The sequence below is a fragment of the Spinacia oleracea genome, chromosome 4, assembly GCF_020520425.1.
Source record: "Spinacia oleracea cultivar Varoflay chromosome 4, BTI_SOV_V1, whole genome shotgun sequence".
Taxonomy (NCBI): Eukaryota; Viridiplantae; Streptophyta; class Magnoliopsida; order Caryophyllales; family Amaranthaceae; genus Spinacia; species Spinacia oleracea.
The window spans coordinates 2,639,274-2,711,362 of NC_079490.1; the positions used below are offsets into that span (position 1 = coordinate 2,639,274).

The 72,089-nt window shown below is 33.7% G+C and overlaps 5 protein-coding genes and 1 long non-coding RNA gene across 17 annotated transcripts; 2 read left to right on the forward strand and 4 right to left on the reverse strand.

The window, feature by feature from the left end:
• Positions 1 to 491: 491 nt before the first annotated feature.
• LOC110783304 (homeobox-DDT domain protein RLT1) lies at positions 492 to 9,147 on the reverse strand. 2 transcript variants are annotated; one of them, XM_021987624.2, is made up of 8 exons: positions 8,840 to 9,145; positions 7,227 to 7,334; positions 6,488 to 7,123; positions 5,422 to 5,501; positions 2,864 to 3,295; positions 2,328 to 2,411; positions 2,145 to 2,242; positions 492 to 1,000 (listed from the first exon to the last, which is right to left on the reverse strand). In XM_021987624.2, exons 1-8 carry the CDS (start codon positions 8,844 to 8,846, stop codon positions 934 to 936), a joined length of 1,512 nt encoding a protein of 503 aa, XP_021843316.2. In that variant the 5' UTR covers positions 8,847 to 9,145; the 3' UTR covers positions 492 to 933. The 2 variants fall into 2 exon arrangements, with proteins under 2 accessions (XP_021843316.2, XP_021843317.2); XM_021987625.2 differs by lacking the exon at positions 2,328 to 2,411 and having other exon boundaries at positions 8,840 to 9,147.
• A 2,406-nt stretch (positions 9,148 to 11,553) lies between these two features.
• Positions 11,554 to 18,610, reverse strand: LOC110783305 (signal peptide peptidase). Of its 3 annotated transcripts, none has more exons than XM_021987626.2 (12): positions 18,463 to 18,610; positions 18,230 to 18,368; positions 17,230 to 17,345; positions 16,977 to 17,128; positions 16,777 to 16,862; positions 16,202 to 16,329; positions 16,029 to 16,079; positions 15,068 to 15,154; positions 14,898 to 14,967; positions 13,705 to 13,841; positions 13,509 to 13,586; positions 11,554 to 11,890 (listed from the first exon to the last, which is right to left on the reverse strand). In XM_021987626.2, the coding sequence occupies exons 2-12, from the start codon at positions 18,267 to 18,269 to the stop codon at positions 11,804 to 11,806; spliced, it is 1,032 nt and encodes a 343-aa protein (XP_021843318.2). In that variant the 5' UTR covers positions 18,270 to 18,368; positions 18,463 to 18,610; the 3' UTR covers positions 11,554 to 11,803. The 3 variants fall into 3 exon arrangements, with proteins under 3 accessions (XP_021843318.2, XP_021843319.2, XP_021843320.2); XM_021987627.2 differs by having other exon boundaries at positions 18,230 to 18,353; positions 18,463 to 18,595; XM_021987628.2 differs by having other exon boundaries at positions 18,230 to 18,353; positions 18,445 to 18,553.
• Positions 18,611 to 23,269: 4,659 nt separating this feature from the next.
• On the forward strand, positions 23,270 to 31,785 carry LOC110783306 (pentatricopeptide repeat-containing protein At5g01110). 9 transcript variants are annotated; one of them, XM_056826705.1, is made up of 8 exons: positions 23,270 to 25,606; positions 26,138 to 26,223; positions 26,372 to 26,567; positions 28,367 to 29,157; positions 29,489 to 29,566; positions 29,658 to 29,781; positions 30,717 to 30,782; positions 31,438 to 31,785. In XM_056826705.1, exon 1 carries the CDS (start codon positions 23,323 to 23,325, stop codon positions 25,510 to 25,512), a length of 2,190 nt encoding a protein of 729 aa, XP_056682683.1. In that variant the 5' UTR covers positions 23,270 to 23,322; the 3' UTR covers positions 25,513 to 25,606; positions 26,138 to 26,223; positions 26,372 to 26,567; positions 28,367 to 29,157; positions 29,489 to 29,566; positions 29,658 to 29,781; positions 30,717 to 30,782; positions 31,438 to 31,785. The 9 variants fall into 9 exon arrangements, with proteins under 9 accessions (XP_056682683.1, XP_021843323.1, XP_021843321.1 ...); XM_021987631.2 differs by having other exon boundaries at positions 28,367 to 29,011; XM_021987629.2 differs by having other exon boundaries at positions 28,367 to 29,566.
• Positions 31,786 to 32,430: 645 nt separating this feature from the next.
• LOC110783308 (SWI/SNF complex component SNF12 homolog) lies at positions 32,431 to 35,445 on the reverse strand. Its single transcript, XM_021987633.2, has 2 exons — positions 33,382 to 35,445; positions 32,431 to 32,702 (listed from the first exon to the last, which is right to left on the reverse strand). The coding sequence occupies exons 1-2, from the start codon at positions 34,989 to 34,991 to the stop codon at positions 32,630 to 32,632; spliced, it is 1,683 nt and encodes a 560-aa protein (XP_021843325.1). The 5' UTR covers positions 34,992 to 35,445; the 3' UTR covers positions 32,431 to 32,629.
• Positions 35,446 to 44,372: 8,927 nt separating this feature from the next.
• LOC110783233 (uncharacterized) lies at positions 44,373 to 45,349 on the forward strand. Its single transcript, XM_021987543.2, has one exon. The coding sequence runs from the start codon at positions 44,398 to 44,400 to the stop codon at positions 45,169 to 45,171; it is 774 nt and encodes a 257-aa protein (XP_021843235.2). The 5' UTR covers positions 44,373 to 44,397; the 3' UTR covers positions 45,172 to 45,349.
• Positions 45,350 to 47,723: 2,374 nt separating this feature from the next.
• Positions 47,724 to 50,484, reverse strand: LOC130459660 (uncharacterized). The gene is made up of 5 exons (XR_008919202.1): positions 49,715 to 50,484; positions 48,731 to 49,156; positions 48,366 to 48,463; positions 48,051 to 48,186; positions 47,724 to 47,958 (listed from the first exon to the last, which is right to left on the reverse strand). It is a non-coding gene; the product is annotated as an uncharacterized lncRNA (long non-coding RNA).
• Between the last annotated feature and the right edge of the window lie 21,605 nt (positions 50,485 to 72,089).

Genomic DNA, 72,089 nt, shown 5'->3' on the forward strand with positions numbered 1-72,089 from the left:
ATTGAAACATAAACATGCTTGTTCACAATGTTTTGACGAGAATAAAAAACAACGGATGGTTTTTTACCACCTAAAAATTAGTTTTTACCACCTAAAAATACAAGTTTTAGCTTTTTTAGGTGGTAAAAAACAATTTTTCGATTTTTTTTAGGTGTTAAAAAACAATTTGTCCTACTAAGTACTCGGTTTAAACCTTTTTTATTTAACTTGCAGGGTTAAAAAAATATGTTTTTGTTAAAAGAAATTGAAGAATAGAATTATTCCCTTGAGCTCATATTCATCTTTCAATTTCTAATATATTGTGCTATAAGTCTATAACTATATTTTTTTGTCATCACTAGTTTTTTTTTTTTTTAATAGGTAAGAAGAAGGGACCCTAACTGAACCAGCACAGTTGATGGGGCTCGAACTTGTGACCTCCAAGTCACAAGGTGAGTTCCCCACCAACTCCACCAACTTATGTTGATTTGTCATCACTAGTTTCTCAGATAGATAAGCTGAACAAATTGAAACAACTACTTGTACGGAGTATAAGATATACCGAAAAAATCAACACTAGCAATCGAATCCTAAGCGCCATGGCATATGCAAAACAGCTTTTACAAGGTAACTAACAACATCATTAGTTTCTAAACAAGCGCAAATCGGATAATTTACACAACTATTGACACAAAGATGATCAAGCAATCTTGCCATCGAAAAAATAACCAATCTTCTTCAATAAAAGCTGCTGCTAACCGAGCAGGAGAGGGAAAGAGAGAGTTGCATGTATGGATATGAACTTTTGATGGGGATATATAGATCGAGCAAAAACGTTGTTCCATCTAATCAACTGTACAACCCAACAATGGACTTTCCGAGGATGCAATCTCTTTCATCAAACTCAAACTGCATGTTTTCTGTAATTCTGCCATAATTTGACACTTCAAATCCTCAGTCCATAGAGGAGCTCGTTTCTGCAGTTTCATCCTCACTGAAACTTGATGGCATTTCTGTTGATCTGTGCAAGGAACAAAAAAAAAACTAGTTATGGAAAAGAAAAAAGAAAAAAGAAAGGGTAAGAAAAAAGATTATGTCGGTTACTTCAATGGTGTCCAAAGGTATATAAGGCGATGTTTGATTGCACTTAGGAAGTTATATTTGGGGATGTTTGGTTGCATGTAAATAGAGGGAGAAGTGTGAGTTCTTAGGAAGTGTACACCTAACTACTTGTTTGGTTGGCATGAAATGGGAGTAATGGGGGGAATTAGAACTTCCTTGAAAAGTTGAAATTCCTATAAACATGGGGAGTGTCTTACCTACCCTCCCTCTTGGTAAGTCATACTTCCCATGTCAATTCCCGTCAATTATAAATTCCCAAGTTCAACCAAACATAATCTAAACTATTTCCTAAACTATTTCCTAGGAAAGTAACAAGGAATTAACTTCCTACGAAATGGAACTTCCCATGGGAAGTTACTACCCAAGTGAACCAAACAAGCACTTATACTTGTAAATTTGTAATTTCCATGTATTTTAACTTCCTAGGAATCGAAAATTCTTGTTTGGTTGAGCATAGGAAGTTATAATTCCCATGGTAAGTTTTACTTACCTATGGGAATAGGTAAGCAACTTCCTACATTTTGGGGGAAGTAGAACTTCCTACGCTCATGTCAACCAAACAACCTATTTGCTATTTACTTCCTAAGAAATGAAACTTCTCCATACATTAGAATGTCAACCAAACTAGCCCTAAGTCTACAAGATCAACCAAGTACAACTATATATGTTTCATGCACAACAATTTTTTGAACATAGAAAACAGCAAATTGTGATAAAGAGCGAACAATTTCATTGAAAATGGGGTCAAGTAAAAACTACTGGTATATAAACTCATTGCAAAAGACAATAAGACATAATAATAACACAATAAGTTAATAACTACATACTTCCCTCCGTCCATATATATTTGTCCTATAATTCCTCACAAGGATGCGAGTATGCAACATAATTCGTTAACACATACTTCTTCCGTTCTTTTTTACTTTGACACAATTTTGGAGTCGCGCTTGCCAATGCACATTTTTTAACATTAATATCTTTAAAAGATCCAACAAACCAAGAATAATGTCATAGTTAAACAAATAAGCTATTGTTTTACTCACCCTCTAATCTGTCTTGACCACTGTGGTGGTTCTTGAGATGATGATCTGATGGCAGCATAATCTTCTTCCAGCAATTCTTCTCTCCCTCTTTTCCCAGCCTAAGATGCATATAAAAGAACATGAAAATCATATGCAAGAAAAGAACAATTTTAACATAGAAACATGTTAGTGACAGAATCTCACTCTAAGCTCATTCGGGCGCATTTTCAATCTGTTGAAATCATGATACTCAACTACAGGTCTTCTCTCAGCATAAAGTTCTACATCCTACAAATCCCTCAAAATATTCAAATTTCAATATAAAGACCATCTGACTCGCAAATTCCCAAGGCTAACCATAAATAAGGCTCCGTTTGATAGGGTGTAAAACGTTTTCATGGAAAACAACTTTCCCCTTTTCAATCTTTTTACTTTGTTTGGTTTGAAAGGGATGAAAAACAATTTTCCATAACCCACTCAAAGGTGAAAAAACCTTTTTCCATTTGAAAGAGAGGGAAACCACTTTTCCACCTTTCCTCCTTACCTCCCTCTCCCTTCTTCCCCTCAATCTTCACCATCATCTCCCATGTTCTTTTAAGGAACCAAACAAAGAAAGACTAGTTTGGAATTGTGTTTTTTCTTGGAGAATGTTTTCCATGGAAAATCATTTTGCACTGAAAACGTTTTACATCAAACCAAACGGAGCCTAAAATGAAAAAAGTTTGTGGTTGTGCTCACACCTTCATTATCCTGCTAGGCGGTACCCTGTCCCTGTCCTCTGTATCTATGGGGTCCTTATGCCCAACTAGTGGAGCAACAGATCTGGAATCTAATCGTTCTCTTCTATGGACAGCCACAGAATTCCCATTGTCATAATTATGCCACCAAGGATCTTCTGGTTCATTGGTAAATTTTCCACCATAGGAATCTGATCCCATACCTGATGATTCATGCTTATGCCGGATCCCGTTGTTCATACTGCCATCATAATCTGATGTTTCTCTAGCAGAGTAGGAAGCAACACCGAAAGGAGATTTCTGGACTGGGAGAACACGGCCATGATTAGGGAAATGGGACTTCTGTTTAGGTTGACGGTAAGAGAAAGTGTCTGAGTCTGATTTATGCATGGATCTGGAGTTAGCAGGAGCAACACACTTGTCCTGATTTTGTATCTGCATGCAATAGACTTGTCAATTTGCCGATTGTGGAAGATTTATATATATACTACCTTTGTTCCTTAAATATTGCACCATGTTGACTTTATGCTCCCTAACACATGACTTTGACTCGTTATCTCTCGAATTATGCATAAATAAAAATTATAAAAAAATTGATATTTAGAAAGTATTTATTGATAAAATCTAATAAAATCTTACGTGGTTACATATTTTTAATATATACATTATAAAAGAGGGTCAAAGTCACAACACGAATAATGTAAAAGTCAACATGGTGCAACATTTGTGGAACGGAGGAAGTATTTCAATAAGTACAGACTTCCCAGTATAGCAGTCTACCACAGGCACATATGGAGCAGAGGGGAGATTAAGCATTAGTAAATGATCACCAAGATTACACAATTCCAACGTACTCCGTATTGTTAAGACTTACTGTTGAAATTAGTGCTTCAAATCATGGTTCCTAACTTCTAATGATAATTAGTCTAGAATGTTAGCACATGGTCAAATTAGGCTAATATGACTCAACTAGTTAGTTCCTATAATAGCAATTATCTTGTTAGTGGTAAATTATGTGAGGAATAAATTGTGGGTTATGGCCCTTGATTTTAGCATTGTCAAGGGCCATAACCCACGATTCATGCCTAAAATAATTTAAGGCTAGTTGTAAACATTTTATTAATTGGGTTGAATACAAGTATGTTCTTTTTTCCCCTCTCTCGTCGCTATTCTAATTTCAACACTAACTAGTATTCTGTACTTCGTAAGAATTCAGTTTGATTGGGGTATTAAATATCACTGGAAATATTTTCTAGGGGTATACTAATTCGTTACTAAAAAGTAAAAACTACGAAGTATATTCAAGAAATAACCGAACTTTATTTCGTTCCTCTCAGTTGGTAGATGCTTTGACTTCAACTTAACTAGAATGTAAATAATGGTAAATATCTTAATTAGCCTATTTTTCATTCCTTTCAATCTGCTTTGTCTAAGGCTATGGTAATCTCTTGAATTCCTTTCAATCTCAAGAGTTATGTGATGCTGGGAAACCATGAAGTAAATATATCAGACACTGGAAAGCAAAGAGAGAATTTTATGTGCCCTTGCTACTCTAAATCTAGAATTTCTAGTAATAGAAGAAAGAAAGAAGCAAACAGGAAAATCAAAATGGGAACCGGTGCACATACAGAGTTTTCTCTGCCATACCACTCAACATCAGCAATATTTTCAATACAGACAGAAAAACAAACGGTATACGAGCAACTAGAAAAAGGCAGCGAATATTATGTCTCCAATCCACCAGCCTAGCAGTGTAAATTTAAAAGGCATGGGTTTAGAACCAAAAGCAACATATTTTGCACATTTAGTTCTCAGTTCGAACAGTATAGCTCAAACTGAGAAATTGACTTCACAGTATAGTGATACCTGATACCAACTGCATCTTTATGAGATGATCAATATAACTCATAGTATAGTGATACCAAATTACCAACTGCATCTTTATGATCAATATACTCAGATATTCACCATTAAGAAAATCACAATACCAGATGACTGAACTTCCGGGAAGGATGCTCTTAAAAGACCAAGGTGCTTCTTTTCCAGTCTCCACTAACAGTTCTAATATTTTCCATTCTTCACTTATGCAAATTTCTCTAGGCAGAAATGCAGAATACATAAAACCCTGCCTGTCTTACCATTTAAAACTGTGATATCCTACTCATAATTAGTTTATTGACTCATTCCTCTTTCCTACTTATTATTCCAGGAAGCTTAACAAGCAATTGCTTTATCGTGCACCAAAAATCAGTTAATCATTTCAGAAACCACTGAGGCACAGAACATAATTTATTAATGCTAGCTTTATAGCCAACATACTTCTCCCTCCACAAAAATGGAATTAAATATAGAAATAGTAAAATTTTAAAAGAACAATCCCTTGCAAAACCTCCAAAATCATATTGTGTGCCCAGTTGGATAAAAGGGAGGGATGAAGAAAATACTAAGGGCCGGGTCTAGCAAACTTGGACTACATGAGCAAGAACATAATCATGATTATTATTTATATATTTATTTTTAAAGAAAGAAAAAAGTTGGGGAACATTAAAAATTCCACTTACTGTGCTAAGGCTATGTCTCTTATGAATGACACCGACATCAAGAGAGCTAGAGCCAACATGTTCAGAAACTCCATAAGCATCTGTAGAATCAAACAAAAGAGCCAAGAACTTAGAGTTGAGATGATTTGCAAGTTGTTCATCAGAATACATGAAAAAACCACATAAGACCAGAAACACATATTTGGCAAGTTAAACAAAGAAATATTCAAGGACCGAGAGATTTGTCCGGGAAAAGTGTGCCAGGTACTGCAACTACAATGAGGATAGGAAAGGGTTTGGACCTTAAAATGATTTATCCCATCAAAGCATTACATACATACATATTAAAGAGAAACTATTAAGGACAGAATCTCATGAGCATTGTTCTTTTCAATGTCAATTTAGCTCTTAATGTTTGCAAAGCATAAAAAACTGTATGGGTATTGGCGAACAGTGTGCAACTCTGTGAGCAGCTTTCAGATGAATGAAGGGAAGCAAGTTTAGGAAGGGAGTGTGGCTAGCTGCAGTGACTGCTTTTGTTTATACAGTGTGCAAAAGTAGGAATGAAGCTCTGTGGAGCCAGAAGGTGATGACTGTTATTAGTGCAGATCAGAAGATTCAGATGGACATTAAAGGCAGATTGGTTCACCTTAAGCCTAGGAAAATATCTGTCATACAGTGGGTTTCAAACCTGTAATTTTGCTTCACACACCTTTTGTGATATATAGGGCCAATAGGGTTGATTTTAGGGTTGTTCAGCCTAGTTGTGTTTTTGCTTGCTTGGTTCGGATTGCCTTTCCTCCAAGCTTAGGTTGTAAAATTCTTTTGAGTAGTGATCAAATACTAGCTTAATTACTTACAGAAAAAACAAAAGACAAAACAACTATCTCTTGTGCCACATGCCATGAATACTATTACTTTCGTAATTATCATGAAAAAAGCACCTCAAGATTGACAGGAACTCAAAAGTCAGTTCTACACTCTAATGTTTTAGGTACCAAACAATATCATAATCCACATCCTTTCGCATGGCAAGGTTCACTAAAAGCCATGGTAAAATACCATATAATGAGGAGGATAAACTTACCAGTATTCACATTCTTGCATGGTGATTCAAATGCCCCAGGAGGAAGCGGATCAAACTCAATCCCAAGAGGAGGACCATCATCCTGATATTGTCTTCCTAGCTGTCTCTTGACCGCAGTTACAGCAACATTTTCGGTCTGACCTTTGATTTTCAAGTATCCTGAGGGTCCCGCACGCCTCCTGTTTGGAGCAACAAATCCATTTGGTGCCCGGTATTCTGTTGTTTCGACATTCAAAGGACTCCTTTTATGAGGGTAAAAGCTACCCTGCGGAGCTGAATTACTTTCTGAAGATGTATCATCTATCTCAGTTCCATCATCAAGCACCCTTTGCTCGTAGTTTATCTCGGGAACAGGGATATCATTGTGACCAAACCTCCTACTCTCAACCTCCCTCAAATCAGCAAGTCTGTAATCACCTTGTTTGTTGCTACTACATGAATCCTGTTTTAGTCCACTACCACGATCTTGTATAACACCGCTTGAAATTTCTTGCTTGCCAAGTGGGTTTAATTCACCATTTATGATTCTCTTATCCTTCAATCTGCGGTGACAAAACCATCCAGAAATCTGCTTCTCGGTCAGACCTAAATTCTCTGCAAGCTCTGTCTTCATGGACTCAGTTGGGTACTTGTGTTCTGGATAAAGAATCACAAAAGATAAATGGAAAAGACATCAAATATTTGTACCATAACGATAACAAAACTTAATGTTGGAAGGTCAAAAGATAAGAACTTAAACCATTATAAAAATCCTCCAAAGCCTGCAGTTGGTATGGTGTCTTGAAACGTCTTCTCTTGTTCTTTTCCGGAAATTCTTTATTTTCTTCACATTGTACTTCAATAGAATCTGATATGTTGAACGTACAAATTATAAAGTTAACAAATAAACCTTTTCGTGGGGTGGGAGTCAGGTGAAGGTTATTGAAGAGTGTTTTCAGTGAAGACTAAAGACCAAGAGCACTCCCCAGTCACATTAAAATAGTGCCTAAGAAAACTTTAACCAAGATAACATGAAACAAAAAGAGGATCAAGACAAATAATCAAGATTTCAAGGTGATAAACTTTATGAAGATTCTGACGGCATAGCCAGATATCGATTTTAGTATCACACAAGTATTAAAGATAATATTGCTCATCAAGACAACCTAAACTTGCAAAGTATTGAATCCCTTTCGTGCATCCGAAAGACAGTCACCAAAACATAGCAGTAATATGACTAAGTCACCAACTGCCAAAGCAGTAGCAGCATGTGATAACAAGGTCATTAAATTACTTGAATGTGCAAAGAACTAAACAATTAGCAAGTATCGGTTGAGGCATTAGCTAATAACCTCAAAAAATACCATCAACCTAGGCATGTTATGTGGGGGGAGAAAATTCCAAACTCCAACAACTAAATGTTGATGACACTTCTTAAAAGCAAACTTGGCAATTTCATATCCTACTCTACGAGACGATACTAGAGCCAGTATCAGCAGTATATATACTCATAAAAGAACCTTTATCATGCAATTTCTATCTTACGAATCATCTAGTTGGGGTACAGCCCATCACATTGATCTCCATTACTTGATATCTATTAGCTTATGAACTAGTTCCAACACAATAAACCAAGAAGGTGCCTCACATATCAACCGACTTTCAATGAATTTCCATCTCACATTTCAATGGCAATCAAAACTAAGTTTATTTTTACCCTAAACAGAGAAACCGCGATGTGAATGTGCAATAAAGGAACAAACCATCTAACAGCTCATTAGGCAAATAGGCATACACAAGAACAAAGAAAACCCCAAAATGTAGGTTCACTACGATTTGTAAACCGATATCGGAATAAACACTACGATAGTCATCCATACCCTTGATTTTCATCCCTCCTTAAACAACAAACAACTCATTACACACAATGGGGTTTCATCCAACACCACCAATAGTGTTACCAATCGACAAACTCGAAATTTATCAATTGCCAATCAAAAGAATCAACAAACATGACATTAACATACACATAATAAGATTGAAATCCATAACAACAACATGATAAGAGTAGCAATTCATAAAACAAAACGTCAGCATTACCCAGACAAAAATCCGCAACAAAATCATATGGCTTCCCCCAAGCAAAGGGGATCCCAACAATTCAACGAAACAAACATCAAAATTACATTTAAAAACATAAATACCCAGATCAAAAATGTCACATATTAGTATATTACACATACAAAAACACTGATTGCATGATATAATATTAAAATTCCTTCAAATTAACCAAACAGGATGAAATATTATGCTCAAAAATCAGAAAATCCAGTACTTAATGATCTGGGTTTGACATTAAAACTCTCCCATTACCTTCCATGTTGTGTACAGAAGTCCAAAATCCAAATCTCTATATTTTTTTCTGTCAATAATCTTCTCTTCTAAACTTTCTTGGGTTTAATGGGATTGAGTTGGGTTCTTCACATCTGGAATCCTAAATCAAGAGAAAATGAGAGAGAAAAAAGAGGATATAGAGAGAGAAAGAGGGGTCTTTGAATACAAGGCAGGGATTAAAAAAGCATCTCTTGGTTTCCCAGAATTTTAATTGTTTCTCTTCTCGGATTTTTTGTTGTTTTAATCCAGATTATGGTGCGACCCTTCACTGTTCGTTGTTTGCGTTTTTCTTTTTTCTTTTTTTTTTTTTTTTTTTTTTTTTTTTTTTCTTCTTATTGTAGTTGTCTTTTTACTCTTTTAAGACATACTCATATACGAAGTACGATATTACCCTAATTAATGTCGGATATCGATTATTTTTTTCTTTTTGATTCATAGGGGGATTAAATCCAATGTTGGATATCGATTATCGGTAGGAAAGTTTGCTCGTTGGATTAAAATCAAAATGTAGTTCAATCCAAATTAATACATACTCATATACAAAGTACGATAATACGCTAATTAATGTCGAATATGGATTATCCCGTAGAAAAATTCACTCTTTAAGGGAAAAAAAATCAAAATCTAATTCAATGACATACTCATATGTGAAGTTCGTTAATGCTCTAATTAATGTTGAATATTGATTATGGTAAAAAGGTTCACTCTTCGGATAAAAATCAAAATCTAATCTCAATCCAAATTAAGTTAATCGTATTAATTATGTGTGTATTTGCGTTTTCCTTTTATCTTTTCATTTCCTTATTATAATCGTCTTTTTACTCTTTTAGGACATATCCTAATTGGTGTCGAACTAATAAGGGAATCCACTCTTCGGAAAAAATCAAAATCAATATCCAAATTAAGTTACTTGTATTAAGTAGCTAGGTTCGTGTTTGCGTTTATATTTTTATTTTTCCTTATTGTAGTCATCTTTTTACTCTTTTAGGACATATCCTGATTAATGTCGAACTAACAGGGGAATCCACTTTTCAGATAAAATCGAAATCTAATTCAATCCAAACAAGTTACTCTTACTAATTATGTTCGAATTCTTTTTAAAATCAGACTGGGCCGGATTGTATAACATTGAATAGTATGGTTTTTTTTGGAATGAGTGGATACAATGATCTAAATAAGTTATAAATTTTATTTTTAAAAATGTAATTCCTCTCTTTTATTATTACTTCTTTGGGGTTGAACTAATTTTCAAGACTGCGTGTTAACGTTTAAGACAGTTAGAGATTGTCGTCCAATATTGAGTCAGTTTGTAATTTACTTTCTTATCGCATAACAAAAATAAGGATAAAAATGTTTTAATTTTAATTTAGAATACAGTCGGATAAACTATTAAATTTTAAATTCTAATTGAATTTGGTTAGAATTTGGATCGACTTTGACTCAATATTTCATTACCAAATAACTCGACATGTCTATAAGTGGTCACATTTCTTACAATGTTTATTTTGAAGCATAATTCACTTTGTTTTGTGTCTATAAGTGGTCACATTTCTTACAATGCTTATTTTGAAGCATCATGATTCACTCTTGTTTTGTGTCTATAAGTTGTCACATTTCTTACAATGCTTAATTTAAAGCGTAATCAACTCTACAGAAGTGGTAGGGAACCAATGAGAACATAGTTGAGGGCCATTTCGTAATTTGTATTGCCCATCAGTGCATTATTTTAGTTGAACAACACGACCCAAACAATTTTTTTTTCCCTTGTTTTGTTGCTTGTATCTACTGTCAAAAAAAAAAAAACACGACCCAAACACCGTGAGCGGTCTTATTTTAAGTATAGCTGGCAAACGTGTCGTGTCAGGTCGTGTTCGTGTTCGTGTTGAATATAAACGGGTTCGAAAAGTCTCAACACTAACTCGACCCATTTACTAAATGTGTCGTGTCGTGTTGACCCGTTTAACTAATCATGACGTAATCTCTTGACACTAATCCGTTTTTATCATGATCGATTCGTGTTGTGTTGTCGTGTTCGTTCGATAAAATTGACTTTATTATAAGGTTTATAACCGAATCCATTAAATTATTGGTTGATTTTTCTTAATTGGTTTAAGTCGTGTCGGTTTCGTATTGAGAATCTCAACACTACCCCGACCCATTTAATTAAACGTGTCGTGTCATGTTGACCCGTTTAACTAAACGGGTAGTAAACCTTGACATTAACCCGCTTTTTTCGTGTCCGGTTCGTGTCGTGTCAAATTTTACCAGCTCTAATTTTAGGTAACGCACCAAAGTTACAGCCCGCGATGGGGTCGGATATGAGGATTGAACATCCGACCTCGGGTGTAGAACATTGAAGATCATACCAATCTTCCAAGTTTCAACCCCATACCACAACGGGTAGTAAACCTTGACATTAACCCGCTTTTTTCGTGTCCGGTTCGTGTCGTGTCAAATTTTGCCAGCTCTAACTTTAGGTAACCCACCAGAGTTACAACCCATGATGGGGTTGGAATACGAGGATTGAACACCAGACCTCAAGGTGCTGAACATTGAAGATCATACCAATCTTCCAAGTTTCAACCCTATACCAATTTACGCATTTACCCTTGCCAAACAAGGGCAACAACAAATAACCAATCCAAAGCCTCTACAATGCTACAATTGACCTGAAAAAGCAATAATAATCCGTATAGGAAAAAAGAGCTCTGTTTCATACTATGGGAGGGGGCTAACGATAATGACATACATTATCCACAATTCCATCAAAATCTTTTACAAGGGATGATGATATTACTGTGTGAAGGTTCGATCTAAAGTTAGAAAAAGGCCCCGAAAGAGTTTTGAGAAAATTCCGGCCCCTAATGAAACAACATACTACTACCGTATATAATCCAGGAGCGCGCTACAATCTAGCTGTTTGTTGTGGTAAAGACTGTTGTTCTATTCCTCTTTCTTAATTGATGCAGAGTCGTTGTCATCTTTAGATGACGTTTCCTCGGCTGACTTTGCCTCGTCAAATTCCATCAACTGCACATATTAGTGACACGAAGAAGAAGAATCAGAAACGAGCAGGAAATGAAGTGCATAATTGTTGTTTATACAAAATTGAGCATTAGGAATTAGAACATGGTCTCAAACATCGTTCAGTAAAATAAAAGAATGCTGCAAGTACCAAAAATCTAGCATTATGATACGGGCAAAGGAAATGAGTCCTCGAACTTTGGCATTTTCAAAGAACCAAATTCGGAGCTATTAAGAGCAACTCCAATGGTTGTAGTTATGGACTAGCTTGAAATTTATAAAAGTTTCAAACTAATAGCTAGACCATTGGAGTGAAAATACTCCCTCCGTCCCAGAATACTTCACCTGTTTTCCTTATCGGGCCGTCCCTTAATACTTGACCTATTTCTAAAAATGGAAATATTCTAACAATATTATATTATTTCTCACTCCACCCCTATTAACCCACCTACCCCCTACTCCATACAAAAAATAATTAAAAATTCAACCCCTACTCTCCCCCAACCCCACCTCTTAACCCACCTCCCACTAACTACATTAAAATAATACCCCACTATCAACTACTACCTATTAAACTAAATAAGTCAATTCAAGTTCCTTAAACTCTGTGCCGGTCAAACCGGGTCGAGTATTCCGGGACGGAGGGAGTAGTAAATTAGCTTCGCCAAGCAAATCTATACCTAGCCTATACCTAGTATTTTAAAAGGAAAACCATAGGTAACATGTCATCTCTCATTTCATCCTTCAATTTGTTTTTCTTTTCAATTTATCTTTTTGTTGTTTGCTATTTTTCACAGTTCCAACTTCCAACACATCTTTCACTTCATCTTCCTCTGTTCCTCATTCAACATAATTGACCACTAATCCAATATAAACATTAGCCTCTTCCACTCCCCCTTTAATTCATTCAGCATATATTTTATATATTGTTTTTAATCTTTAAATTCCACTTCTATTTAAATCATATATTCCCACTAAAATTGCAAGCCTTCAATACAATTATAACTTCAAAGGCAACTATACAACCACTATATAACCGCCCGTTCTCAAAAACTAGTTTGCTTGATAACTAGCTCCCAAAAGTTGCCAAATAATTAATTGACAAGTGGGGCCAATTTAAGAGACAAGCTAGTTGCTAGCTATTGGAGCACAAATTAGCTAGAAAATGAAATAGCTTGAAATCTTATGTGGCATAACAAGCTAAATGCCAAATTAGCTTGCCAATGGAGTTTCTCTAAGAGCTTTGTGGTGCAATACGAGTTTTTATTCAAGTCAATTCATTTGGTTCTTCTATCATCACATCTTCCTTTTCTTCCCCTCATATGTTACTAGGAGACTCCATTTCACTAAAGCAGTCCCAATTGAATATTCAACAACAGTGCGGTATGAACACCTAAGAAGTTAGAACTCTATTTTTTTACCCTAAACCATGGCCGAGTTTGACACTGAAAAAGTCCTCTTAAATTGTGAAAGCACGCCATGTTGCCATTCTTTACAGAATTTTAGCCTGTTTGTTTAAAATCCTAGAGAGATCAATCAAGTCCTACTTACTAATGTGAAGGAAAAGGAAAACAAAAACGAAATTGTATTATTAATAATATTTGCTAGGGAATAGGTCACAAACCGGTTTAACGTCACCGTTCCACGTCACATGTACCGCCAAAAATCCAATGACCGCGGGTACGATATAAAGAAGTGCAGGCTGAAAAAGAAAATGAGATTATTAGAAACTTTAAGATAATTCCTAACCTAACTAATTCCTCTTTTGAAAATACACAAGAATGACTGGAAAAATAAGTATACATGGAAGAAAGACGCACCTGTGCAGCTTGAAACCAATTCATCACAACAATTGTAAGGACCACTCCAGCTGCGTATCCGATGAAAGCACTCTTGAAGTATTGGCTTTCTTTCCCTCTAGAAACGTCAAACCGTAATGCAAGTGCAACAAAGATGCCTAAAAAGGTCACAAAACCAAAACATGAAATATAGAAAGGTCATACAATGCCATTGATCATATTTGATAACAGAACTTTATGTCTCTGGAAAATGTAAATGCACAGGAACTTATATAATCCCTCCGTCCCAATTTAATCGTCGCACTAAGCTTTTCACAGAGTTTTATGCAATACTTTGTTGTACACTTATCTATTATAGTTTAATAGAAAAGTAGGTGGGGTGAGCGATAGTGGAAGAATTTTTTTTAATGAAACGTGAGAGGATGTGAGGTCACAATTTTGGATAGTTGAAAGAGAGGAAATAAATAAATAGTGGGTCATGATTTTGGGTAGTCGAAAGAGAGAGGTAAAAAAAAAATTATGACAATTAAATTGGGACGGACGTAGATGGAGAGTATGACAACTAAACTGGGACGGAGGGAGTAAAACCCACTCGCAAAGCCCAACCCCCCACCTCCCCAGAAAGAATATCGGTTCACGATAAGCATGCCTCTCCACGTTCAAGCTCCAGTATTTGTTATGCCAGATTGCCAGAATATGTAACAGGAAACTTCAACTTCAGGCACTCAAACAAAATAAGCAAATAACTTCCCAAACAATAATTGTCTACTCTTCAAAATCCCTTTAGAGAGGGAAACCTCAAAGTAGCAATGTAGGTCCAACAATATCACTCAATTAGCCAGATTTAAGCAAATCTATCTGCTTGATAACGCAAATTTGATTTTTCGGACCTAGCAACCATATTAGTGGCTAACTTTCATGGCCCGTTTGATCTCAAACAAACTACAGAAATTTAAAGATGCTAGCCCACAAGCAAATCTGTGCACCTAACCTAAATTTGTGTTAGCTACAGTTTGGCACAAGGGGCAAACTAAAAGAATTCAGATCTACACATTCCATACAAGTTCCAAGATGCCACCAACATTAATTGTAAAACTGAAGACTATATTTTGCACACTAATGCAGGCTTCAAATCTCAAAAAGGAAATGGAGAACGAAAATAATGTTCGCAAATCAATAAACAGAACCTAAAGAAATGATTTTCCTTGTCTTACCAGGAATAACGATATCTCCTAATCCCAACATGGAAAATGGTCTCGCGGCATCTCCTGTGGGAAACAAAAGCTGCAAAGTAAATGAACCATTAGCAACAACATAACAGGAATATAACATGTAATTCAAAGCAAAACACAAACATAGACTAAGGCACTGACTGCAAACTTACCTTTATAGGTGCATCGAAGGACTTGGCTACACTAACCATAACTGGAGTAAAGAACACCCAGAAGATATCATACAGAAATAGTCCACCCTGTAATTGACAAATAGTGAAAAAATGTGAGATGGGAGGGGTGAATTTTACAAAAGGCTAACACAGATGCCAATTTGCTATATGCGTATGCGCAAAACAAAAAATCAGCAAAAACTCCGACCCCTATGATAAACATGCACACAGAGACAATTATTTTAACAATAGAACTTGTAAAAGAGGGAAACATGAATGATCTAAGAAGATAAAGAATCTAGGTGGCATTATTGAATTGATGCTCCTATTAAAATCGAGGTCATCTTTAGGAGCACAGGAAAAAGATATCATGAACAACAGAAGTCAGGAAGTGACCCCCTCCCTTTTACACATAGTTATTCCTCTTCTTGCTTTACTTGTTATTCTCTCATTAATTACTTTCCCTACATTACTATCCAAGATTGGAATTGAATATCATCATGTTCAGACCCTCTAAATAATATACTTTCCAAGTCTCTAATGAAGAGAAGCTTGACGTGCTGAGGTATCAATTTAACAGTCTCAAATAGGAATATTAAAAATTATTGAAACAGCAACAAAGTGCTATTAAAATAAATCATTGAGAACGGGTCAGTGGACACGATATCTTGTAAACACGCAAATTAATATCTATAAAAACAAGACAACAAATATGTCTTTTAGGACCAACACAGAGTAAGGCCGGCAAAGATCATCCAAAGTTCAAAGACATTATAATTCTACAATGTACACCCAGGCCCAAGGATCTTAACAAATCAACATTAAAAAAATGTAATTCAGAGAAAAGACCGATAAGTCAAGCAACTAGCAATCCTTATACATATCAAAATTTAACATGTTCTTAGTCAGAAGTAAACAACTTGACAAGTATACGAAGGCACAAATACAACAGAAAAATTACCAAGAGAATGGCACCAGTCTTGAAAGAGCCAAGTGAAAGCATTTCAATTCCCTGTATGTTTAAGAAAAGAATTGTCACAATCTACTAAAGGAAATGGCTAAATCATTAATTGAACAAGGGCTGAGCAAGCAAAACCAAAAACGTTAGGAGTCAAAAGAGCCTAATAGTCAAACCTGAATGCAGAATGCCAGACCCAAGATATTGTTGGCAAGCCAATGCTTCTTTGCAGCATACCATACACAAAAGAAGAATCCAGGAATCGCAGCAACCACCTGAGACTTTGTGAACTCAATCTCCAAAGCTGTGGGCCCAAACAATAAAAATCAGTATTACTATATAACAGCCAACCACACTTGAAGACCTCAATTTAGGTAAGATTAGCTGATAGTCTACTTCATCAAGCAACCTGGCACATGTGCGAGTGCAAAAACACATAGATGGAGAGAATTTAGCATTAAAAAGGGCAAACAAAATGGTTGTGCAAGAAGGTGGGAAGGTGGGCAGACCCAATGTATAAAAAGGCTCAAGGCACACCGAGTCAGTAGAGGTCCTACTGCGCTTCAGTGGCCAACATCGAAGTGACGAGCACTGTATAAAGATTTAACAATGACTGATATGCGCCTAGGCAAATAAAGGAGCTTCGCCCCTATTGCTCCAACGCCAAGGCGCACCTTTTAATACACTGGGCAGACCACAGAAATAACATTGAAAACATCAAAAGTCAAGGACTAAAGGGTAAGTGACATACAGCGGAAGTAAGGAAAGCGCCACATAATAACATTTTCATTCCACTGATTTGGCAGGAAACGCTTAATTGCAGGTAACAATGTTGCACTGCAAAGGAAGACAGAATATAACAGAAAAAATTAGTTTTAAGCTAGTAGAGAACCACCAACAATACATATGGAAATATTAAAGCAATGGACTGTGCCATATGGAAATACGTACGAAAAGGCTAATATTCCAAGAAGAAAGAAATAACATGTCAGCACGGCATTGACCAAGTCCTTTGAAAAGAACTTGAAAAGTAAAAACAGAGATAACAGCATGGCACTCCCAACCAATGGAAATCTCATAGCGTGTTCATTGGACATTGTCTCCTGCAGTAGACAATCATATAGACAAATAAGGTATGAGCCTAGACCGTCCCCAATTTAAGACATTCGTTGGATAACAATAAAGCATATTCTGAAGTACTTACAGTTGGCGGAGTGTCCTTGACTGACCGGTAACAGCCAACATAAACAGAAAGACAAGCTGTTAATATCACGTTTACATTTGGATTCACCTTCACAACAAGTGGCGCCAAAGACAATCCTGAAAGACCAGCAAACACATGGCATCAAACAAAGCTAATCATAAACATCAAAATACACAGAGTATACGACTCTCTTCTTTCTTATTTCTTTAGTTAAAACTTAAGACGCTACAAACACAGTATTGGCATCAATGAATTGCACATCAACCAACTACCTGAGTGACAAAATAACTACAGAATAACATGTCAAGTGCAAGTGTGAGTGTGAGTATTGTACGGTGTCCCACGTTGAAAGATAAAGCAAGGAGATTCTAGTTTATAACCCAAATGGGATACTCATACTCCTACTGCCAATATGTTTTACGATGGAACCTCACCTAGCCTCTTATCTCCCTTGTATATCCTGTCTGTTCTAACATAACATGAAGCACTCAAGTCTCAATAGCCTTCCTTCAATTCGCACCAACCAACGTCATGCTACAACAATCACTTCTAACCCATTGCAATTCACATCAACATCAATCAAAACCAAACTTGCTCAAGCACATTGACTACGAAAGCTTCAAGAAGCTCGGAAAATAGCATTACTCTTTTCCTAATACGGTGTAACTTGTAAGTTCTCCCCGTCCCCTAATATATGCTTAAGAAAGGCAACTACTCCATTTGAGGCTAGGTTCAATAACATGTTACTATTCATTTCAGAGTTCCAATCCATTGTTTGCATCCTCTATCAATGCTAAAATTCTCAAATAACATCATCATTACATGGCATCCAAGATACCAATCTCAATCAATTACTTAACTGCATTTCAATGGTGTGTCACTGATCAAACAATTGCATACGCATAACTGAATTGAATTAGAAATCCTACTTATAGAATTGAAAAATCGAGCAAACAATAATTCAAATTATAGCGTAAATCACTCAATCAGAATTACAAACCTGCAAGGGCCAGATTCGCAAAACGTTCGAAGTTCTTCATTATTCCTACTTTACCAGACTTAATTCGACGTAAATGCCCCAAATTCTATGATCAAAATCCGCAAATTCCAAGAATCCTTCAATTCTGCATAAATTACACCTGCCGATTAAACCAATCGCAACAAATTAACACTCAAATTACATCAAAAAATAATCAACCCAAAATTAAATCATACAATCGATAAAACAATTACTTCTCAAGGAGAAATGAGATCTGATGTCCCAAACTTTCTCTCCCCCAAATTAATTCAAAGTCGCAGATCGAAGAACTAGAGAGAGAAAAAGGGGGGAGAAGAGGGGCTATGAAAAATGAAAATATGTTAGAAAATAAAATCATTTTTGTGGTTTTATTCCACGTCAGAGTGCCACGTCTCGGTGGAGTGGAGAAACCAATCGGAGAATGCCATGTCAGCAAGAAATATCTTCTGAGGTTTTTGGGCAAAAGAGAAAGGAAATAAAAACGACATTATGATGTTAGAACTTAGAAGTGTTGACTCGTTGAGGGTACGTTGACTTCTTAACACTATGACTCGTATAATTAAGAGTTTTCATTTTTTGGTTTTAATTTTTTTTTTTATAAAACTAAAAACTAAAATATGAAAATTACAAAAACTACATTTTTTTGTTGCCAGCTTTCATAATTCATAATTAACATGATTAATATCAGTGTAATTGTGTTTAGTTCATGATTCAATCTAAATAATATGACTTACAAAATCAAAAACTGAAAACCGATAATGATACCGAACGAGCCTTAATCAAACCACTAGCTAGAATCTCTAATGTGGGTAAATGAGGTTGTGTTCACTTCACTTGGTATTTTCATTTTGTTCACATTACATATATAGTCTATAGGGTAGCATATTTCATTTTCATGGTTTTTATATACATGGTCATAACTCATAAGAGCTTATTATAATTAGTTAAAAATGAAAATATCAATTATTGAATGGTTAGTTACCAACTAAATAAATAAATAAAAAATAAGGATAGATTTATTTTGTTTTTTAGTTAAAAATCTCAAAATTCTAAGCATTAACCTCCCATTAGTTAAACAATTAAACTCGCGTTGACTAGAGGTAGCAATCGGGTCGTTCAGTTTGAGTCAAAATTAGGTAATATTTGGTTGAGAAGAATTTTGGTTTATGTATGGAATGTTCGAGTCCATTCAAGTGCGAGTCTTTTATGGCCGGGCTAGAAGACTTTCAATCCTCGGTATGTACCGCGTTCAAATGAAACTCAACCTACTGTGAATACGCAAGATACTGATCCATTTCAGTTACATTTAGGCTTTGTCCTGTTCGACTTCCTTTGACTTATTTCATATAAAATAAGTTCAGATAAATTTAATTAAGTTCAGATAATATAAGTTCAGAAAAAATAAGTTTTTTCCAAATATTTTCACACACAAATAATATTCTTTTTAGATAAAAACTAGTATAGTACCCGTGCGATGCACGGTTTATAATCTAAATATAAATTTATATGAAATATGGTAGACAATTATCATAAAAATAGAGTTTGTAGATATTCTCCAAACTAAAATTAATGATGGATAAATTTTATATTGATTATTCGGTGTCTTATTAAACAATTAAAACGATTAAAAGAAATAAGGGTACGTAGATAAAATTATTTTCATTCTCTTTCACCACCAGTGTCAAGCATAAAGTTATCTCATCCACTCTTTACTTCAATAGTAATACCCTCTTAATACTCGCACAGTCGCCTCATCAACCCCATTACCCGATCACTTAACACCTACCTACACCATTTACTTTATTTAGTTATAGATGACTTTGAGGCGGTGCGAGGCTTGCACACCCGTACCCGCCTGTAATTCAATTCTCATTATCCCCTCCATCCACGATAGGGATGATCATACCTACCTCTCCCAATCCCTGTCTCGAAAGGTACAAAATAAAATGCATCCCCTAACTCTTCATCACCCCCCGTATCCACACCCGCCTCATACCTACTCCTAGGCTCAACTTTTTTTTGTAAGGGAGTTTGAATTTCAAAACCCTATTATGGAGTATTTGAGAATTCGTTTGCCTGGTCAGAGTAATTGAGTAAATAAAAAAACATTATAATATGTAAGTTAGTAGTAAATATTTTTATATATTCATAATTAATTAGATGTAGGATTATTGACGTGTGCAGGTCCAATCTAATTACATTCATCATCGCCCCATCACCCGCGAAAAAAAATAAATTTTTTAAACCCATCACTTACAAAACTTTCCTCCATCCCCGCCCATTTGGGGCAGATGCGCGAGGGGATCACCCACAAAATCCACCCCCCTGAAATTAACATCCCGATATTCGATAATAATCCACTTTTCCATTCAACTAACTTTTAAATATCTTAACATAAGTTTATTACGAAGTATTAAAATTGATTGTATTAGCTATAATATTGATAAAAATATATAATTTTTTTGATAAACATATTGATAAAAGTATATTCAAAAGTGACATACATAATTAGGATTTGGTGAGTATTCTCAAATCCAATCAATTCAAACTCGCCCCATCACAAAAATGGGTACATGTTATCCTTATATCCGTCCATCAACAACAAATTTATCTCTATTTGTTAGTCAACATTAGTCAATCATCTACGTTTATTTTTGTGGTCAGCCCATTCTAAAGTCCAAACTCACCCCGTCATCAAAGGTGATGCATATATAAATTTAATTTTGCACGGAATTTTAGATTGATATTGCAATCATTTACATAATTAGTATATAAAAAATATTTTATTTTTGCAAACATATTAATAATAAGGAAACTTAATCATCTAGGTCTTATAATTTTGAAAATAGTTACGGAGTATTGCGATATTATTAGTCAAAATTTCAATCTACATGCCTTTAAGACTTCAATAATATGAGGGAATAAATTATTATCCGTGCTCTGTATAAAAATATTACAATAATGATAATGTAGCCAAAGTTTATTTTGATATTTAAGATTAAGATAAGCTACTGGCTAGGGTCCGTCATAAAGAAAAAGTACATGGATAAGGGTCTCATTTTGCTAGTTAACATTGGGATTATAGTAATTGGTTTTATATACTCTTATTTATACTTGATTGATTTTCTAATTTATTTGTATTCTAATTATGTAAGTACAAATCAGTAGATTACTCTTAAATTTTTAGTCGACATTAGTGAATCATCTTTAGCAAATCTAAAATCCAAAATGGTATCATCATCAAGTGTGATGCACCATCTACATATATAAATCAAATTTTGCACGAAATTTTTAAGTGATATGCAATCATTTACATTAACAAAATTTTCAATTCAACTTATTTACTTTTCTTAATTTAAGTCTATTCCTTAAATAAATAATTACTTCTTATCAATATGATTTTGTTTGAAATTAAAATTTTATTGAATAAAATTTATAATCAACTATTTTCTTAATTAGCTTCATTCACATTCAATTACAATTAATAGTTAATTCAAATTTTACTTGAGTCCGTACATGTTAGGTTTTTGCATTTTTGGTTTTGTGACAGATTGCATGTCCTTTGAAATTTATTGTTGGTTCTAAATTGCAGAATTTGAGGGATAAACTATGTACTTTATTCCCTTAATTATTTACACTGTAATTTTGACTCTTAAATAATTAGTTTTACCATATTTTTGAATAAAAAAAATGTAATACGTATTAGTTTTATCAACTTTTGTCAAAAAAATTAATAAGTGCAAATTGAGATGAAATAAAAGAAGTTTGAATTAAATTAAATACATAAAAAAATTTAGTAGAATTTGAAAGGAATAAAAAAAATGAAAATTATTTTTATGCCCTTATTTTCATGAATTTTTGTGATGATTTTTGACTGTGCATTGCTTTTTGAGCTAAGATTTTAATGGCATCTGCTATGCTTTTGTATGGTACAAAAAATGGCAAAATCAATCAAAGAATTTAATTTCAACATTTGATATTACTCTAATTTTTTTATAGGGGGGGGGGGGGGGGTTGTAAGTTTTATTGATTATTTTCCTCTTTATATTGTCGACATGCTTATTTGTTTTCTTGATTTAAGTCATCTTCTTATTTATAATAGAGGTAATGTAGTTTAATTAGTAACTTATGGATGCATTTTAATCTTTTTACATGGACACCAAATCATCTCATCTTGCAGAGGTCAATATTTGGCAATATTGGTAAATGGTGTAGATAGTCATACAAAGTTAAGTAGTATTTGGTAATTCAAATATCTTTAGAAAGTCATATGGCAAGCTAAGCAAATTTTAGAAAATAGTCGTCGTGCGAATACTTCAATATGATCATGATTATTCACGGTAATATGACTTATCATTTTAGAAAATATTTTACTTTTTATATAGTTTGATATTAATTACACACTTGGCTTACGTAAAAAAAAGATCTTAATTACACATACTATTGGCAATGTATGTCATGATTGCAAATTTACGCATATAAATGCCCTAGATATGCATGTTTAGATGGTTAATAGTAGATGATTAACATTGATCATAATTCACCATATACGAATACTACACCAAAAATCTACTATGTATATATGACTTTGACATAATTCGATTACTGCACTCGTATCACTTTTTTAATTAGAATATTTTTTAATTAAATAACATATAATCAGTTTTTTTAGGTTTAGGAAAGAATATTTAGCATAATATATGAATCTTTAAGAATGGAATATTCAAAAAATCTTTAAGTTTTATAATGGAAATCAATAATATCTTCTCTGATTCTTTCCCAATAAGACAAAATAAATTTAGACTAATATTTTTTTTTTAAATTAAAAGAGAGGCCAATCAATGAGTGACATTTGTCATCACCACATTGATTTCCTCTCTTTTAGTATATTATATAGATAAGTTTAGATAAATCCAGTTAAGTTCAAATAATATACGTTAGTTTACGATCCGATTTTTTTTGGGTGACAATTTGGGTCAATATGGTCCAGGCCCATTCATAAACCCCTCTAAAATCCTGAAGAGCTCCATTCATCAATTTAGAACAGCAAAGAACACTAAAACAGCTTCAAAAAAATGGCGATTCAACGCCAATTTCTTCCCTCTTTTCACAAATCAATCCTACCATCGATTCACACCCACCTCCGATTTCACCAATCTCTCTCCTCCTCCTCTTCACCTCCAATTTCCCAGCAACCCAGTTCACCTAATTCAGTGTCAAACCCTCTAATGGTCGACAAAATCCTGCTGAATTTGAAACTATGTAAGTCCCCTTCCTTTCACAATAGCACCAACATGTATCGTACTTTAACCCCTTTTGATATTGCTCAAGTTTTGTTTCAATGTCGTGAAAATCTGGAACTGGGTTTAATGTTTATTGATTCGTTTTTGGTTAATTGCCCCAATTTTCGACATTCAACTCTTTCTTTGTGTGTTATGGTTCATATGTTGGTTAGGGGTAGGAGGGCATCGGATGCCCAAGCTTTGATTCTTCGTATGGTTCGAAAGAGTGGGGTTTCGAGGGTTGAAATTGTTGATTCTTTGGTGGGGTGTTATGATCAATGTGGTTCGAATTTGGGTGTTTTTGATTTATTAGTTAGGACTTTTGTGCAAGCCAAGAGGTTGAGGGAAGCTGCAGAGGTGTTCAAATTGTTGACTAGTCGAGGTTTTTTCGTGTCGATTAATGCTTGTAATAGTCTTCTTGGTGGGTTAGTGAAGGTTGGGTGGGTTGATTTAGCGTGGGAGATATACCGAGAAGTTGTTAAACATGGAGCTCAGCTGAATGTTTATACATTGAATATTATGATCAATGCTTTGTGTAAAGATGGTAAGATGGGAAATGTGGATTCCCATTTGTTAGAAATGGAAACCAAGGGGGTATTTCCTGATAATGTGACTTATAACACATTGATTAATGCTTATTGTAGGGACTGTAATGTCGAAAAAGCTCTTGAAATGATGAATTCTATGTCAAGTAAGGGGTTGAAACCTGGTGTGATTACCTATAATGCAATATTGAAAGGTTTGTGTAGAATGGGAAAACATAGTAGGGCTAGGGAAATGTTGAGTGATATGTGGGAAACGGGGTTGTGTCCTGATACTAATAGTTACAATGCGTTGCTAATTGAGGGTAGCCGGAAAAATACTATCGTGGATGTGGAACAATTGTTTGATGAAATGGTACACCATGGTGTGGTTCCGGATGTAATTAGTTATACATCACTTATTAGTTATTTCTCGAGAGATGGGCTTATGGAAAAGGCCTTGATGTATTTTAAAGAGATGAAGACCAAGGGGCTGACCCCAGACAGTGTTTTATATACCGTTCTTATTGGTGGCTTTTGTAATTCCAGTCTTGTATCTGAGGCCTTAAGAATGCGCAATGAGATGCTTGAAAAGGGCTGTCTTTTGGACGTGGTGACGTACAACACCATTTTGAATGGCTTGTGTAAAGAACACATGTTAGGTGAGGCGGATCAGTTGTTCGAGGAGATGTTGCAAAGGGGTATATCCCCTGATTATTACACTTATGCAACACTTATTCATGGTTATTGTAAGGCTAGGGAAATGGACAAAGCATTGGTATTGTTTGAGACTATGATTCAAAGGAACATCAAACCAGATATTGTAACGTATAACATTTTGATGGACGGTTTTTGCAAGCAGGGTTTCATGGAAAAGGCTAATGAATTATGGAGCGACATGATTAATCGAGGAATATACCCTAATTGCATATCCTACAGTATTCTCATTAATGGATTTTGTAGCGTGGGGCGTCTTAATATGGCATTTACACTTTGGGATGAGATGGTAGGAAAAGGTAATGAGCCAACCATTGTGACTTGTAATACCATCATTAAAGGCTATTGCATATCTGGAAATGTAGCAGAGGGGGAGAAGTTTTTGACCAAGATGATAACGAAAGGAACTCTTCCCGATAGTGTTAGTTACAACACTCTTATACACGGACATATCAAAGAAGAGAATTTGGACAGAGCTTTTTCCTTGCTTAATAAAATGGAGGATCAGGGGATATTGCCTGATGTCATATCATATAATGTGATACTAGATTGCTTTTGTAGACAATCTAGAATGGAAGAGGCACAATTGATATACAAAAAGATGATAGAAAGAGGCGTGAATCCAGATAGATCAACGTATACAACGCTTATTAATGGTTATGTTAGTCAGGACAACATGAAAGAGGCCTTCAGGTTCCATGATGAAATGCTTCGAAGGGGTTTTGTACCAGATGATAAGTTCTGATACATCTGTCAGGGAGTTGAATAGGTTGGGTAGATGACCACCTCTTTGGTTTGGCTGTTTGGATCTCAAATGAACACCGATGGTTTCTTATAAGGTACTCCCTCCGTCCCAATTTATTTTTTACGTTTTCCGTTTCTAGTGTCTCATTTTAATCTTCACACTTAGAATCTTTCATTTTATATTGTAGCATAAAAGTCCCTAATATTCTGTCAAAAATCGTGTCAAATGATTATTCAAACAATCAAATTCATTGGGCCATTTTAAGCATCAAATCTCTCACACTTTCCCATTGGAACATTAAATCTTTCTCATTTTTCCAATGTCAAATATTTGATAAAAGTGAAAATATTATTAATAAACGTAATTTGTATTATGTAAGTTAAACAAAAAGAGAATTTTTATCTACATTAATTATTTGTTAAATCGCGTGCATGATAACAAACGTAAAGAACAAAAAGGGACGGTGGGAGTAGCTTGGTTCTTCTTTTTGCCCTGCAATATTGGTACTGCTCTGATTACAACATTCCATCTTTTGGATCAGTTGTCATCCATCTCTTAAGTTTACGGACTTTGTATTCATGCATGGGATGAACTTACACAACTGGTTGTGTTTGCTTGTTTCCAGGATTGCCTGGTGAAACCGCATTCAGGACATGCAAGTTGCTAAACTAGTGGGAACTTACTGTTCTGAGTTATAGGTCTGGAGAAGAGGTAATAAGATTTGCTGCTTGTCTTATGTTGTATATATTCTGATTGTTGTGCATTGCGTCACACTGTTTTTTTTATGTGAAATTGTTGTTTCTACGGTTTGGATCATTAAGCCATGAGATTTTCCTTCCTGCTCGATCTGTTTCTATAGGTATATCGAGAGGGATAATTGCTGTGAAGGTGGCTCTCAGGTTCATGCCAGTTTGAGCAAGCATAGAGAACTATGCAGATTCTTATTCGATGAACATGTTTAGTATATATTTATACTACTTCCCTCTATGTGACGAGGAAAGAGATGGTAATAAGTTTCCATGTGATGAATAGAGAGAAACCGCAAAGCAATGAAGGTATGTTGAATTGATTTCAAAACGTCCAGAAAATGAAAATTTATTGTTTATTTGAGAACAGAGGGAGTATTTTTCAATTTCATTAGTTTTGCTTCCATATTATGGTGCAATGCAGTTATTTATCCTTTTCCTCTCTTGATATACTCTTGGAACTGTTGTTGCTGACATACACTGAATTTTATCGAACAGGATTAAAAAAAAAACTGATTCTTGAAAGAAGAGTTATGTGGGTTTTCATTCTTTACTATAATTATAATCATGTGTAAGAACTTTGCATTTTCAGTGTGAATCCTTGATACTCATAGTAACACTTTACTTTCATTCTAGTTGGCAATTGGTCCTAACCTTTATTAATACTTGATAGAGAAAAAGACATGTATTTTGGACCATGTTCCGTTAGTGTTTAGAGTTTTAGACCTTTCATGTGAATAAGCTCAATTAGCACAAGAATATGGATAGTGTAATGAACCAAGTGTAAGGGATATGGGATTCAAACTGCCTTTCTATTCATAGTATTAGATCGGCCACATCATAACCGTATTGGGAAGGTGGCAATATTCTTAGAATCTTAGATAACTTAGCTCATTTGGGTTTGCTAGGAGAGCTTTGCTGCTGTTGCTAAAGGATAAAGGAAGATGTTATATGTTTTCATGCAGACTTGAGACCGTTCCCTTTTCATAACAATATAGTTTAGGCTTAGCTTGGTTTTTATTGCTTGTTGAGGCTCTAGGATTTTCGGCTGTCGCAGGTAATGTTTAGTGACACTTAGTAATACCTGTGAGTCCAAAATAGGAGCTTTAACATTACCCTCTACATATATTAACCTTTGTTTCAGAAAGGGTACATTCTAGAAAAACATAAAGCATCAACTTCAATATCAACTTTACCTCAATGCTTCTTAAAAGGCTCTTGCTAATAGCAAGATAATTGAATAATGGGGCGGATTTGTGCGGCCTTAGCCTTGCAACATTAGAGAGGTTGTTTTAACTGATCCTTGATCCAGAGTGCACTATTGTTTGTTAATGCAAAGAGTTCAATGACCTTTTTTGTGTAGCCTATTATAATCCTAGGCCAAATAATAGGTATTTCAGCTTCATTGTAAATGAGAGAAAAGGGAGGTGAAATGTGAAAATGTCAAGGATACTTTATTAGCCAAAAGGTTGTGTTTGGTTGAACATAGTTCCTGTTCCGACTTCCGAAGTCCAAAGGTAATTTTTTCTCCGAGTTTCAGCACTGGGGTTGAAGAACAGGAATTTTAGGTAAATTGTAGTGTCTCTGATGGACTAGCAAGACTCTCTGTTTCATTTTTCTCTTGTTTTTCTGTTGAAGTTTGGTATATGTACTGTCTTTTTACCTTCATAATTTCTCTAACTGGTATATCTTTTTCTTCTGTTAACTCTACTTGCTTCATAAACATGAGAAAATAATGATATGAAGCTCGAGTAGTGGGGAAGGTGTTCAGTATAAGCTTGTTAGATACAGATTTTTTTTTTACGCAACCACGAAGATTATACTATATTAATTAAAAGAAGGTTCGATTACAACATCGGGAATAAACCCAAAAACTTGCATCCCGAAGATTTCCAATACAACTCCAACCTCTTAAAATATCCAAAATATGTACAACAAAAAGCAAAAGAATCTGCAAGCCTCTAAAATTCCTTCCTTTTCGATTCATCCATGCTTGAGATTTGCCAACACCTTGCATATCTATTTTCCTTTATCCTCGACATTGCTCTTTTTTGACCTTTCCTCTGCATTAACACTCTGGTTTTGGCTCACTATTGTGGATGTAACAGTTGCAGGAATTGTGCCAAACAGTATCTCTGTAGTCACCACCTCACCCGCTTGTGCTTCTGATGGAATTGCATCAAGGTCAATCACATTACCACTGCCTGATCCAATCTGCAAGCTCCTCTTCTCTGCATCTTCCAGTTTCTGAATATCTCCCTGATAGGCTATATTGGCAAAGGGAGGAGGATTAAGAAAGAACCTGTGACCAACTGCCATATCCAACGCGTAATGAGCAAGAGCAAGAGCATGAGCCACTTTATTATTAGCACGAGAAATGTGCTTAACAATAAGGGATTTGAACCTGCCCATTAGACCTGCCACATCACTCAATAAAGGCTTGAGCTCCTCATTGTATCTTCCATTAACAGATCCTAACATAGTTAACAAGGCATCTGCATCAGTTTCGATTTCCAGATTTTGAATCTCATATTCCTGTGCCATAAGTAAGCCCTCTCTCATCGCATGTAACTCTGCTGCTAGGGGAGTAAGGGCATTGAACTTGCTTGAGAATCCCACGTACCAATTGCCAGTTGCTCCTCTGAAGACACCACCTCCTCCAGCATCGTTATGAGCTCTCCAACTGCCATCAGTGTTGAGCTTCAAATGATCATAAGCTTGTTACATACCGAAGTTTAGAAAGGAATGTACTGGTATGTGATGGCCTGAGTGATTTGTTCTGTAGTGAAGTGCTTTGAAAAACTATCTGCAAACTGCAGTTATTTCCAAGGTGCTCTATTTGCTATCGATGATTTTTTTGGACTAAAGAAGTTCTGAAGTTAATATGATTGGTATGAAGGTTGTTTCTCAGTCTTACCTAGAATTCGCCCCCTGTCCTTGTGGGTTAGGAAACATAGTTCAGTACTTAATACACGTGTTAAACAACAAGTCATGATAATCTACGTAACTATTCTTTTCATTACTAATGTTTTTCATCCCTTACTCATACTTGATCAAATTAATTTCCCAAGTATTCTTAATGTTCATATGCTTTGGATGCTATTTGCTTTTCATTTCTTGCTGATACTATGTTCTAATTAAATGTCCAAGTTTCTACTCTGTATTAAATTATAAGTTCTACTGTTGCATCGCGGGCAAGTATAGATAGCTGATACTGTTCTTGATACCAGATTTAATTATATAAACATATTGGATATATGATGAGGGATGCTTGTCTGGTGGCACATATACCAGCCGATCCATAACTGGTTTGTCTGGTTTATGTTAATTGAAAGATTTAGTCTTTTTGCTACCCTGGAAACTTATCTTTTTAACTGTTCATTTTCGTTCAAATTTCAGGGGTCAAATAATGGATCTTACCTTTCATCTCATTCACAAGGGTCAGTTTACAAAGAACGTTTTACAAGTTCTTTACGCGCATTGCATAGCAACTTGAGAACGAAGTCTCCTCCTTTTCAGAATGGTAAGTAATTTTGGGAGTATCAATTATATTTATAGCCAAGTAGGTTGTTTCTTTTGGCCTTGGTCTAAATTTTCAGCGCATTATTTGACCTATTCATTACTGCGTATTCGATTCCTCGTGTTGATGTCATGTTGTATACAAACTCGCTCTAATCTTAGTTTCTGACTCTGATTCTTTATCCTACACAATCCCAACATGCATTTGATTGTTGTTTACCCGTTCATCTGAACAAAAGTCTGTATTTATCCTTTTAAACAAACATTCTGATGTGATTGTTGTTTACCCTTTCATCTGAACAAAAGTCTCGTATTTATCCAACATTCTGATGTGACTTTGATTAGGTCATGACTCATGAAAGCTGCTTATTTTCTGCTTAAATTTTTTTCCCCTTCACCATGTCATCATGATCAAGTTGTCACCAAACGCATCATAAAGCTGTTTGATACTCTGTATTGCACAACTTTGACTGCCGATTTCCAGGTTGAAAGTGAAGTTAGTTAGAATTAGGTTAAACAAATCTTGTAGAAACACTGATGCAATTATGGAGACTTTAGGCAGAAACACACCCATGATTAAGAATTTTGTGCAGGATTACACCCATGATTAAGAATTTTGTGTAGGATTACACCCATGATTAAGGATTTTGTGCAGGATTACACATTTAGACCTAATTAATTAAGAATTCTGTGCAGGATGACAACCATGATTAAGAATTTTGTGCAGGATTACACCCATGATTAAGGATTTTGTGCAGGATTACACATTTAGACCTAATTAATTAAGAATTCTGTGCAGGATGACACCCATGATTAAGAATTTTGTGCAGGATTTTTAACCTCTTGTGAAATCCTCCGAAAACTTGTTGTTTTCCTTTTCAATGTTAAGGGAATTGCTATAAGTTACAGTAATCTGACCTTCTGCATTTCAACCTGCAGGCTGGATTAATACTCTTGATGCTCGAGTTAGGTTGTGATTTTTCGTTCATTTGAGGAATGTTTAAGGTAACAAACAAACTGAATTGCTGGTTTACATTGCATTCTTGATGTTTGTTCATGATTCTAATGTTCATTCTCTTAATTGATTAATGCTATGGAATCGCTCATGGAAAAAGTCCGGACTCTTTATGTTTACCATCCATTATTGAATTAGGAATTTCCGGACATCCTAAAATAATACTATTACTACGTATACGTGATTATTATTTCCGGAGTGAGCATTGCATTTCAGACATTACCAACCTCAGGGAAGAAGATGTGAGTCTTATTAGGCTATCTATCACACATTCACACTTATTTTGGAATCTTTCTCTTTATTTTCTTGATTTGACTGATTTTATTGTGTTCTACCACATTTTAGGTGTGTCCTAAAACCCTAATTTATTGTTAAACAACTTTGCTAATTAGACATTTGCAAATAAAAATGTCAACTGGGTCGTGGTGTTGCGGTGTGTTTGATGGATTCTCCTTATCACTGAAATTTGACTGATTATTTTGTGTGTTTACACATTTAAACATTTAATACTTATGTAATTGTTTCGTCGATCGTTATTAACACGGAATTCGATGTTCTATTATGTAGGTACATAGAACTTTGTATTATTTTAACACAATAATTAGACATAATTATGCTTTAACAATGATGAATTTTTTTTAATAGGTAAGAAGAAAACTCTACTGAATCAACATCCGGTTACGCACTTGAGCTACGTTCAAGCATTTTAGAGCTGATGGAGCTCGTCCCTGTGACTCGGAGTTCCCCACCAACTTATGTTGATTATTTAATATGAGTAATGATGATGGCAGTAATGGCTTAATTAGTTTGGATTATACTAAAAGTAGTTCATATGCATACGTTAATGGTGTACCGTATAGTCGTATACTTACCCACCTCTGTTTGTACTTCTCATTACATCACTTGTAATAAGTCGCATGACCAAAATTAAATTGTAGAATAATTATATACTGCATAGTTGTTAATAATGATATCGGTGTTTTGAATTATAAATTGTAGTTCATTTTAATCCTCAAATTCTCATTCCCACATACTAAACGTTCCTTTTCATTAAAGGTTGATAAGAGGAGAAAATGAGAGTTATAAAAGTATTTTTTCACACTCCTATGTATAAAAGTATTCCTATCTTTCGTACCAAACGCCACTGTCTAAGCTAACTAGCTCGGTGAGATGGTGCCCATAAAAACCCGAAAACAGATCTAACCAGTGTGTAATTTAGTTAATGAACCACTTGAACTAACCTAGCTAATTTAACTAGTTACCATATCTCTTTTTCTGATATAGACTTTATTTGCATAAATAAAAATAGTTTACACACTATTACAACTACAAATTAGATAAAAATAAAACCTACAAGGATCATTAAAGACTCTTACAAAACTTACCTAAAAAAAACTAAGATTAAACTACTACAGACCGAAAGGGTAGCATTCTCTTCTTTCCTGAATGTCGAACTTTGTTTACAAAGCCAGAAAGTGGTTCGCGCCAAAGCCATTGATGAAAGTTGGAAAAACAGAAAAAACGAGGAAAAAGAGTAGTAACGGCACGAGCTGGTTGCAAAGGCAGAACCCATTTTCCTTGCTTTGTTTTGGTAATCAATTAGTAAATAGATGAAGAAATAATGCACAAAACTAAAACTACACAAGCAAAAAGCTCAATTTCAGATATGCACCAAATGGGCAAATAAGATGCAAACTGTGACCTTATCAGTTAATGATATAACATTAAGATACAACAAATAGTTACACAATGGAGTAACACGAAAAGCTCCGAACTTTGAAGAGGAGGCTAACCAGCAGTTTCAGTTCTATATAGCTCATCTAACCAACCACCTTGTTTATGTGCTTCCAGGACCATCAGGTGCATTGGCTGGTTTGCGAGTTAAGTAGCGAATAACGGCATCCTCAACCCTGTTATAGGAAAATCACAGTAAAATATGTTCAATGAATATAGCATCAATACCACAAACATTAGCCAGTTGATTAAATTGGTAAAAAAAAGTAGGCAATTTGGTAAAAACGCTTGCTGCAGCGACAATTTGGTAAAAAAATATTGAGCTTCGGGTACGTCTAGGCCAATTATTTCTATAATTTTCCGATTTGATTAACATATGCACTTTACAAGATTTTATTTTCGATTTGGGTAAATAATATGTAGTGACTAAAGTAGTTAATTAGATAAAAACACGGAAAATCTATATAAAAGGCATGTAAAATGTAAATGCATGTATTGAATGTTGATCAAACTGAAAAATTATAGAAAATATGGCCTAAATATCGCTAGGAATCCATTTTATTTACCAAATTTCGTCAAAGCTCATTTTATTTACCTAAATGTCGCCAGATTTTTTTTTTTTTTTTTTTTTTTACCAACTTGTTGCTGAAGCTCAATTTCTTTTACCAAATTGTCGCCGCAACAAGTTTTTTTTACAAATTGTCGCCGCAACAAGTTTTTTTTACCAAATTGTCGCCGCAACAAGTTTTATTTACCAAATTGTCGTTGATGGTTACCCTTCTTTTTACCAATTTGGTTAATTGGCCAACAACAAACATTCCAATGTTCACATTATATTGCAATACAACTACATACCATGGTTGGTTGAAAAAATCTGATCTACGTTCTCGTTCTGCATTACGACTAGCTTCTCCAGAAACAACCTTGAGATCTCTGCTTTGCGATTCTATCAACGCATTAATGAATTCCACGGGTGACTGACTAAACCCTAGAAAGAACGCTCTCCTTCTACGGTGCTCATGAATCTTCCTTATAGCAGCACAAATTCCCTCATCACAAGCCTCAATCTCCTTAGTTTTCTCGGTGTTTGCCAGCAACATGGATAGCTCTCTCTGTATCGGGAAAGGTATATCCACCAATACATCATAACAAGCATTTCCAGAAGGGGAAATTCCCGAAAGCTTGATTGGATGTTCCACCTGTATCGGTGGTGGTGGGGTCAAATGCTGTGATATCTTCTGAGAAACCATGGTGAATTTCATCTTTTCTTCTCCAAATACCTTTTGAAGTTGCGGGTCACAATTAAACAAGGATGGGTCATTTGGGTTCTGCAACTTTCTTGCTTTAACATAGTGCCAGATTGCTGCTATAATTCTCGGGCGAGTTTCAGCTTCTATACCCAGAAGTTCAGTCAAAGGTGGTGAAAGTTTGAATTTCTCAGGTAAATAGTTCATGTCAAACCGAATATTCACTGTAAATTCTTTATCCCCTTTCCTTTTCACCTCAAAACCCTCTGTCGGTGCAGATGACCGGGAATTTTCCCATACTATTAAATGGTTTTCAGGGTACAACCTCTGATCTAATGCAATGGTAACCCTTTTGAAAAAATTAGAGAACTTTGGGTACATCGGGTTTGGTTTCATGGTAGCAAGCTGTTCGGGATCAATCCCGTCCTCCAATATCCTCCCTATTACCTTTAAAGTCCAAGTAGGTGGGTCCTTCTTCGGCATAGACTGACTCTGATTTTGATTTGCAAAAGTGTTAAACACGTAAATCCGAAGAGTTTTCTGAACAGAAGGCGGGTTTTTCAAAGCCTCTTGAATATCAACCTTCTTCCTCATCAACGCAGCATCAACACGGGATTCAAACTCGAGAAGTTGAGTATACAAAGCAGATTCAGGCAATATAGGAGCAATTCTCTCACTCAAATGCTTTTCTTGCGGTTTCTGCTTCTTCCTCCTAGCAGCGGAAGCCGGTGTAAGCTCCATCATGTTCTTCATAGGTGGGGACATCATGTTAATACCACCACCACCCGTGGGTCCCGGGGGCCGAACGGGGGGTTTCTGTGGGACCCTCTTAACACCACTCAAATTCCCAGCACCTGACATTGAAGGTGATGAACCACCACCACCACCACCCAAATTACCCATCATCCCCATAGCTTGTGACTGATTCATGGACATACCCTGAGCTTGTAAAAGATGAGCATGTGCAGCAGCAGCAGCTTTCGACTGCGCTTGAGCTAGGGCATGGGCTTGGGCTTGGGCTAATTGGAACTGATTCTGAAACCCAAACCCTAATTGATGAGGTTGATTTTGGGGTTGGGGTTGAGGTTGGGAAGATGATGATGACGATGGGTTGTAATTAGGGGGCAAATTAGGGTTTACCATCCCAGTATTTCCAAATGGGGATGACATTGGTCTCCCAATGTTCTTGGGTTGATTATTGTTCGGATTTGCAGACATCCCCAATTAATTCACTACCAGAATTAGGGTTTTTTTCAATTAGGGTTTTCAATCACTATGTTCGATTCGATCAACGATGAAACATATCAAAAAAAGTACAGTACGAATTTCACAACACCAAATCAAACTCACCCCAGAATATATTGAACAACTCAGAAAATTGCATCTTTGAATCAATTAAATTCAAATAAAATTGACAGAAATATCGATTTGTAGATAATTACCGGGAATAGCAGCGGCAGCAGCGGCGGAGGAGAGGTGGTTGGAGGAGGCGGCGCCGACTATATATAGAACTACCAACTAAAAGATCGCTGCTTTTGTTGTTAGGGTTTTAGGAGGAGGATGATGCGGGAGGAGGAAGAAGGAGATGCAGACTGAAGAACACAGGTTTCGCGTCTGAGGAGAGAGAAAGTTACTCTATTGCGGAGTACTCATTAATCCTTATCTTTTAGTTGTAACGTTTTAATTTTTTTCACACTCTTTAGTGTATAACTTTGACCGTTAATGTCTCTAATTGTCGATATAATTTTGAGATTGTGTGTATTTTTTTTTATTTTTTTTTTTGACAAGAAGTTCATCAACGAAAAGATTACAACCTAGTCTATGAAATTAAACAAAGAAAATTACAAAACATTCGTATACTAAAACAAACAAGAGCTTTGGCTGTACCACAAGGCTGGCAAAGGATACACCACACCCCGCTTGAACTTGCAAGGTTAACCACGCGAACCCTTACCTGCACGTTGTCAACATCCTGACCATGCCACCACCAGACAAACATTGAGAGAGAGCGAGAAAGGTGATTATAAAAACTTAACTCGTTAGTAAGGATTAAGGATACAATGTATATTTTACGAGGGAGATCAAGGAGTCAAATAACTCGGGGGAAGAAAGTTTAGATCCAGCGAACAAATTTATGGATTATTTTTGTGTGGACCGACTTGTGCATAATAATATTAGTGTGGATTCAAACCAATTATTTTCTTTAACACCCTTTTTAACCAATTGGTAGAAGGTACACCCGGTTGCACGTAGTTCTATGTGCAACCAATTCATTTTATACTTTTAACCCCTCAAAAGCATATTTTTATAGTTTAAAAGCACATATTTACAAATTAAAAGCACTTTTTACAGTTTTAAAGCACATTGTTACAGATGAAAAGCAAAGTTTTGCAAGTAAAAGAAAATGAAAAATATATAAGTATGTGCTTTTAAATCGCTAATGTGCTTTTTAAGTATGTAAATGTGCTTTTAAGCCGTAAAAATATGTGTTTTTAACCCGGTTGCATGTAGAACTACATACAACCGGGTGTACCTTATAATTTGTGCTTTTTAACTACATAAGGATTTTTATCGATCATATAGTGACTATGATATATTAAACACCAAATTTCTTATATATAGTAACAATATTTTGAAACATAGTAAACATACATTTTTAAAAGTGTATTTTGACTTAAAGTCACATTATTCAAACACAACCAACGACACCAATTTGATATATATTTTCATAATAATACTAATAAATAAATATACCAAAATAAATAAATAAACAAGTTGTTGACCTTCTTTTCATAACCCACAGTAAATTTAGTGTGGACCAGGTCTATTAAAAATTGGTGCAAATTCAGAACAAACTCTTAAATCTAGTAATTATATTCAGTCAAATCCCTCCAAATACTTGAAGGTAGTACAATACTCCCTCCGTCCCTTAGAGTTTAGACACCTGAATTGACTTATTAATTTAATGGGTGTTAGTTGATAGTGGGGTATTTTTTTAATATAGTTAGTGGAAATTGTGTAAGGGGTGGGGAGTGGTGAGTGGGGGTGTGGATTTTTAAATGATTTTTTGTAAGGAGTAGGGATGTAGGTGCGTTAGACCACTCTCACCAATGGGGAAAAAAAAAAATCTCACCACTATCTCTCTACCACTTTCTTACTCCTCTACTTCACTTTCCTCATAAACAAATTTTTCTACAACAAATTTATCCCACCAATGAACTAAAAAAAGCTCCTCACCACTTTTACTTTTACTTTTACTATTCATCAAACCCCACCACACTTTTTATCTCCCACATACTCTATCTATTTTGTATTTATTCAATTATATTAATAAATTCAATGAATTCTAACAATTAATTAAGATTAATACCGGAAATAGGATTATAGAAAATATATATTTTTGAAAATTTTCAGTAATTTTTCGAATTTAACACAAATTATAGTAATACTTTGTAAGAAAATGATTTTTGAAAGTGTGTCGAAATATAGCAAAATGGGTCTCTATTTATAGATCTTAAAATTTTATAACGGTTGGTGTAATTTTTATTTTTTTTACTAAATTTTTTTTAACTAAAATTAGTTGTTAAGTAATAGAACAATTATAATTTGAAAGAAAATTTTTGATTTGTTGATGTAGTCAATCAGCAATGAGCAAAATTCCTTGTTTTTTTGGATTATGTGCATTAAACGGTACTTTTACCCACAATCTGACATTTTCATTTGCATTTTCAGTGGCGTGGGTCCCATTAATGTCGGTGAGGAAAAATGAACAAAAGCATGCCCCGCGAGATTTTTAGTTTTTGCTCGTGAAGATGTTTTCTTTTACTCGTTGATGTAGTGCGTGAACCATATTTTCCTCACCATATTTTGCTCGTGAGGAACTTTTTTCCTCACTAGTGAAAGTGCTCTTAGTAGGTAAGTGTGAGAAATAATATAATATTGATAAAGATTTCCATTTATAGAACCGGTGCAAGTATTAAGGGACGACCCGAAGAGGAAAGCGGTACGAAGGGGTGTATAATTTAGCTATTTTCTAAAGTCAAAATTCTTTTCCTACAATAGTTGCCTAACAAGTATAGATCTTTGTTTCCTCAATCGGCTTTTATGAGATCCTCTATCGTTGGTAGTGATCTTTCTTCACTTATCATCGCAATTTTTCCCCCGATTCTCTGATGTTACCCAACGCTAAGTATTTTACCTTTAGAAGAGGGATGGATGAGATATGAACTCGTGACTTTTGTGTAATGTTGTCTCTAATATCATGTCAGATGATCAACTAAAGCAAAAGCTTAATACTCATTGACCGTTAATAACTTAATACTCAACCAAGTTAAAAATGGCACGATATGTAAACTAACAAGTACTCCCTCCGTCCCGGAATACTTGACCTGTTTTCCTTATCGGGCCGTCCCTTAATACTTGACCTGTTTCTAAAAATGGAAATATTCTAACAATATTATATTATTTCTCACTCCACCCCAATTAACCCACCTACCCCCTACTCCATACAAAAAATAATTAAAAATTCAACCCCTACTCTCCCCCAATCCCACCCCTTTACACATTTCCCACTAACTACATTAAAATAATACCCCACTATCAACTACTACTTATTAAATTAAATAAGTCAATTCAAGTCCCTTAAACTCTGTGCCGGCCAAACCGGGTCGAGTATTCCGGGACGGAGGGAGTAACAACCTATGTAGAGATACTTAACACGTTGCGTAGAGGAACCTAACACGATATGTAAAGATATTCTTTTACAAAATTTATCCTAAACTTAGGAGGCATGGCGGATCTTGAACGTTTTTACGAGAGGGGCCAGTAGGAAAAAATAAGCAATACACTATGTAATTATACAATTATACACAAATTTTAGGGGGGGAGTCGTAGTTAAAATTCCACTACAAAATTTTCCGACCGGGGGGTCGGGCCCACCCCAACACCATCAAAGATACGCCCCTGCTAGGAGGAGAATATTCTGCGTATATTTTCTTTCAGAAATATTGAGTTTTATGAGTAGATTTTGGAGCTTTTCTCTCACAATATAGTTAGTCTTATCCCCCATCAGAAGGTTACATGAAGTTTTCCTCGGATGGACTTAAAGAGAGACATAAGGAAGATACGAGTCTAATAGGCTATCTTATCATTCACACTTATTTTGGAATCTTTCTTTTATTTCCTTGATATATTAATGTTTCATACCACATTTTTGTTGTGTCCTAAATCCTCTAAATTATTGTTAAACAACTTTGATAAATTAGACATTTGCAAAATAAAATGTCAACTGGCCAACTGGGTCGTGGTGTGTTTGATGGATTCTCCTTTATCACTATGTAAAATTTGACTAATTATATTGTGTGTTTACACATTTTAAATAATTAATTTAATTAATACTTATATAATTGTTTCATCTCAATCATTTTTAACACGGAATTCAATATTCTATTATACTTCGTACTTTGTACGTACGTAGTACTCTGTAGTTCATACTCTAAAAATAATTAAATACTTTATTCGTTCCGGAAATATCGCACCATGGTTGACTTTTACTCATCTAAACCTTACTTTAACTCTTAATATCTCACATAGTGTGCAAGAAAAAATTATAAAGAAATAATATTTAGAAAATATATATCGATACGAATCTAATATGCATGACCCCACATGGCTAAATTTTCTTTAGAATAACAAAAAATGGCCAAAGTCGTAGTGTGAACCGTGTAAAAAACAAATTGTGCGATATTTCCAGAACGGTGTAAGTATAATAATTAATTAATTATTTAATAATGTTGATGGTAGCAGAAATGGCATAGTTAGTTTGGATTATACTAAAAGTAGATGTCCAAATGATATGCATACGTAGATTGTATACGTATACTCACCCACTATTCTGTTTGTATTTTTCATTACATCACTTTTAAGTTGCAAGTCGCATGATCAAAATTTAATTGTAGACTTTAATTTTTTTTACTTACTTAATAATTAATTTATAGAATAATTATAAAGTTGTTAATGATGATGTTCAACTTTTGAATTATGAATTACAAAACAAAGATGGATATAAGAAAACAAAAAAATATAATTATAACACATATGGAATAAATGTGAGGCATGTAATTTTCATTGTTTTGTTATGGATATTGAAAGATTGGAATTGAGCTACCAATGAACAAATATGGTTAACTATGAGCAATTTCGGTCAAAACTTGAACATGTGTTTAGCTTGGATGTTATTGTGTTCGATTCATTTGTATTTAGACAAGGTACAACACGGCTCGACTCGACACGTCACAACAAAACACTTTAAGTTGAATGAAATTTGTTTTAGGCACGATGCGTGACCCCAATGGACACGAGGGCGCATGGTATAGGGCCATCTTTGGGTCACATTTTGAAAATTGCGGCCCGTCCCGACACGTAACAGGTGGACTTACGTGAACACGACCCGAAGTCTGGTCCGGTCTCACACATAACAAGTGGACTTTACGTGAACTCGACCCAGAGTCCGGTCCGCCCACAACCATCTTTGATTACTAAGTAGTTTTACTTTTTGTATAATCACATGGGTTAGCAAACCCACCAATGATCTTTAGGCAAAACCGATAGACTTGTGTAAGATAGGTCACATGTTTAAATCCCCTTTCTCTTATTTGTCACTAACTTTGTGACTCATTCGCACCAAAAATATGAATTACCAATAACAACCCAATTGCAGTCTTTCTCCTCTCACATAGATATACATAAATTACGCAATTTTAGTGAAACATATAAAATATAAACTACCCGTAGTATTTGGATTAGTTTTGAAAATTTGAAATGGGCCAATTTTTGATGGTCCATTGTGTCATGGTCTACATAGTAATGTCTTGCAACCAATTCAAGCACCTAATTTTGAAGATAATGATGATGGTGAACTTGAGAAGAAGGAGAGGGTTGTACAATTTATACATGTGAAGTTAATTATTAATTGAATTGAGTTATTTTGACTCATATAATTTCGAAAACGACTTTGTTTTTGACCAAAAAAACATAATGATGATTTTTGTTTTTACTTAATTTTGTTTAATTTATGTTCTACGAATTAAGCCAATTGAATTTCATCTCTTAACATATTTTGGCCCGACCATTAATAATGGCAAATAATGATAAAAGCTTGCATGCATTCACCTCACTTTTTGTGCATCAGTCTACTAAAGGATGAAGTCAAACTACTAGTGGTTACTTTATTTACAGACAGGTATTTCGTGAATGTCAACTAACTTAGTTGGTTAAAGTTTTAAAAAGTTGTATTCATGTGAGAATTAAAATCGAATCTAATTTACAACATTATTATTTTGAATGATATTGATCAACTTAAACATTATTTGTATGTGAAATTGTCTAAAAAAAACTTACTCTAGATTTTATTTGAAATTATGTGAAATACACTTGATAAAAAAGAGTATTTCCCCTTATATTGGTGTTATAACATATGGGTAATCAAGGAGAAAATAGAAGCCTAATAACATAACCCAAGTGAGGTTCTATCATAAAACCAGTTGGCAATAAGAATAGTAACCACTTAGTTTATAAACTATAAGCTCTTTGATTCATCTCATAACGCAGGACACAATACCCACAATTACTTTTTGACAAATAAAGCACCTAGCCCCTGGCTGCTTATGAGACACCAACAAAACGAGTCATAACCGAAGCACTTATAACAAATGGAGGAAACGGAAGCCTACCAATAACATAATGAGGTTCCATCCTAAAGCAATTTATTGGCATATGAGGAGCAGTCCACTTAGGTTAGAAACTCTTTGCTTCATCTTTCGACGTCAGACACAAAACTCACACTTTTAACAAATAAAACACTCAAACTCTAATTGCTTATAAGTTACCAACAAACGAGTCATAATCAGAACACTTTTAACAGATAGAGGAATTGAGACACTACAAGAATTTGTATCTTTAACGACAACCTAATTACGACGGGTCAAAAATCCGATCGCAAAAGGCTTTTGCGACGGGGCTAACAACCAAACAAAGACGGGAACAACCGCCACAAATGTCTTTTGCGACGGATCAACCCCCAAATTTTCTTTTAACGACGACCCCCTTTTATAACAGGTTCGCGACAAAAAACCCCGTCATTAATCAACGATTATTGGCCAGCTTTTTACTTCATTTTTTGACGTTAAACACAATACTAACATTTATTTTTTAACTTTTTGAACTCTTTTGAAATCTAATTTCTCAAGTGGGTTGAATGAAGTAGTGGGGTTGTGATCATTTAGGTCAACTATGTCTAGTTGGAGTGGTGGGTAAGTCAACTAATTACATGCAGGTTTGCATCAACATCAACTAATCACATCTAATTATGGATCGTAAATATTAATTGGTGGAGTTTTCAACTAACTTTTTGTGTAATACTTGCTTCTCCATATTACCTTTCGAATTCCAATTCGATTTTTAACACTTATTTGTCTTAATTTTACTAGGGATGCCGGTAATTATTGACTGAATGGGAAAAAAATTATAATAACCAGTGGCGGATTCAATAAATAACGGGTGGGTTACGTGACCCAATTTGGCCAAAAAAAATTGCTTAATCTTTAAATTATTATTTTTCATTAAGAAAACTTCATTTTAGTTTTTTTTTTTTTTTTTTTATGATAAACACTTGGCATAATTTGTGGATTTGCTACATAGATTAATAACCCTCGCTTTAAAATAACAATGAGTATCTATCGTCTCATTGATATATATTTTTTTAAAAAAAACATATTTATATATGGATCATGTTAGATTTTTCTCAAAGTATAATTTTAAAATAAAACTCGGTTAAAGTCTGAAAGACATTGTAATATATGCAAAGACGTGGATTAAAAACTTTGGCGGAAAACAAATGAGACAAACATTAAACTTACATTTATTTATCGACTTTTAACAATCACAAATTCACAACAATAAATTTATCACCTTTAGAATTTTAGATTCTTCTTTTACAAATCAACAATTGAATTGATACAACATTAAATGGATTATATATATAAGCTATAAGATTTCCAAAATTGTTGGCCAATTTATCGATTTATCTAATACTACGTTAGAGTGTGTCTACCTCAACAAGACTTTGAAACCTAGAAGTCTATAACTATTGTATAAATGTCCAATGTATATATTCATTGAAATTTCAAAGAGGCCAATTTCAAAATTTTCAATTCACATGACATGGAGTTATACAACCGAGTGACGTAATAACTAAAACATATACTTCGTATAATTATCCGGCACATATATGGAGGTGTGGAACTATTACGATTAATCCAAATTAAGCTATAATAAGTCCAAATATAATCCGTTAATTACCAAATACAATCATTAGAAATCAACAAATTAAACAACACTGATACTTAATTTATTCTTTAAAACATTATATTTATTTACCGTGCATATAAGACCAGTTTACATATCGCAAATTCATCCAGTACGTTCGAACATATATGGAGGCGTGGAGCTATTATGACTAGTCCAAATACAATACACTAATTACCAAACACAACCATTAGAAATCAACATATTAAACCACCCTAGTTCTTTATTCGTACCGTGCATATAAGGCCAGTATATATATCGCCAATTTATCGATTTATCTAATATGGAAATTCTTATATACAATGGATTGATGTATCTCTCACTATCATGCATGATTTCTTATAGAAACAATGAAATCATATTTCCGTATAAGTACAAATAATGGAGTAGAATAATTATTAAAATTAAAGCACTAACTCTACATGATTAGTTGTCAATTTTTTTGCCCCTAAACAATCGGCTAAACACATGACTAATAACACAAAATTATAACTAAAATAAGATGACTTTTGTTAATTGCTTAATTAATTGACAACTATGCTAATGGTGTGATCATGCATATCCAACTCCTTTGAATTGAAAGCTACAACTTCAATGACTAGTCCACACACGGTTAATTAATTCATTAATAAAACAGTTATACGATATTAAAATAGAAATTAAACTAGGCTAATGCAAAATAATTTGGATTAAATAAAATCATGATCGTTGTGGGTTATTGACATTGATAATGAATATCATCTTTCACATCATTCATTGTTAAATATAACCTTCCAGGAAGTCTTCAGATCTGTGGTACGTAATTTTAGGATTGAATTACATCTAATTTTATTGATTGTAGACGTGGAACTGGCATATGTGACAACATTGCACAGATCTTCAATCAACAAATAAAAGGATAATGTAATTTAATTTAATTATCTATTAAGCCAATTAAGCATCCCTTTCAAAATTAATAGTGATAGTGCATGCAACTTATAACTATTCAAAGCCGGCATATGTGACCACCGTCCCTTTTTTAATCCCAAAACTAACCTCATTAATTATTTATTTTTTATTAATTACTAAAAACAAATATAGACTTTTTCCTACCAAATACTATTACAAAAATTAATGTCCCCACATAATAATGAATAATTTAATTAATACCTAAAGACTTTTTCTAAAGTCAAACTTATGTAACCTCCCTCTATATATACATTATCTTCTTCTTCCCCTCAAAAACATTATTTCTCCTCTCATTTTTTTTCCCTCCCCAAAAATGGCAAATTCAGCAATATTAACAAATTACAACCCAAAAACATCATGTTTTAAAGGAATTTCATTATTATTATTATTATGTGGAAATCCAAGAATAAAGCTTATATTATGTGAAGGTGACACAAAGGTGATAAAGGGACGTACAAAAATCAAAGCAGGAGAAATCATGTTTGAGTTCCCTGAATGTGTTGTTTGTCATGCAGATTCTTTCATCCTCGGCCGTCCGATCCCGGTCCTCGCCATCCACGACTACCTCGTCTCCGGCCGTGCTTACTTCGTCCTCCCCCTCGACCGCCTCCCCGCCCGTGGTGGCACGCCACTCTCCGCCGCCTCGTTGCAATCCCTCTACTCCCCTTCTAGTGGTGGTTGCCCTAGTAGTAACAACAATAATTGTAAGTTGTTGTTTAGTAGTGGTGGTGGTGGTGGCAATAATGACGTCATTAATGATAATAATAATAGAAGTCCTTTTGATTATATTAAGGATAAAGATGGAAGAGTACTTATGATTAAGGTTGTTCCTGAGTTTATTACAAGGATAATTAGTGCTAATAATGGTAACAATAGTCCATCTAATTGTAGCCCTAATAATAGTGGTAAATTACTTATATGTACCACACCGGAGTTGCAAAAGCAATATGAACAACTTGTTAGGGCAAAAGATCAAGGATGGTCTCCAAAACTTGAGACGATTTCCGAGAACAAGAAGATTAGGGCTTCTCCTTCTAAGTTGTTCAGGTTCGAGTGGGTGCAAATTAAGCAGATGAAAACTATTTAGGAACAGAGGTAGTATCTGTTAATTAATTAATTAATTATCTTGCACATATTTAGTGTTTTTTTTTAGGAAATATTTTAGGGTGGTAGGAGTTTGGTTGGTAATCTAGGTTAGAATTAAGATTGTTTTATGTGATTGTATATGATGCAAAATTAATAAAATATTAATTAGCATCATGAAATTCATTATATGGTTTTGAAGTTTAAAGAAGTGTTTTTATTTATTTATTTTGGGGTAAAACAGCAAAAATGTATTACTAAAAGGAAGTAATACACGTAATATCCAAGTTTAAATAAGTGGTGTGATTGATGTTGTACATAAAAACATTTTGCTTTTTGGTAATTGGGTTTAATTATGAGAAAATGTCAATCAATTATTTTTGGTTTTCTTTTATTTATTTATTTATTTATAACGCTTCCCGTCTTATGTACATAGATTATATGTTGAAATTACATATTTTAATAAATAGTACGCTCCACATAGTCAAAATTCGGTCTATTAAAAACACTGAAAATGTGCACATGAATTGATATACTAGCTTAAAAAAGAGAAAAAGAGGAATACGGGTCGATCAAAGAGGGAAGGAGAGGTTACATAGTACTTTGCATATAACTTTGTTAACAAAGAAGAGAAATGGTGAATATACAAGTCAATTAAATTGAAGATATTAGTAATCCTTATTAGTAAGTTAATTAGGAATAATCAATCATAGTGGAAATTGCATGCATCATGATGCCACTCAGTGACTCAGTCACTGTAATACCTATACCACTTCACTTAAAAGTTAAACAAAAGAAGAAATAAAAGATAAGTTTTTTTTATTAAGTTTTTTTTTTTTTTTTTTGGGGCCAATGAGCCAGTAGGGACGTAAGACAATACAAATTATAAATAGATGAGGGAGATTTGAACCTGATACTTATCATATACATGTCGTAAACCTTAAAGTTCTTAACCACTATTCCCTCAAAACAAAAAATCTTAACTTAACCACTGTGTCAAAACCTTAGTAAAAGGATAAGTTTGTATGTTCATTTTCCCTAAAAAAAAAAGTTTGTATGTTCATTAATTACACATCGATGCATTAATTAAATTAATCATTCAAGAACTGACAACAATATCGACTCTTTAGAGTGTGGTACCCAAACCCTGGATTGAATCTCGTATATGCATTTGTCGGTTTACCCTTTGTGGTTCTCTCTACACCAAAATCAACACGGTCGAGGAGGCTGGAATTAATTATTATAAAAAGAGAAGAAAGAGAAAAGAAAAATATTATTTTATACTGTTTACAAGATTGATTCGTGCCCTAATAAGATTATGTATATAACATATAGTATCACCATAATTAGCATCATAAGAGTGATAAATTAAAGACACTTAAAATTGTTAAGTTTGTTAATTAAGAGTAAATTATGCAAATATGCATTGAATTAATTAACGAAAGAATCCAAAAGTGTTTTAGTCGCGAACGATGTTAATCGATGCCCTTCCTTTTAGGGTGTTCCACAAAGTCCTGAATCCTCATAGACTTTCTTAACTTATAATTTTATTACATCATTAATTAATTAAATTTATTTCCTCATAGTATGCATTGAATTACTCTTCTATACATCTAAGAGCAAATTGTGAAGGGCTCTATAAAAAAATATGTAAAAGCATAAAAAATTAATACTCGCGTCAAAGTTAGAAAAAAGTGGAGAACGTGTTGTGTTTTTATAAGGTGAAATAACTATTGTTTTGATTGTAACAATCGTTGAAGATGAATATATCATGTAGTTGATTATCAATGATATTATCCCCCAGACAAACTAAAAAGAAAACAATTAAAAAAAGAAAGTTCAAAATAGTGTATTTTCAGCCAAACCGACTAAGAAAAGTATAACATTAGAAAAATGAGGAAAAAGATCCGAGAGGGAAAGATAAGTTCAGATAAATTAATTTCATTCAAATTCAACTGAACGAAAGTGAATGCTCCGCATTAATTTTGTTTGAATTTTAACCCCTAATAAAAATTATTTGAATTTTTAACCCCTAATACACTACTACAAAAAAGGGCAAAGAGACCCGTTCAAAATGGCCTAAGAGACCCCATTTAAGGGGGTCTCTAGATAGGGGGGTCTCTTTATAAAAGAGACCCCCCATTTAGAGGGGGTCTCTTTGTTAAAAACAAGAGACCCGTTATTTAAGAAAATGGGTCTGTAATGTTAACCGTGCAAAAAATAATATAGAAGGGGAAGAGACCCCTTTTTAGAGATATTAGGTCTGTTTGTAAAATAATTTAGACCCCATATTTAACATAGGGGGTCTCTTTAAATTTTTTAATATTAATTTATCCAGCAAACTCAGACCCCATATGTAAGATAAGGGGTCTCTTTGAGTTTTTTAATATTTTTATAATTAACAAACTCAGACCCCATATGTTATATAGGGGGTCTCTTTGAATATTTTATGATTTTTTTATTATTATACTCAAGAGATCCCTTTTTATACCTAACGGGTCTCTTTTCATAATTTTTTAATAAAAAAAAATCAGCATAAACAATTTTCGGCCAAAAATCAGCATTCAAACAATTTGGTAATTCCAAATAATTCTTATAATTACAAAAAAATTATCCCACTATACACCAATTGTAATATCCAAAAATAAAATAATAAGTCTCAAAAGTCCACATAATTCCAAAAGTAACATATTGAAAATAATAATTATTAGCGGTGCGGGCATAAGCATATGTTCGCCTCCAACTCTGTTTGCGTGGTTTCCGAATTTGAACTTCCCTTGCACCTTACCTTCTACAAGCAACAAACCTCCATTAACAACTGAGTTAAATATGAAAACAATAATACTAGTCTCTAACATCCCTTGAACAAACCTCCTGACGTACTTTCTCAATGTTGTTTGGCTCTCTGACAGAAAACAAGAAGGCAATGCCATCTCCATGGTTTAGCTTCCAAGCCTCTTTCATGTTCTTCTCTTTAGAGGTTTTCTTCTATGTTCCCTATATGATTCAACATGATAACCTAATAACAAATACAGAGCCGATAAACACCAAACATGTAAACTTTGAATTCCGAATCCCCAATAAACGGAACAGTAATTACATTTTTGAGGTAGAATGTAAAAATTGTTTAAACTCAAAGTTAGAAATCTAAAAATGATCAATGAACAATAAAATCTTGAAGCAATAAAGTCCACTTACATCAGCCACTTTCTTCTTGGAGCTATCTGCATAGATCCTCTAAATTGTTGAAACCAACCTTCTTTTTCTCATTTTCTAGCATTACTGTAATTTACTTGCTGCATCACCAAAGGAAATGAATCTCAGTCCCAAATGGATGTACAATATACAGAGATAATCTTTTTATCTTTATTCCAACATTTCATACACCTATATAACTCAGACTCTTTTACATCTATATTCCAACCAGCTTTCAAAATGACACTCAGATACCTCAAATTAGGCCAAAGGTTTAACAACATTCAACGAGAATTATGAAGTCCAGCAACAAAAGTAGTTAAACAAGAACAAGTTCTCACTTCTAAGCATTAAAATGAAGAGTATACCTCAAATGGCGCAAGACCAGCCTCCCCTTCCAAATTAAGCACCGAAACACCCATGATTAAACTGAACAAATGTTCAGCTGCAGAGTAACCATCCAACAAAGCCAGAAAGTAGTTGTAATATTTGTACCTCAAACAAAACTTCTCAGCTTTGAAATTCTTGTTGGTTATCCCTATTCGATATACACACAGCCCCATCATAGCTAAATGTGATATGCAAATCACAATAGTGTCCGTGGTACAAGCCGTAAAAGCTCTCAGAGCATTTTGCACCACTGTTGCCCATACACCATTCGCCACTGGCTGGCAATACCAATCCAATAGCTTGTAAGCCATCACTACTCGCCCTTCTTCCCTCAGTACACCTATATCAATATTGTAAACCTGTCTACTTTGCTTCAACCTCAGATGAACCTACCCCTACAACAGCTGCATCAAAACAAACCCCAATTCAGTAAAATCTGTGTGTTTACTTAACCAAAAAGACTATTATACTGAAACATAACATTTTATGGACAGGATTACAACAGCCCCAAGGGGGATATTCTTCTCCAAATGGAGTTGTGCTCGTCGTTTATCACCATACAATCCAAGGGAAAGTAACAAAAGTTGGCATACAGATTAACACGAAAGAAAATGAAAACAGCAAAAAATCATTCTACTAAAAACACCCATTTCAATACTAAACAAATTCAGCGAAATCAATCAACCAAACAAGCTCGAATTTGAAGCCTTACAGCCTTACACATTTGAGCTCAGTCAACACTTAACAGACATACAATAGTAACAAACATAATTTCCTTCACCAAAAATCATTTCCTTCAAACTTTCTGAAAATCCAAACATCAAAAAAGACCCATAAACGAATAAAATTGGGGAAATAAGTTAAAAATCCCAAAAAACTAATGAGAATTTAATCAAAATGAGTATAATAACAATTAAAAATACATGAAAAAATAAGAAATCATTGATAATAGATGAACATACCACGTTGACCACAGAATTAGCTGAAAACAGATATTTTTGATCAGAAATTCGGCATCAATCAACCAATAAAGTCCCAGAATAATCACAGCTTCGGACAATACCAGCTTGGCAGCAAGAATGAAGAAGAGTGGTGTGACAAGAGTCACTGTGATATCCAACAAGCCCTTAACTAATTAAACTAAACCATGATTAATTGATCAATAAAATCAACCCTCATTCAACACTAATAAAACTTAGGCCGCTTATTTTTGTATCTTAGGTTTAGTTTTTGGCGTTGTCATTGCACTAATTATGCTAGGCATTAACAAATTTTCATGGTATCCTACATCATTCAGAGAAATTAAGTGCAAAATTATTTAATTAGTAAAAAGTTATTGATAAGTGGTGATTAACCAAGATTAATTTTAGGCAAATGTCCTGAATATCGTAATATGTACCAACATCAAAACATGCCTATATCAGCCTTCATCTGAAATCTATGAAACACAAAAACTAAACAAATAAAATCATATTCGGATTAGTCGATTACCTTTATACCCTAAAACATTTAAACCAATATGAAAACCTAATTCCGCTCAAATCCTCCCTAAGATCGATCCCCCAAAACCCTAATCTCACAATACATAGCCGTACAAGAAATAAAAGAACCCTAAATTCGGTGAAATCCATAACAAACAAGAAAAAGAAGCAACAAAATTGCAGTAAAATCAACATGAAGTACAAACGAAATCGACAAAAACATCACAAAAAATCATAGATTGAAGCTAAAACGTAACAACCTTGGAAAATGGCGAGAGTGATGTACTTTTCGAGGTTGAGAATAAGTAGATGCCATAGTTTCCTCTTGTTCAGATCTGCGAGTGTATACAGCTAACTGAACTTTGGATGCTCGCTTCTATGTGCTTCCAACCTCGCGGAGATTTTATCACTCTGGTTTATCAGATCGAGAGATGCAGCGTGGAGGAAGAGAGATAGAAAAGCTTGATTTTTTTTTTCAATGAAACAAAGTTTGGGAGATTTGAAGAAGAAAGAGCAAGAGACCCGGTATCAACAAAAAAAGGTCTCTTCTTTTTCTACTTCTCTAGTTCTCTGTAGTCACGTGGGTCCAGTGCATTTAGAGACCCATTAAAATAAATAACGGGTCTCTTATTTATCTTTCCTTATTTTCTCCAAATAAAAAGTGGGCCCTTTGATAAATTAGAGACCCGTTAAACAAAATAACGGGTCTCTTGCTTTTCTAATTCTTTTTTTTTGCTGTCTTATTTCACTTAGTAGAGACCCGTTATCTCTAAAAATGGATCTCTTATATTAAAGAGACCGGTTATCTCAATCAATGGGTCTTTTCTTAAGGGTCTCTTTGCCCATTTTTGTAGTAGTGAATAATTTAGATATTTCAGGGGTTAAATTATTTTTTACCACCTAAAAAAATTGACAAATTGTTTTTTACCACCTCTTAACTACAAAATGGATAAAAAATTTATGTGAATTAATGAGAATTAAGGAAAATAGTTGCTTTTATGCATGAAAATCGTGGAGAAGAGAAGGAAACAAAAAATATAGTAGGTGAAATGGATCCGGATAACGTTTCCTTGCATTTTTCGGTTAAGAGGTGGTAAAAAACAATTTTTATTTTATTTTTAGGAGGTAAAAGACAACTTATATTTTTTTAGGTGGTAAAAAATAATTTAACCTATTTCAGGTAGTAGCTTTTATGTTTCTTAAACTTAATTTATTTATCTTAAACATAATTTATATTTAATTTTCCCCGAAAAAAGTGAAAATGTTGAAAATAAAAAAGTATATATTGTACATTGTTTAATTGGTCAATTTGAAGAAATTGTGTTTTACATAAACATAATATTTTTTCGTTGTTATTTTTAATTTTATCTCATTTTTTCTTAATCACATATAACAAAATACAAATTAATTGTACATTATTATAAATATTTTCTAATTGTATATTATTATTTACGAGTAATTAATAATACTTCGTAAACAAATCACAAAATGACTCTTCCATTTACCGCGCCTCTTTGATAGACCCGAAACTTCTCTACATGCGGAATAATTTGACAATACCCAATTAGACTTCTGGAAAAAAAAAATATAAACAAATTAATAAAATTAAAGCTTTTACAATAATTTAGATATATTAGCTTTTATTTTTCTTAAACTTAATTTATTTTCTTAAACATTTTTCTTTAATTTTCCCCTAACAAAGTGAAAATGTTAAAAATAAATAAGTCTATATTGTACATGAAAATATTCCCATTCTCTTTAGATGAGTGTGGTAACCCAATAAAAGAAGAACCAGAGAGGATGATATTAACGCTAACAGCATAAGCAGAGTAACGCCTAAACAAATTATTTAATTGGTACTGCGTAAAATCTAATGTCATTATATTACGACTACGCTCCGACATCTCTTTGCGATATATCTTAACAACCTCAATTCAACTTCTACCATTCTTGATATCTTGATCCATGGGATAAGAATAGATCTTGATTCATGAGATGAGAATTTCTTTTTAATTTTCCGTAAAAATGTTGAAAATAAAAAGTATAATGTACACCTTGTTTAATTGGTCTATTTAAAATAATCGTTTTTTACATAAATTTAATATTTTTCTACGTCGTTATTTTTAATTTTTATTTCATATTTTCTCAATCATATGTAACAAAATACAAATAAATTGTATATTATTATAAATATTTGATAATTGTAAATTATTGTTTACGAGTAATTAATAGTATTTTGTAAACAAAATTAGTAACATCTGTGCATTGTATGGGTCCTAAGTTAGTTAAAACATAATACAAAACCAATAATACGATATACATGGCAATAAAGAAAACAAATCAATAAAAATAAATTGACAAATAAATAACAATTCAAACAACTTAATACTTATACATAAATTACAATATAAAAGTCAACATCAAAATGAAGATGAACCATATAAAATAAAGGCTACATAGCTACACCTAAAAAATAAAAAATAATAATAAAAAAAAAAAACGTTTACCAACTACCAAAATTAACAGCAACGAATAACATCTTGATTACTAATGTCTAATGCGAAAAACATTCTTAGATAAAAAAATCAACGAACTCACTATTGCCAACGTTTACTAAAAAAAGTCAAATATGTCAAATACCAATAGACATCTCATTTCGATGAAACAACATACATCATACTCGTGTAACTTAGACTGCAACTTCGTCTATATCGAGTATAACTTCACAAAACCCCAGTTAGACTTCTAGATAAAAAAAAAAAAATTATAAACAAATCATAAATAATAAATAAAATTAAAAAACTGAAAAAGCTGAAAAGGTTCTTTACCATATGAGGTTGATGATTGTTATTGTAAGTTGGCGTACACTTAAAAAATTCCATTCTGTAATCGACTTATTATGCTTTTTTAAATTCGTTTGTGTTGCGTTCGCGTTCGAAGAATTTATATAACTTGTAGGTGTTTCATACCAATGAGAACGTTACGATCAATTATTGTATCCTAACACAATCAAGCACAATATCTCCGTTAAGTATTGTTGCCAATGAATCACAGGGAAGTCAATAATGGGCCAACATTAAGGCCCCCTTTCTTTGGAGTGTCCATGACCCTATCTCGTGGCCCAATCTCCTTTAAAACTTTGGCAAACATCTTTGTGAACATTTTTTTTTTAAGTAAACACTTTTTTAAGATAATACGGAGTACATTTTAATACACATCTTAAGGTTGAATTCCAGCTTGAAAAGTCGAGTTTTCATGCACCCACTTTTTCCCTACAACTAGAACGATTCCTACTTCCTAGAGTAATTGCTAATAAAGTAATACACGTGTATATTTGTAGAAGAAATGAGAGTCAAAAACTTTTTTTTTTTTGGGGCTGAATATGACCTTAAGGTGCGTTTATTATAAACTACTCCGTATTAGCATAAAATGTGTTCTCTATATATATATAAAAAAAAAGTTTAAAAATGAGCTTTCACAAAAATGGTAACATAAGAAGTCTTTTCTCACAAATAGAAAAAATGTATATTAGCCTGTCGCAATGTGTTTTGTACGAGGGGAACACCTAAAACATTAAATAGATACACGTACCATTAATGATATTTCTTATATCATTAAGACGAAGTGAACATTTTATTAAGACGAAGAAGGATTTTTTTTATTTTTTTTTTGCGAATGAGTCATGAGGGTAAGAGAAATTATAAACGAAAACGGGAGTATTCAAACCTGAAACATATCGTACACTAACCGTTTGTATAACCACTAGGTCAAGACTTCATTTAGGGTTGTCAAGAACTGAACAAATCCAACCGATTTCTGACAAAAATCGATGTGACGCGGGAAAAAAAATTATCACGTTCAATCCGCATAAGCATAATGGCCCTGTACAACTACATTATTCGATTATACCCGACCTGCAACTGACCGATGACCCGAATTGACACCCCTCTTTATTAATCAATCAATTATAAGTACTTAGTATAATTCTTATTGACTTTCACGATCATGGGTCCTTTGGATCTAATGTAGGCCGTAACCACGCCTACTTTGGATCTTAATTATGGTCCCTTTTACATCATCACCCTTCATTAAAGAGAAAGAATCAAAGAAGGGCATAATAATAGAGGAATTAGTAGCCCATGTCAAATTGTCATATAGGCCCATATTGGATCTACAAAACTAAAATTTTGGATATGTAAGACGTGTGATCAAGTCTCGTTCATTATGGGTTCACGTTTTGTAATTCTCGTGTTTTTTTTAGTATGTAAGAAGGACTCTACCGAATCATCACTTATCACATGTTAGCCAGCCCAGTTATGTGATTATACGCTTAATTTTCCACCAACTCCACCAACTTGTGTTGGCTTTCTATAAAAATAATAATTTAGGAGAGGAATTTTCAATAAAGGTTGTACACATGTAGTTACTTAAAGTATAATTTAACCAACTAAACTACATTAGTAGATATCCACTTAAATTACTTAAATACCCGAAAACAGAAGTCATGGGCAATATCATCACGGACTTACATTTTGCTTGGGTTTCCTTTTGAGATTGATTGACAATTAAACTAAGTAATATCTTGTTGACTAGCTACATATACTAGGATTAGACTCTAGGATTCGAACTTTCAACCTATTTCCCATGTTATGTCAAAACCATAATTCACAATAAACCTAATTAAGATCCATAATCTAAGCTATAATTTACTAGTTTATCATAGATTATTATTGGCCAATCATTAGAGAGTAGGGGTTACAATTTGAGTCAATGGGTTGGTTCCGGGTTTAAATTTGATTTCAGGTCGATCTCGGGTTCGTCTGAAATTATGAGAAATAGTTTAAAATTTGATACTACTACGAGAAATGATAATGGGTCAAACCGGGGTGAATTCGGCTAGTTCATGTTCGAGTTAGATCGGATATTGTCAACTATGGATGTCAAATCGAGTCATCGGTTGATTATGGGTCGAGATAAATCCGGTCGTTTTAGTCGGATAATGTTTTGCGTGGGCCATTCAGTTGGGCTGTCAAATCGGGTCGTCGATCAGTTACCAATCGGTTTGGGTATAATCATATAGTACTTGTGCGGCGTCATTGTCCTCATGCAGATTGAATGTGTGAATTTGTTTTTTCTAAGCACTTTGGTTTATGTCAGATGTCGGTTGAATCTGGTCATTTTTTAACAGACTTAAATAATTATACCCATACGAAATAAATATGCATTTTCTTTTTATCTAGGTCACTTTTATTTTTGTCGGATATAAGTTGGATCAATTCATCATTTGATAGCCCTAGTGCCAATATGCCAACACTATAAGTCTATAACAAAGAGGGCCAAAGCTTCTAAATTCAAGTACTTCCAAAATTAAAATTCATGATTTGTCAAATTTTCTGTAAATAGGTAGCTAAAAGGGTGGAGTATTTAACTATAAAAATGTCGTATTTATAAAAGTAGAAAAGCCTATAAAAAGAAACTGAGACAAGTGTAGAATAGGGCCAGGGCCCGTACAGGCCTGCAAAAAGATGGCATATAAGGCTAAAAGCCCGGAGCCCTAAAAGAATATAGTGGGGGCCCATTCTATTATTTATGCAGGCCTCTTTAGCCCAATAGGTAATAGGGTGTGTGTTCAGACTTTTTTTTCTGTTTTCACCTCTGTTGTTTTTTTATTCACTGTACAGTAACTCAGTAAGTGACTGCCACCATTTACTGAAATAGATTGATGAATTTTTTAACGAGTTATTTATTTTATGTAAAATTAAGGGTGTGTTTAATGTTTATTCATCTTTATGTTCGTTCTATTCATCTTATTTTCACTTATTTTTAAAAAAAAATTGGTAATATTAATTCAACATTTAGCCGATTTTCTTTTATTAATTCCACCTACGATATATTTTTTAATAATCTCACATTTACTAACCAATGACTTTTATTGGGCTTAAGTGACCGATAACCGGTGAAAAATTCAACGAAATGGTGATGAATTGATGATTATGACTGAATATATCGAGAGAAAGTACTACAACGTAGGGCTTAAGTGACCGATAACCGGTGAAAAATTCAACGAAATGGTGATGAATTGATGATTATGACTGAATATATCGAGAGAGAGTACTACAACGTAGGGACATATTACCGCCTACAACAGGTTTATGACCTGTTAAGCCCAATAAAAGTCGATGGGTAGTAAAGGTGGGATTATTAAAAAATATATCGTAGGTAGGCTTAATAAAAGAAAATCGGTCAAAGGTTGGATTAATATTACTAAATTTTCCGATTTTAAAATAAAATATAACAGATAAGGTTTAGGAAAAATAAAAGTTATCAAGTACAATTTATGAGTTTTAATAAGTTCAGTTAAATTCAGATAAGACAAGTTAAGAAAAAATAACTGAAAATCAAGTAAATATAACCCACCCTTAGAATGCTTGAACTTGCAGAGTGTTTGTATTTATTGAATCTGAAACTAATTTAAGTGGCTTGAAAAGAACGTACCCTAAAGGATGATTTATGGTCTATTTGTTTTGTTTTTTTAATTACTTTAGTAAAACTAGTTTAGATAAATATTAAGTGGTTTGTGATCAAATTTGGACATAAATCATCAAATACAACACTTTTTAGTACAAAACAAAGAGTACGTGAATATAGCATAAGATCACAAATGACTCGTATTAGTATTGCTTTCTTAAGAGAATAAGAGTGTATTAGTAGACCAATTCCACACTGATAAAATATCAATAATATAGTCACTTCCATTTAGTTCCCCTCGTGCGGAGGGGTTCCTAAGTTTTTTCTTCTTACCTTATATAAAAAAGAAAAAGTCACTTCCATTTTATAATATCAATATAATCACTTACGTCCAGTTTAGATACATGTCATTTATGACATAGACTTCCTCGTATCACAAGTTTACAACCAGTAAAAAAGAAAAAAGAAAATACTCCCTGCGCACCTTAATACTTGCATCGTTTTGACTTTTTGCACTATTCACATAATTCATTTTGACCCTATTTTATTTATAGTATATGAAAACAAATGTATTGTTGACTTCATCTTAATGTATATTTTCAAAATATTACTCCCTCCGTCCCGGAATACTCGACCCGGTTTGACCGGCACAGAGTTTAAGGGATTTGAATTGACTTATTTAATTTAATAGGTAGTAGTTGATAGTGGGGTATTATTTTAATGTAGTTAGTGGGAGGTGGGTTAAGAGGTGGGGTTGGGGGAGAGTAGGGGTTGAATTTTTAATTATCTTTTGTATGGAGTAGGGGGTAGGTGGGTTAATAGGGGTGGAATGAGAAATAATATAATATTGTTAGAATATTTTCATTTTTAGAAACAGGTCAAGTATTAAGGGACGGCCCGATAAGGAAAACAGGTCAAGTATTCCGGGACGGAGGGAGTACTCCGTAATATTTTTATAATATATAGTTAAAAATATTGTTGGACAAAATTGTACATTGACAAACATGTCAGTCAAAACGATACGAGTATAAAGAAACCGATGGAGTGCTTTATAAATAATTGGTGAATTGAATTGGTAAGTGACAAAAAAAATAAAAGAAAGAAAAAGGAGATGTGTATGTGTGGTGCATGATGTATGGAAAGAGGACAATAGATATGGTGGATAGATTGTGTAAGAAATGAGAAATGGGTAAAAAACAAAAAGTAGGGCTAAATTTATTTTTATTTTATTTACATTAATTTTATTAAATTAGCAATGTAAGATTTATTTAGACTTTTTTTACAGACTGTTGGTCTGCTTCTTCATTAACATTCACAGGGCTCGATGCCCACCTCGACTGCAGCTTCAATTCTCTTTCTCTCTCTACCTTTCTCTCTCCTCCTTAAAACATGCCTGGATATGGCTATCCCTTGCAAACCCCATCTTCTTAAATCTTAACCCCACATTATCTTTTATCCTTTTTGAACTGATTTTGTAACAAATTTTTTATTCGACGGATGAAATCTGAACTTATTTTATCTGAGTTAATATAAATTTATTAGAATTGGTTAAAGAATTAAAGGTATGTTCTTCTTTTGATTTTCACTGAGTAAATCTTATGGAACAACAATTACAGACGTTCTGTTCGATCAATGAAACCTGAATTTATCTGAGCTTAACTTATTTAAACTACTCGTAGTTAGATTGGTGCTAATTAGACATGATTACCAGAGATAAACATGAGATAGTCAACTTTATTTACAGGATCGATTAAATCTCATTGAACTGATAAGACTTTAATTATAACTTATCTGAATTTTATTTTCCATAAGATGGAGAATACACCATTTGTTTATACTCCATCCGTCCCATATTAGTTGTTACACTTACCTTTGCACAAAGTTTTAGGTGATAAGTGGTTGTTTGGTTATCAATTGTTATTTTATTGAAAAAGTAGATGTGATAGTAGTTAGTGAGGTATTTTTAATTGAATGAGAGAGAGGGAGGACAAAAAAAAATTAGTGGGAAGAGAGAGACAATATAATAATTGTGGGGTCATTCATAATTTAGAAGTGTAACAACTAATCTGTGACGAACGAAAAAAGAAAGTGTAACAACTAATTTGGGACGGATGGAGTATTAGGGAACCTGACCCCTCATGTGAGTAAATATGCATATGGTCGGGCTTCGGGCCTGAACTGGTCCGAACCATAAAACCAGTTTCTACTAGAGTGGCCTGTGTGGGGCCGAAATTTTTAAAATGGGATTACCCTCATGCCCGTCGTCATACCTAAACCTAATTTTACTAAATTTAGCATGTTTTTGCGTGTCAGGTCGGGTCATGTAGGTGTAGTGATTTTTCCAAAAAACTGCAACTCGGGTCTTGCCCACGACTGCGGTCCGACCAGACCTACAGCTATCTTTACTTGTGACTTGTGAGTACAACACGATTTTTTTTTTTAATAACAAAGGATGTGCTGAAATAACTAACAGGTGTATCAAAATCAATTTCCAACTTTTTTTTTTTTTTATTAATTATCTAATTGTATAAGCTAGTTTATCGTTAATATCGGTTATTCTTTGGGGAAGACGGGCTTTATTAGATTTAAGTCTTTTTTAATTCCTTATTACAAATCTAGTTTAGTCATGTTAGTGAATCATGAAATTATAACAACAATTTGAATAATCAATCATACTAATCATAGTCTATGATCCTCAAATCCCAATTAACAACATTAATGCACTACTATACTCTATTATTCTCCACTTCCATTCCCCTATTATAATACTAGGGTACTCCACTTGTTAAAATCACATGTTAGTCACGTTCCATATATATACCTCTAAATCTCTAATCTATGAATATACTTCGTATGCTTTATAATTTGGTGCTACAACTTATCTTATTTTATCTTATATGAATTTATTGGCTCTTACTCTGTATCTTATTTAATCTTCTTATTTTATTTTACGGTAAGTTTTGTTTAAGACCGCCTTACAGGAAAGACCACTTTGATTGTTTAACTAATTGGTTTCATTACTCAACTAATTAGTTCTAGTGCTTTACTAATTGGTTTCATTGTTTAACTAATTGGTTTCAGTGCTTAACTAATTAGTTTCAGTGCTTAACTATTTATTTCATTGCTTAACTTATATGACATCAAGGTGGTCTTTTGTGTAAGACCGCCTTATATAAAAGTTTGTACTTATTTTATCTATCTTATCCTAGTGATCCCTGAACTTATCTTATCTTGTTGACTCTTATTTTATTTTATTGACTCTTATTTTATCTTATCTTATCATGTCTAAAATAAGTGAAAATAAGGTAAAGAGAACAAAGTCTTGGTTATTGAATAGCGTAGCCTAACTCAATAGGAATGGAATAAAATTGGGTCATGTTAAATATTTTTGTAGACATTACTATTAACTTATTGAATGGACATGGTTTTTATTTAACATGATCATAAATGGTTAAACTTACAACCGAATAATTTTGGAAATAAAAATATAGATTTATGCAACTTGTATAGTTCCGTACTCACTTTTACTTGGCTTTGTTTATATTTTGTTCTCATTTTAATTCCTTGTCTGTTTACCGTCCTATCTATTATCAATATGCAACCCACTGTAATCCGTATAACTAGGGCCGGTTTTGAGGGTGTACGAGGTGAGCGACGGAACATGGCCCCCAAATATTAGTTTTTTTAATATAAACAAAAATAAAGTTGGAGTAGTGGTTAACGCCTCATTCAGAAAACCTGCAAATGACCCAATAATCATGATGTCATTGTAGCCCAGGCACTGCGTATAACATTGACCAGCTTTACAGCAGCCCTTCTAATTTAAACTATCACCTATTATTACCCAACTCGCCCAATAAGAAGGTATATATTTTAGCTAATTACTCCCTCCGTCTCTTAATACTCGCACCGCTTTCTTTTTGGGGTCGTCCTTAATACCTGCACCGCTTCTATAAATCGTTTTTTACCAATATTATATTATTTCTCACAATTACCTGCTAACCAACCTAGACCCCTACTCCCTACAACAATCATTTCAAAATTCACCTCTTAAACATTTCCCACTAACTATATTAAAAAATATAGTACTCCATTATCAAACTAATAAGTCAATCAATTGTGTTAAACTCCGCAATCTTTTGAGTGTGAATATTTATTGAAGGGAGGGAGTAAAATTAAATGTTTTCCTTTAGTTTATTTGTTTTATTACTATATTATTATTATTATTATTATTATTATTATTATTATTATTACTATTATTATTATTATTATTATTATTATTACTATTATTATTATTATTATTATTATTATTATTATAATAATAATAAAACTTTACAAGCTTAACAAGCTACAAAGATCAAATGAACTACAAGAAATTGGAGGGGAGCCGAGATACAACCTGGGCCCCCACTCCTCTAGCTATGGTGAACCCGATCCTGTTGAAAACGTGGGCAGCTGCCCGAGCCCCAATGTCCTTAGCGCTGGAGTACGCCTGGACCCGCTTCAGCAAAGAAACAGCCCCTTTCTCTAATTCCCCAAAAGAAGAGAAGGAAAAAGGAAAGAAACCGTAACCCAAAGCCCTACAACGTGCCGCATACTTATCCTGCTTCCGCTGCGCTGCAACCGCCACAACCCGACCCGGAACGAAGCCTGACAACCCAGATTACATCATAGGGGAAGACCCAGTCAAATCAACACACATCCAAACCGCCATTCCATGAGTAAAGCAATTATTTGAAGGCATGGCGCCGCATTCTTTATGGTAAAAAAACTTTAGGTTTAATATTATTTATAGAAATTAGTTTTGGCGTGTGTGAATAGGAATGTTTATCCTTTTTATGAGCTTCAGTAAAATTCAGTTCACTGTTTTTGGCTCCGATTTCCCATATCTTTTTTTTCTTTTTTTAAATACACTTTTTTTCTTTTTTATATGTCAGAATTTACCCCATGTAATTTGCGATTCACCATTTGCCACTTTTAATAATGATATTTGTGACTTTTTTGTGTTGCAATTTGTTTGCATAAAAACAAATATTTCCTCCATTTTTTTTAATTGCATCATCTGTGATTTCACGCTTGCCAATGCACTATTTTAACCACTAATATCTCTCATTATACACTTTAAAAAGTTATAAAAATTTGATAATTTGAAAGTATATTTCGAGACGAATCTAACAAGATCCCACATGAATATATTTTTCCTTACATATAAATCACAAAAAATAACTATATAGGAATATATTAATAGTGCTAAAACCAAAATAGTGCAATTATTAAAAAATGGAGGAAGTAAACAAATTCTTAGTAAAAAGTATTTGCATGCCACCTGTTTACGATTTTCGTAATATTATTGTGTAGCGTAACTTATTAGCGTAAAATAAAATGTTTAATCCTAAACTAACAATACTTTTAATAAAAGTTAGTCTAACTACCTTTATTATTTGAGACTCTGCGCGCGACTTGGTTGGGTGAATTATAAAGACGGCCATGGGCGAGGCCCGACCCGGTCCAGCATGGAGCATGAAATCGTGGGTTGTGGGTCGGGTTTAGACCGTATATTTTGGGAAAAGATAAGACACGATTTAACCCGGTAGACAAAGCATGCCAAATTTAGTAAAATTAGATTTAGATCAGACGGTCCGAATCGACCTGCCATGGCATCTTGTGGGCCCGGGTCATATTTTGAAATCTACGGTCCGACTCGGCTCGGTATGTTGGGGAGTGGGCTGGAGTGGGAAGTGCGAAGAAAATTCCTATTGTGTCATGGATAGACTTGAATTAGAACCTATTGATACCATTATTATTCATTACTCCCTCCGTCCCTTAATACTCACATCGTTTTTCTTTTCGGGTCGTTCCTCCATATTTGCACCGCTTCTATAAATGGAAACTTTTATCAATATTATATTATTTCTCACACTTATCTACTAACCCACCTACACCCCTACTTCCGACAAAAAATCATTTAAAAATTCACACCCCCCACTCACCACTCTCCGCCCCTTACCCATTTCTCACTAACTATATTAAAAAAACATTCTATTATCAACTAACACTCGTTAAATTAATAAGTCAATTCAAATGTCTTAAACTCAGCAACGGTCAAACCGGTGCGAGTATTAAAAGACGGAGGGAGTATTTATTATTTATTATTTAGTATTCATTAGTTATTGCTTATTACTCCATACAGAATATTTATTATTGTATAATTGCATTCAGTTTAGTTCAGCGGAAAAAAAAACTCAGAAGAACAGGGCCTATGACTCACGAATTAAAGAAGCTAACAGTACACCTAATTGATGTTAGTGTTAAATGACAACTTAATTAATTACCAATCAAGGTACATACGAGGATATCTTTGTCTTTCTCTTTCACAATGTCTCCCTAAATTACTAACCGACATTAATAGTTTCTTAATATGATTATGTTTAATTTGTTAAATCAAAATTATCGTCATCCATTATTAATCAAGAACCCAAACGTGTGGGTTTGATGGACACATTCATTGTCATTTGTCACACCCACTACAAGAATTTGTATCTTTAACGACAACCTAATTACGACGGGTCAAAAACCCCGTCGTAAAAGCCTTTTGCGACGGGGCTAACAACCAAACAATGACGGGAATAACCGTCGCAAATGTCTTTTACGACGGGTTTACGACAAATTTACGACGGAATTTCTATTAACGACGATCCCCTTTTATGACGGGTTCGCGACAGAAAATCCCGTCGTTAATCAACGATTATTGGCCTTTCGCGTTAATAGTATCATTTCTTGTAGTGACCAGCAGTAAAAGATTATTTGATATGTCAATTTATCACCACACACAATTATATTGCATGATCTCAATTATTGTTTTTGTTCATGATTTGTAATAATATAGAGGTCGATATGTTACTTCTATTTTATTTTTATTTATTTATTTTTAAATCCATTTTTTCCCTCTCCCTTGTTCTTTTGGAGGAAGAGAAAATACCGTGAATTAAATAATCACAATCTACACAAATTATTGTAAAATACCGTCTTATGTCATGGATTAACAATTAACAATTAGTTGTTATTACGGAGTATTATGTTAGTTGCATTGGTTTAACTAGTCTTAGATGTTACTCCGCAGCGTATTAGTTGTTTGTGTAAAATACTAAAATGTTTGGTAAATGAGTTGTTAATAGTTAGTTGTTTGATGTGTAAAATGATTATTAAGAACATTGACATAAAATGAGGTACTTAGGTAGGTAAATGTTGTAATTTTATTCAATAATAAGACAATTATCAATTTACAACCAAATCTCCAAATCTTTAATTGAAAAAGCTCTCACATTGAGTCTTTTCATCCAAAACTCTCTTCTAAAACCCGTACTAGACCTGATTAAAATGCGGGTTGGGCCGGGTTTGGGCCGATTCGAGGGCATATAAAATATGTCATTATGTCGGGCCGAGTCGAGATTCGGACCAAAAAAAATTGGGCCGGGGCGAGCCCAAAATCTTGGCCGAAATAATCTGTCCAAAACCCACTAATTTACAGGTAGGGCCAACGGGCTGGGCCCATGGCGATCAGCTCTAACCCGTACTAACCAAATGCTCCCATTTACTTTTTATAAAATGGTAAAACATCTAATTCACCTTAAAATTATTATTTTCCCCTAACCTATAATATAACTAAACACCCTAACATGTTTGCCACTTACTTCCTACGGAGTACTCATCTGTAGAAACTAAAACTATTATACATAATCTGACAATTAATTAAGTATTCACATATGGGTCGCAAGTTGCGACAACATTTAGTTGTCGCAATCTTATGTGTCGAAATTTAATTGATACATATAGGCGCCACGTAGGGTATTTGTCATCAGATTATTTTTACTATCAATACAATATTTTTACAATGAAAATATGTAAATAAGGTATTCGAGATAAAAAAGGAAACAAATTAGAATATTAAGATTTCCCTACTTTTTTTTGAAACATGTAAATAAGGTTATATAAGTTAAATATTTTAGTTTTCAATTTAAATCATGACACATAAGCATGTCATGTCATCTCATCATTGTGACACGGGTTAAATGTCGTATGTTGCGACCTTTATCATTTTCGTTCACATATTACACAATTTGATAGGAAATTAGCGGCTTAATTTATGCTTAAATGTTAATATTATCCCTAGTGAATGTTAAGAACCTAATTATAGGTTGTAATAGCATTTAAGCAAGTAGGTAGGCAGCTAGGTTAGGCAATCAAGCATACGTGCAAAATCATAATCTAACACTAATTACACTTTTTTGGTTGCTTTTTCAAATGATTAGACATTTAGGAAATCATTGTCTCTATTCTCTAATCCCACTTTTGTTATTTTCAGCACTACTACAGTGCAACAGTATTACGGAGTAACATTATTACCGCTATACTCCCTCCGTCCCGGAATACTCGACCCGGTTTGACCGGCACAGAGTTTAAGGGACTTGAGTTGACTTATTTAATTTAATAGGTAGTAGTTGATAATGGGGTATTATTTTAATATAGTTAGTGGGAAATGTGTAAAAGGGTGGGGTTGGGGGAGAGTAGGGGTTGAATTTTTAACTATTTTTTATATGGAATAGGGGTAGGTAGGTTAATAGGGGTGGAGTGAGAAATAATATAATATTGTTAGAATATTTCCATTTTTAGAAACAGGTCAAGTATTAAGGGACGACCCGATAAGGAAAACAGGTCAAGTATTCCGGGACGGAGGGAGTATGTTGGAGGAGAATCTGACCATATATAAATATAATAGGGTATAATTTTAAAATCGACAATTGGTGATAGCTGGAGTAGACAACTATTTATACTCCGTATATGTTAGTCAATTTCCTTCTATTTCCTTAATAAAGGATAATTAGTCTCAATATTCACATGCGAATTGCGAAATACAAACTTTTATATACACAAAATACCGCCTAGGTGTCATATAAGTTAAGCAATGGAATCAATTAGTTAAGTACTGAAACTAATTAAATAACCACTGGAACAAATTAGTTAAACAATAGAACTAATTAGTTACACACTGAAACTGATTAGTTAAGCAATGAAACAAGTCTTTCCGGTAAGTCGGTTTTTCACAAAAGTTGCCGATTGCGAAATATAATCTTAACAATATCCTTAGTTATAATTTGGCGAGTAGTGTATTATGTAAAACTTAAAAGTTTAACGGTTAGATCATACTGAATAGCATGACTGGTGAATCACGTAAAATGGCATGTGGATTAGTAGTTAAATAAGATTATACGAGTTCTTAAAAAAATTATCGTACTCCGCATGTCAATTGAAGTTAATCCAACAACATTCTATAGAGTGTATAATTATGTTTTTGTAAGTAATCTGAAACAGAAGGAGTATTCCGTAGTGTTCCCTTAACAATCTATACAGTAAAAAAACCGTAAAACCATTTAATAGCGGTTAATCAGTACTATGTATAATCGAGGTCTGAACCTAATGATTAAAACTTAAAACTAAAGATTTATGCCCGATACGTCTCAGATTCAATTTCTCCGGCCCGATTATAATTTATATTTGCTATTTTTTTTTTCCATCCGTACCAAAAAAAACTTAGTTAAACAGTGATTAATAATGATGAGTACTGTTACTTTGGTGGGATCGACTGTTCTACATTAAGATTGTTTCATTAAAGCAAGGCAAAAATGAAGATGAATTTGGACGGCTAGGTTAATCATAATTATCCATCAAATTGTAAACAGAATTATTAAAAAGTTGATTTAATGTGACATGGATGAGACATATAATTTCATGGTCGGTTATTATTTTAATCAAAGTAATTATCGATGATTTTTTTAAAATCTTCTCGTCAAGCTAAAATGCAAAATAATGCATGCACGTGATACAAAATATTCAATCATAATTCTCTTAACGGTTTTTTCATAAAATGCCCCTGAGGTTTGCAATAATGCACCAAATACACCTGCGCGTTTCAAAATTCATAAAATACCCCTATTTACTCAAAACTGTTCACCAAATACCCCTATTATGACTTTCCGTTAGTCCTCCGTTAAGTCATGTTTAAAATTCATAAAATGCACCTAAATATAAAGGTTTTGCATAGTATACACCTATTTAAATAGTGTTAACTTTGTCTTTTTCTTAGCCAATTTTAATAACTTATACGGAATACTTCTTCGATTTTTACTTGCATCATTTAAATTGGACATGAAAAAATTTATATTTAATTTCAAAATTTTCATATGATACCAAATATTTAAAGGGAGGGAAAATGTAACTCTGTGGTAACAACCGTAAATGTGAAATACGAACAAGATAAAATAAAAATTTAACTTGTGAACAAATCAAAATGCATGTGAAAATATATCATAAAAGGAGATGGTACAATTAATTATCATAAAATTTTCATAAAAGGAAAATGGTGCAAGTAAACATAACTAATTAATTTATTATTCTGTACTCCGTAATTGTTAACCATATACTACTATTTATTCATAATCCGTGAATTGATTTAATTAACAACCATCGAATCTTATAATTTTGGCACTATTCCTTGTGGTTAGAGCGCGATAAGCCGAGGTCTAATAATGGGAATGGAAAAATCAATTCTCATATTCGTTAACGTCTTTTGTTTTCAACTTTCTGTTATTCTAAAACAAAAACATGAAATTCACAAAAAGTACTCCATTTTATGGCATTTATGTTTTCAAAATCAACATAATTCTAGGAGTATGATTCATTTTAAGTTCGTAATTTTTTCTAAATCACATTGCTTTTCAAATTCATTAAAACTCGACAATGGTTACAATCGCCCACACGTAAGAAATCGAAACAAAAACGATAACAAACACACCACTTCTCTACAAAGCTTTGTTTTCGTCATCTGATTTGGTCTGATTTTTCAAGCTGATAGACTCTGGTTTGTCTGAATGTTTTTTTTGTTTCTTCTGGTCCGATTTGATATGAATTTGTCTGATCTGACCCGATAAACAATAAAAACAAGGCGAAATAAACGTAACATAAATATTGCTTCAAGATTCATTAAAAACAAAAATGTCCACAATACGCAGTGACTCACACGTACTAGCAAATAGAAACAAAAAACGATAACGAACTAGCCACAATTACATACGTGTCACATAACCAATTGCCTGTTGGTTCAATGGTGATTGAGACTGAACGTGGTAGGGACTAGGGAGAACCGCGTGCTCGGTCCCCCGCAACAACAATTAAGAGAAACAACAAGTAGGAGGGGATTGTAAATTTGTAACCGATCAACTCAAAACTCGCCCGAACCCGAATTACCTCTAAGCGTGAACCGATAGTAACACACACAAAAAACATACGTGTCACATAATTAGCGATGAATTATGAAATTGGTAAGTTGGGTTTAATAAATAAAAATTAAAAAAGGGGTTGAAGGGGAGAAGGCACGGTGCTCAAGAAGGCGGAGAAGGGGGCCATTATAATCCCAGACAAAGCGAGCCAGAATTCACGGAGGGGGGCGTGCTGTCCGCAACTCCGCCGTACTGTAAGTGGTGTCCCACCCCCTTTTTTTTTTTACTCCCTCTGTCCCTTAATACTCGACCTGTTTTGACCGGACACGCTTGTCAATGTACAACTTTGACTATCAATTTCTTTAACTATATATTATAAAAACTTATAAAAATATTAATATTTTGAAAGTATATATTAAGATGAAGCCAACAATATATTATATACTAATATTTGTTTTCATATATTATAAATAAAATAGGGTCAAAGTGAATTATGTGAATAGTGCAAAAAGTCAAAACAGGTCGAGTATTAAGGGACGGAGGGAGTACCCTTCAGTTACCATTTTACCCGAAATTTTATTGGAAATTTGGTAATTTGAATGCAAAAATTTCAAAATTACCATCATATAAAGTCCACATTTTTAAACTTTTCACCTTATAAAATTTTAATTTTAAATTACCACGTTATAAAATCAAAAACCTTCATCAGAGTTACCACATAATAACGGATTTTGTCAATTTTCCGATTTAACAAATGGTAACTTTAACTGGTTTTCATTTATTGATCTCACCTACGACATTTTTTTAAATAATACCATATTTACTACCCAACGAATTTTATTGGGCTTAAGTGATCGACAACCTATGAAAAACTCAACGAGATGGTGAATTGATGATAATGACTTAATATATCGAGAGAAAGTATTGCCACATAGAGATATATTATCGCCTACAACAGGTTCATAATCTGTTAGGCCCAATAAAAATCGTTGGAAAGTATGTCTTACGTAGGCTTAATAAAAGAAAATCGGCCAAAGTTTACATTAATATTACCAAATATTCCAATTTCATTACCCACCACTAATTACTCCCTCCGTCCCTTAATACTCGCACCGTTTTGACTGGACACGCTTGCCGATGCACAACTTTGACCACAATATCTTTAACTACATATTATAAAAATTTATGAAATTATTAATATTTTGAAAACATATATTAAGATGAATCCAACAATATATTATATACTAACATTTATTTTCATATACTAAAAATAAAATAGGGTCAAAGTGAATTATGTGAATAGTGTAAAAAGTCAAAACGGTTCGAGTATTAAGGGACTGAGGGAGTATTTTTTACTGTTATTTTATTTATCATACAGTAAAAAAAATCCAAAATTTATTTATTTTCATAATTGTCCTTTTTTAAAAGTGGATTTGGTACCCTACATGGTGGTATGTCCCCTTTTAGCAAGTTAGTCATCGTAGATCCATATTTTATGGGTTAGTTTTCCCACTGTTTTATTATTTGGAAATTTCTGTTAACTCTTAAACTATATTATAAGTTGAATTAAACGAGGTGTTACATAATACGAAGTAGTAATATATTTGATACTAATGTAGTTTATGTAACACAAAGCAATACAAAGTACTTCATACTCCCGACTTCTAAGTGTCTGACCATCAAATATTAGACCAAGGAATAAACAACGCGGATAAAGATATGGCATGATCAAATGACCAATGTTGTTCTTCTACTTGTTTAAAAGAAAGTACTTTGTACTAACCAAAACAAATACGAGTACGAGTTAAAATGATCAAGTAAACAAATAATTTTAAAACAGGTTGGTGGGGATGGTGGAAAACTTGTCAAAAAGTCGAGTCCTCTCAATTGTGTTATCAATTGTTATTGAGATCGACATCACTCAGTAACATGTGTAACTGACTTGACTAACGTAAGATAGAAATTTATTTTTACTTATAAATAAAAATAAAGTTTAGCAAATAAAAATTGCAAAATGAGTCCAGAAAGTCATAGCTCATAGTGACACAAAATTCCACTATGGTAATAAAACCATAAACCCCATATAGGAATTTTACTTAATTAAACAACATAATTAAAATTATGTCAGAACCATGTTCTCTTAAATTCATGAAAATGAATTAATAATTCACCAAAATGTAGGTTAAATACAATTAAAGTACCACTACTATAGTACACTCTACCCATTAGCTCGAATTTAGCAAGCTACCCTAGCTAGGGTTAGGGGTTAGGGTTTAGGGTTAGGAATGTAGATTATAGGGGTGAGGGTCTCCATTTTCCAAATTAAATCCACAAACAATTATATTTACCTTTCATTTTGTGTCATGTCGATTTTTTTTTTAATACTTTTGGGAATAAATGGGAGAATAATTTCCATCACATGACCACTAATTATAAGTACGAATCGAGAGTGATGGATAACTCAATTGGTTAGAGCTTCCATCCCGGTTCCAGGTGATCCTGAGATCGATTTTCATCCCCGCCCTTGTGGCTCATTTGAATCAAAAATAAATAAATTATAAGTACGAATCGACTATTGGCGTTATCTGACACGAGACAATAATTAAAATAAAACTGACACGAAACGAAATGAATATGAAATTACTGAGAGAAATCACGAATTCGACACGACACGATACAAAACAAAATCAACCATACACGACACACTTAATTATTTTAAATTAATTTGTCAACAAGTATTCGATCTACTTTTTACATATGAGTAATTCTGATAATATTAACTGTGTGACCAACACGAAATCAACATAAGATAATAGATGATATGAGTTTGTGAGTCATTAATTCTTTGATAGTCCGCACATATATGGTGTAAAGTAAAGTCTGAATCAATTTTTCAATACTCCACATTATATAATGTGTTTTGATATTGGATAACCTTAAACTAACCTTAATAAAAAAAAATTGGTAGTGATGTTATAATCAATTAATTAATTAGTAGGGACCTGAATTAATTAACCATACAGCTAGAAAATTAAATATTATTCCCAAGGTCATGTCACATACAATACGGACTATGAGTGTTACGTCAACATTTAAATAAATCAATTGTCAAAAAAAAAAAAATTAAATAAATCAAATATCATTCTATTGGTATGAATGTGCGTGGGATACAATTCATACAAATTGACACTCATTATTGACACTTTTTGGCACTACATATACTCAAATCATTAAACCACATGCGAATTAAGTATCACGTCATTCATCTCCTATCTCGATCAGCTGGTAAACACGAATATAATTGAATATGTTTTGACAATTAATTAAGTGATATACACTCTGACAGCGTAATTAACATATTGTGGATGTAAAACAAAAACAAAAACAAAAAAACGTTACGGGAGTAGTATTTTTAGGTTACGCCGTTACGGGAGTACCCTTTCCATGAAGATAAGAGATCACACATAAGTAGATAACCTATTAGGTATCTTTCCCTAGCAGTGTAGTACGATTTGCTAAATAATCAACAAAATCCATGTGACATATTTAAACAAACAAATTAAAGCATCGTACATTTCTTTGTTGTGGAAACTAAAATTTGGTTGCAACTTGCATGAACCGTACCCTTACCATATGATCGTATTAAATCTTTCAAACTCACCTCCAATGAACATATAATAATAATACTCCTAATAAAAAGAAATGATATAATAATAAAATAGTAATTTTTAACGTACATTACAATAATAAACAAAACAATTCAGTAAAATTGTTATAAACAAAGATGAACATAACACCAAAAACTGAACTGAACTGAACTGAATGAAATTGGAATAAAATCTAAATTAAAGAACACGACCTAAAACTAGGGCTGACAATCTCTGAACCGACCTGATAACCCGACTTGAACCTGATGAATCATATTTATATAGGGTATTCTAGGCTCATTTAGGTTGCATTTCTAGGCATTCGTCTCATTTTAGTTGCATTTAGAGTCATAATTGCATAAGTCGTCGTTATTGTACTCTATTACGCTCCGTTTGTGTTTTCTTTGATATTTCAGGTGATTTTACAATCATTTGGGTGCTTTCGGAGTGTTTGGAGGTGGAACGAAT

Bases quoted from the DNA above. Each gene is read 5' to 3' on its own strand.
- LOC110783304 (XM_021987624.2), bottom strand. The intron at 3,296-5,421 runs GTAAGTGGAATT...TATTGCATGCAG, and splicing joins AGAGACATAGCCTTAGCACA to ATACAAAATCAGGACAAGTG. The intron at 2,243-2,327 runs GTGAGATTCTGT...TATGCATCTTAG, and splicing joins TGCGCCCGAATGAGCTTAGA to GCTGGGAAAAGAGGGAGAGA.
- LOC110783306 (XM_056826702.1), top strand. From the start codon at position 23,323: ATGGCGATTCAACGCCAATTTCTTCCCTCTTTTCACAAATCAATCCTA.
- LOC110783233 (XM_021987543.2), top strand. From the start codon at position 44,398: ATGGCAAATTCAGCAATATTAACAAATTACAACCCAAAAACATCATGT.
- LOC110783305 (XM_021987626.2), bottom strand. From the start codon at position 18,269: ATGAAGAACTTCGAACGTTTTGCGAATCTGGCCCTTGCAG. The intron at 16,863-16,976 runs GTACGTATTTCC...CTTCCTTTGCAG, and splicing joins CTTGGAATATTAGCCTTTTC to TGCAACATTGTTACCTGCAA. The intron at 16,330-16,776 runs GTATGTCACTTA...TTGGGCCCACAG, and splicing joins GCGCTTTCCTTACTTCCGCT to CTTTGGAGATTGAGTTCACA.
- LOC110783308 (XM_021987633.2), bottom strand. From the start codon at position 34,991: ATGTCTGCAAATCCGAACAATAATCAACCCAAGAACATTGGGAGACCA. The intron at 32,703-33,381 runs GTATGTAGTTGT...TTCCTATAACAG, and splicing joins GATTTTTTCAACCAACCATG to GGTTGAGGATGCCGTTATTC.